Consider the following 72,089-nt stretch of genomic DNA (forward strand, 5'->3'; position numbering starts at 1 on the left):
GCAAGCCACCAACTGGTGGCAAACCTCCGCCGACCGCGCCTAACTCGCGAAACACCACTACCTCGACAGGAGCTCGAGTCTGTGCCTGTTGTCCTTCATGTGGCGCTCAGGTCCCCTGCCAGTTATGTGGGCTTGATGGTCACCTTGCCTCCCGATGTCATCGTCACTTCAAGCAGGATTTCCTGGGGATCGGGAACAATGGCAAGGGTAATGAGAAGCAGGCTGCACTGGTGAGTCATGAGCAGGGGCATACTCCTTCCTATCTAGTTGATGCATCTTGGTACATGGATACGGGAGCTACCAATCACCTGACGAGTGAGATGGGCAAGCTCTCTACACAGGAGCCATACCGTGGACATGATCGGGTTCGCACCGCTAATGGGGAAGGTATGCACATCTCACATATTGGTCAGGCATCACTTCTTACACGTCGATCCACACAATTACATCTTCTTAATGTCCTTCGTGTTCCCACTGTTTCACGTAGCTTGCTTTCACTTCCTAAACTTACTCGTGATAATAATGTTCTTGCTGAATTTCATCCTTTTCATTTTTTTGTTAAGGACCGGGACACGAGGGACGTACTCCTTAGAGGTCGACTACGTAATAATGGTCTCTATGCACTTGATGTGCCACCAGCTCCTAGTGCTTTCAGCGGTGCTCGTGTGTCTCCATCACATTGGCATGCGCGCCTTAGTCATCCTGCCACTCCTATCGTTCGCCATGTACTTCATCGTCATGAGCTTCCAGTAGTGTCAAGTAAACATGTTGATGCATTTTGTGATGCCTGTCAGCAAGGCAAGAGTCATCAGCTTCCTTTTTCCGAGTCAAGTCGTGTAGTCAATAAACCGCTTGAACTTGTGTTCTCAGATGTATGGGGCCATGCCCAAACCTCTGTTAGTGGTCATAATTACTATGCCAGTTTCATTGATGCTTACAGTCGGTTCACTTGGCTTTATCTTCTTAAATGTAAGTCTGATGTGTTTAATGTTTTCTTGCAATTTCAAGCGCATGTTGAGCGTCTGCTCGGTCATAAAATCATTCATGTGCAATCCGATTGGGGGGGGGGGGTGAATATCACAACCTCAATGCATTCTTTAATAAGCTTGGAATTACACATCGTGTGTCATGTCCTCATACACATCAGCAAAACGGTGTAGCTGAGCGTAAGCATCGTCATATAGTTGAGACTGGTCTTGCTTTGCTTGCACATGCCTCCATTCCTTTTCGGTTTTCGAGTGATGTGTTTTCCACCGCATGCTTTCTCATTAACAGACTCCCTACACGACTCCATCAGATGAAAACAACACTTGAGCTCTTGTTGAATGAAGTTCCTGATTATACATTTCTCAAGGTCTTTGGGTGTGCGTGTTGGCCACATCTTCGTCCATATAACCAACGCAAGTTGGAGTTTCAGTCTAAACAGTGTGTGTTTCTTGGTGATAGTTCTCTTCATAAAGGGTATAAGTGTCTTCATGTTCCCTCTAACCTCGTCTGCATCTCACGCGATGTGGTGTTTGATGAGAATGTTTTTCCTTTTTCCACACTTCCGGTCACCTCCACCACTCTCACTGCACCTGAGAAATCTGCTTTACCTTTGCCTGGTTAATTTGTTGATGTTTCATATACCCCCTTGTTGCTACCTAACCATGGTGCAGCTACTGGGCGTGGAGCACGCCTCGAGCTTCTGGATGAGCAGCTGCCCGCATCCTCTCGGATGTCCGCCGAGCCCGCTCGTGACGTCACTCCGTCACCTGGCCTGCCGATGGGGCTGGCCACACCGGGCACTACAGGGCTTCTCGACGCACCCGCCGAGCCGACATCCTCACCCGCGCCGGCGTCCTCGCCCACGCCAGTGTCCTCGCTCGTGTCGACCGAGCGGGCGTCCTCTCCTGAGCCGACTCCCTCGCCTGGCTTGTTGCCTGGTGTGACTGGTTCTGTATCTGGGGAGCAATCTGCGTCGCCATCGTCATCTTCGTCGACCCCGTCTCCGCCGCCACCTCCGCCGCCTACCACTGTTCTACGTGCTCGTACGCGCAGTCAGAGTGGTATTTTTCGGCCGAAGGAGCATACTGATGGCACGGTTGCATGGATTGCGGCGTGTATGGCACAGACAGATGCTGACCCCACTACTGAGCCTCGGCATTTTTAGGCGGCTCTTCGGATTCCTCATTGGCGTAGTGCCATGGAGCAGGAGTTTCAGGCACTACAGAGGAATAATACTTGGCGCTTGGTTCCTCCTGTGTCTGGTGTCAACATCATTGACTCCAACTGGGTGTTTAAGGTAAAGAAGCATGCTGATGGATCTATTGAGTGATACAAGGCACGACTGGTGGCTAAAGGTTTTAAACAACGGTATGGTCTTGATTATGAGGATACCTTCAGTCCAGTTGTCAAACCTAGTACCATTCGTCTGGTTCTGTCCTTGGCTGTTGCCAAAGGGTGGTCTCTGTGTCAGCTTGATGTCCAAAATGCTTTCCTCCATGGGGTCTTGGAGGAAGAGGTCTACATGCGGCCACCTCCCGGTTTTGTTGATCCTGCTCATCCGCATCATTTGTGTCGTCTTGATAAGGCGCTTTATGGACTTAAGCAGGCTCCCCGTGCATGGTATGCCCGACTTGGCTCGGTTCTTCGACGTCTTGGGTTTGCTTCGTCCACTGTTGACACATCTCTGTTCATGTTCCATCGTCTTGAGGTACCTACTGGTTTATGTTGATGACATTATTCTTATCAGCTCCTCAGTGACTGCTGCTGATCATTTGCTGTCTGCTCTGAGTGGTCATTTTGCTATCAAGGATTTGGGTGCTCTCCATTACTTCCTTGGTCTGGAGGTTTCACGGTCTTCTGCTGGCCTGACTCTCACTCAGCATAAGTATTCCTTGGACTTGCTGCGGCGTGCAGGTATGTTGCAGTGCAAGCATGCTACCACCCCTATGTCTGCGACTGGTCGGTTATCAGCCTTGGATGGTGCCTTGCTTCCTTCAGATGATGCTACAGAGTATCGCAGTATTGTTGGTGGGTTGCAGTATTTGACTATCACACGACTGGACATCTCTTATGCGGTAAACCATGTGTGCCAGTATCTTCATGCTCCCCGGACTTCACACTGGTCAGGTGTGAAGCGCATACTGCGTTATCTCTCTCATACTGTCTCCTATGGCTTACATCTTCGGTCTACCTCCTCGAGTGCACTCTCAGCGTTCTCTGATGCTGTTTGGGCTGGGAGTCTGGATGACCGGCGATCAACGGGGGGCTATGTTGTCTTCTTTGGTCACAACTTGATCGCCTGGAGTGCGCGCAAGCAGGCCACAGTCTCTCGGAGTAGCACTGAAGCAGAGTATAAGGCGGTTGCCAATGCCACGGCTGAGCTCATTTGGGTACAGTCTCTCTTGAGAGAGTTGGGAGTCTTTCAAGAGCAGCCACCGGTTCTTTGGTGTGATAATATTGGTGTGACGTATCTTTCATCTAATCTAGTTTTCCATGCTCGTACCAAGCACATCAAAGTTGACTATCACTTTGTGAGAGAACGTGTTGCACAGAAGCTTCTTCATATTATGTTCATCTCCTTTAAAGATCAACTTGCTGACATCTTCACGAAGCCACTTCCACAACCTCAGTTTGAAGGTTGTAGACGCAATCTTAACTTATTTTTTACTTCAGCTCACAGTTAAGATTGAGGAAGGGTGTTAGATATTGTCTATACGTAGCTTCTATGTACACCCCGTATATTGTATTTGTACACAATGTGTACCCTTATATATATACGAGATAGCCACACCCATATTGGGTGTCGTGCAGTTTCCCAAATCCTAAGTTTTACAGTAGCAGACACTAAAAAAAGTAGAGAGGTAAGGATGGGTCAGTGCCCCTCTATCCGGAAGCCTGAGGCAGAGTATGTTTGCCTGCTGGCGGCAGCCGGCGGCAAAAATAGGTCCTGAAAAGACCAGTTTAAATGTTCACCTAAATCGACTTTATTTCAACAATTGTCTGCTCGTAGCTGCTGACTAATCACAGTGACTGCTGGTGTTCAAGTGTGTATGATAAGGTGGGTGTAATTACCGGCAGTTCCGAAGCTATTCTGACACTTATGTGTCTCCAACATGCAGGAATGAACAATTCGGCAAGTCTACAAAAGCCATGAAAAAATACTATAAATGATCAAGCAAGGACGATCTAGTTTTGAAGGCGACATTCGAATCAATTAGAGAATTGGATAAAACTGCAAATCTAATGAAAAAAGAACATGCCAGATTTCTCCCATGATATTATAGGCACCATTGTGAATCAAGATGTCGGTAAAAAATGAGTTCAGATGTTGAGTTTCGACCCGCATACTGTAGGCATCAATTCTGAATCTGAATGCTGGTAAAACACGGTGAATCCAGGAAGGCTTTTGAATTACCAAGTTTTGGTTTATAGAGGACTTTAAGTTACTTGTGTGTCCGAGTCTGCTACCAGTAACACTATGTTTTGCAATAAGCTTTTTAGGCAAACACATACAACTCTATTACTTAGAGATAAGCATGTTTACAAGTACAGTAGGTCATAAGGGAGACCCAGCGAAACATGACATATACTACACCTAAAGACAAAACATGCTTTGCAAGGTTCTGAGCCTCGAAATTAAAATTCCTATGTCTGTGAACAAAAAGATAGCTATCAATAGAAGTATTCCGCTCCTTGATCTCCTTGATGATTGCACCATAGGTTCCACAAGATCCATGTTCAATATATTTCACCACCATTACACAATTAGAAGCAACAACAATGTTTTTAAGGTTTAGATCCTTAGCAAGAGCTAGTCCTCCTCGGCACGCCAGAGCTTCTAGACATGGTGGTCTGTGGTGTTATTGACAACAATAGTCTATGCACCAACATATGCTCTATTCGCATCCCTGCAAAGAGCCATGGTCGCACCTTTAGTACCACAAGCAAAACCATCCACATTAGTTTTTACATGTCCCGCTTGGGGCGGTAGCCACCGTATACGGGTCTAAAGGGTAGGTCTAGATGCATGAATAGACATATGTTCCGACGCTTGTACCTCTGCTAAATATGACTCAATAAACTAATACATAGATAATGGGCTTTGGAAGATGTTCTCGTCGATAGCTTTTGGGCAACCAAAACGCCCAAAGAGAAACGATCATCTTGTAGAATTGAAATTGTGATACCATGTCATGCAACATGAATAACCACTCTTTTTTTTGCATTCGGCTCCGTGCATGACACCATGCGTCTTGTGAGACTCTCGTCAGACAAAGCCCAGGTACAACAAGCCATCGAGTAGTAAATGAGAGAGTGACACCAGTAAATGAGAGAGTGACACCACAAATCTTCCCTCCCACGGAGAGCACACGTGCTTATCGTCGCCATACTCCGGTGTTGTAACAAATCAGCTTTATAAAGAGACTGTTGTGCCAAACGCCAGATAAGTCCCTTCTGTTTTGAGGGAATCGACAGCTTCCAAAGTTTGGCCAAAGATCTTCCTTCGCATCTAAATAAAAAAAAGATCTTCCTTCCTTAAGACAGTTCGACGGTCCTGCGACACCGTCCAACCAATTTTCCCTTCTAATCTTTGTCTACGAACATCCGATATGCACGCCCGATGGAGAAAAAACCTTTGCGGTCCAAATGCCAAGACCAGAAGTCCGTGATCTGACCCGATGGAGAAGTCCGTGATCTGACCCGTGCATCAACTATTGATCCCCCAAAAAAAAATTACTAAGGATAGCATCCGCGTCCGTCCGCAGAAACACGTGGCGAACAAGTTTGGAGTTCCAAGTAGCTTCCGTGTGGTTTATCGTCTCATGCAACATCTGTGGCGGGTTCTGGATCAAAGGCATAAGTGGTATGAGCAGTGGTTCCCTAGTATCCAACTGGAGTCTCAAAAATCTGTCAATCGTCCATCACCAATGCAACAAATGAGGCCTTGTCGAAGAACATCTATGCCATCCTCAATTGCACGCTACACCTTTGATGGGGGTTTGAGTCAAGTTCCGCATCTAGATCAGCCATCAACGTTTAGATCACTTAGAATAGACATCAACGTTTACCACATGTTTTGGGTATCACATTTCATTAACCAACCATGAGTTAATAAGTACTAAGATGGTACTCCCTCCGTAAACTAATATAAAAGTGTTTAGATCACTATTTTAGTAATCTAAACACTCTTATATTAGTTTACAGAGGGAGTATGTTCTTTCTTATGTTCCACTACTACCTAAACGCTCTTTTTTAGGATGGAGTACACGTAAATTTTTTGCACATGTCAGCCATGGGTTCAGTCCTCCTAGGCTTACACCATTACACAAATGCTCGTTCATTCTCTGGTATTTGAACAGCCTTCATGTGCTTCAATAATTTTTTGAGCGTCTTCCATAAGCGTTTTGAAGGCCACATATATGCAACAACTGATAGAAATAAAGTAAGCATATTCGCTGGGTTGCTGGTCTTCTACAGAAATTGAGCCAATACGTTCTAATAAAAAACAAGTACTTAAAACTACCAATGACAATGAGAGGAGACAAACACAGGCAACAGAATGATAAAAGGCTACCCCATGGGTAATTAACTCATGTTCAACAATTACATCATTCAGTATCCATCAAAATATAAAGCCACTCTCAGAGTACTGAGCAATCATTACTGGAATTGAAATTAAGCCTTCCATTAAGAGTTCCATTACTTCATCCCTGATTAGCTTCACTTCAGGGTAGCAGGACCAGGTGAATTAACGGTACTGCAACAAAAGAACATAATCCAATAATTACAACGCTAGTTTTGCACAAACGAAGGAAATGGTATGTCTAACTACAAATTCTAATATACTAAATGTTTTATTCTAGACTAGAAGGCTAGATGCTGAAGAAAGGATGCTGCATAAGAACATCAAGACAACTATATCAAAGCTTGGCTATTATGTTATCTGAACCATAAACATTTCAGAAATCACCAGGCCACAATAGAACTTGTTCCTCAATGTAATAAAATGCCAGCAAAACACATCTGAATACAGAAACTACGAAGTAAATGAGCCAACCATAGAGAACTATACAGAGCACATTAATTTGTTAACCAGTCAGTTATCTCATTTGTATGTAGTCTAGGAATAGGTATTGATCATCAAACACTAGAGAAGGCATTAAGGATTCACACATCTATCTAGAGCTAATGCAATACCAAAAAAATTATAAGTCATAACAGACATTTTAAGCCGTTTACTTGCAGACTACATATAAATAGGAAGGGAATCATGACTTACAAAATAATAAGAACATTTCAGATTGTTTCTGGTGTAACAATAATGTTGTTGTTGTATACCTTGATGAAGCCAATGTCCTTGGCGTTGCTGCGGAAACACTGCCTGCAGCACATCAGCCCATACTTCCTGATCAGTCCATGGGAGTTTCCACAGACCCGGCTGCCAAAAATAACAAACTTGGGGTCAGTACAATCACTCATAAGCATACTGGTTCATCACAATATAACATCAGTGATCGAATGGTACGCCAGACAAGTCAGCAACCACACACTATTTCAGTTTGTTACCGCACAGCGTTTGAAGAAATGCTTGTTAAGTCAAAGAAATTAACTAGGCAATTCTAGCAATACTTTCCTAGTTCTGGTCGCATTACTTGTTTGTGAAGCTACTTGCACATCACAGCAAGCTCTTAATGGTTTGAACACATCTAACAGAGTTAATCAAAAAAGATTTTAATCGCCATATGAAGGACGCCAGAATCGGATGATACATGTAGCCAACTGCATCGCCGAGAATAGCACAGACAACCGCAACAAAATACACATCATATGAAGATGATAATGACTTCATCAAGGCATACAATCAATCAATGTGAGAATTTGACCGATTAATCAGTACCTGACCACACCTAACACACTTACATATGAGATGTCAGCAAACAAGGTTTTAATCGCCATATTAAGCCCGCCACGATCGAATGATATATGTCGCCAACTACATCATCTAAGACACAGATCCGGCCGAACGGTTGGTCTAGCTAGGAGATATCTAGCCGCGGGAACGAACTAGGCATTTTAAGGAGATGGAGGGGATCGAGGCGGTGGCAGAAGTATTACCAGACGCGGGAGCCGGGCCCGTAGTTCTTGGGGTGGGAGTTCCAGACGTTGGAGTGCCCCATCGTTGCCGCCTTCTTGTTCGCCTTCCGCCTGCCGCCGCCGGTTGCTAGGATGCGCGTGGGAGGAAGAAAGGGTAGGTGGCGGCGGTGCGAGCGGGAGAGGCTTATATAGATAGGGAGACGCCGGTAAACCCTAAGCCAAGGGCACGGGTTGGATTGGGCCCAGGCCGACACTTAGCCCCGTATACGGGCTTAAAGGGCCTCTTTGTTAGGCCCAGCCAATCATGAGCATTTGGGCCTCAGATATATGTGCTGTATCATCTGCACGACTCGCCGTGGCCCGTGAGACTCGTCGGGAAAAAAAATCGTCTTCTCCTGCTCCACTCCGCCTCGCCGAGGATGTCTTCCGCCGCCGGAGCCGGAGCCGGAGAGCACTCGTCTTCATCCCGACCTGTCCGTGTGAACGACGCCCCTACCTACCGTCACTGTGTTGTTTCTTACTCCACTGACGTGTCCTCGAATGTCTCGTCGTCGCAGGGGAAGCAGAGAGAGGAAGGTGCCGACGATAGCAACCGCAAGGTGGACGATGAGGGAGATCTGAGCCTGGAACTCTATGGCGCCGAGGCGGGGTGGGTGGAGGCGCGGACCAGCTGCCCACACCTCCCTGCAATGCCCGCCGCCAGCGCCGACGAACTCGCGCGCGTGCCCGCGTCTGATTCCCAGTGCTCTAGGTTTGTCTCACCATCCTCTTCGAGTTTGGTGTCTCGCGACCCTGGGCCTGACATGCGGATTGTTAGGGTTCTTATCTGCTGTTTGATGCTCTCCCCTTGAGTTCTAGTTCGCGGTGGCACTATTTGGCCGAATCCCCAGCTCCCATACTTCAGTTATGGTGAAATATGGCTAGATAACTTAAATTGACAAGGAAAAGGGATTGATACTTGATGACAATGCGATTGACTGGTACTAAGTTGTGACTCGAAAGTGTTATGGCAAGTCATATATATGTATGGTTGACATCACAGCTTTCGTTAACGAAAGTGCGGAGATGACGTGAGTTGCCACCAAGGTTTGGTGACAAGAATATCATCCTCTGTCCCATAGCATTCCGATGCTCTGCTCTAGTGCTGGGTGTGTAGTATGTCTCGGGAAATAGTTGAGTAACTAGATGATTTTGAAATGAGTAGTTGCACTGCTGATTAGTTAGATTAGAACTCAAAGATCATTCTCTATTCGGTTAAATGTGGACCATGAATGTCACATGAGGTCACTGGTTTAGCAAAAGAAATCAAGTCATGCCCATAGAGGACATGCTTGGATTTATATAATACCAAGCATTTATGCCAGATGTGGAAGTGGTTCATTTATTACCAAGTCCAGGATGTGACAAAAGTACCTTCATATTTATGAATGAGGGTTATTTAGATTACTAACTAGAAGCTTCACTTCATGATTTCTCCTTCGCATTATTCTCACTGTATCAACATATGGTTCATGTTGTTGTTATTCCTGCATCAATTCTGGTATGCAATTCCTCTGTTTATTCACAATATTTTTAGTTGTCAAATCACTTCCAAGTGGCAGAATGGAAATATGATTTTAAGATGTGATATTTCCAAAGAAAAAGAGTTGTTGGGTTTGCAAAATAGGATATCCTTTTATCAGGAAAACATCATGGAGAGTGAGCTTGATTGTCCCCTTTCTATGGTAGGTCGAAAATATGAGTTTCTTTGGTAGAATGATTGCTCAATGGGAAAGTTAGATGATTGTGGTCTGGGTTTTGAAGGTACTATTGAGTACATTCCTTATTGAAAGTTAGTAACAGGCTAACATCTAGTGAGCTGGTAACAGTATGGCTTCCTCCTCACTCTGTTCTACTCCCTCCGTCCCAAAATATAAGAACGTTTTTGACACTATGCTAGTGTCAAAAACGTTCTTATATTTGCTAGTGTCAAAAACGTTCTTATATTTAGCATAGTGTCAAAAACGTTCTTATATTTTGGGACGGAGGGAGTACAACTGAATGATTTATGTATGCGTGCATTATACATGAAAAAGCACATCCCTGTTGATACTTCTTATATGACTTCTATAACCAAACCATGGTTTTCTGTTTCATTTCACCTGAAAATGCTGTTTACGATTTCATGATGCACCATAAAATTAATAGGTTGTCAAACATTGTCTATGTGTATCTTCCTTGCATGCTTGTTGCTATAGCATCTGGATGTTAATTGCCTATAAACACCAAAAGCAGTGTTAAGATTTTCCAATGAGTTAAGTTAGCCTGTGGCACAAGGTAATGCATACCCCTATCCTTGTATTGAATCTGAATGAACCTCATATGCTCGAATTTAGGACAAAACATAACTGTTGGATTTGATGTACTTCATATGTTCATGTCTTGTGTTTTCTTATGAGCATTTTTCCATGCAGATGTCATCACCCTTCTGAAAACTGGTTATGCTTGATCTGCAAAGATGTGCTGTGTAGTCGTTTTATCAACAAACACATGCTGTACCATTATCAAGAAATGGGCCATTGTATTGCCCTGAGCTTCAGGTAAATTGTTCAACTTCCTTTTGCTTAACTTTATCTTGGACTGCAGAGAATTTTCACTGGCTGCATTTTTATGATCAGGGTTCTCCAGTTCCAGTAGTCAGTATGCCGTGTTTTTTTTGTTAGAGCAAAGTATGACGTGTTCTAAATCTAACGGTCACTTGTGCCAATGTGAAACGGTATTGTTGCGCGCTCAGTATAGTACTCGTGTTAATCAGCCAGAAGTTTTAGTTGGAAAATAGAGATCAATGTCCTTGTTAGGTTGGGTAATTGCCTTATAGATATATTAGAGATAAGTTTCCTTGTACTCTCGATGGGTTTCGTAGAGAGATTGGTTCTTAGGGATCAAGTGAAGTCGTCCTAAAAAGCATGGATACTGCGACACGGGATACGGCATTTTTTAGAAACACCCATCGGAGACACGGCAAGTATATATAAAAATAAATAAAAATATGCCATGTAATATAGAGTTAAAGACAAAAAAATTAGAAAGAGATACTTCTCCATTTGTTGTCTCCTATTTGAAGTGCTTGGTTGAATCATCCAGACCAGATCCATGTCATTTCAACTTGCAAAACACATCAAACAATAGTCTAGTATTAGTATCAGTCTATTAGAGACATAAATCATAATAATATGAAGTGGTACTTGACAAACAGCAAAGAAGTTTGCTTACCCAATCTGCAATGCTAGCCCCCAATAGCATTAGGCTAGTCATAGTGGGAAGTAACTTAGACTAGTAACGTGCATATGTTACTAGTCTATGTTACTACCTCCATAGTGGGTAGTATCATAGATGTGATAACATAGAGAGCTTCATTTATTACTCTGTAGACTCATTTTACATTGGGAATCACTATGTGTTGAATCGGAAGATGGGTACCTTCAGACAGCGGCCTCGCTTCCTGTCTTGTTGCCTGCGTGAGTGTGTGTCTCAGATGTGGCGGCTGTGTCAGGACCCCGACTCAATGCCACATCGATCTAGCATGTAACACCTCATATCACTTTGCGGCCTCACGCACGGTATCCCCACGGGGGTCGCCTTACCTTTGCCCGGGACCGTTTGCGCCTTTTGGCACACGTATATGACAGTGTCGCTAGCATCCATATGATAAGGAGCCCGGGCTGACATGGCTAGTCGTAAACCCAAAGTGGCACAAACTTACAGGGACAGGCATCCATGACCCAGCATCGAACGTGTCGGTCATCGGCGAGTGAATCCAGGCTGTAGCACTGGGCTAGCAGGACTCCGGTGAACCGGGCTGTAGCGGGCTAACAGGGCTCCGGTATTCATCGCGTGACATTTCCCCGAAGGGACAGACACAGGAACGAAGAAGGACACATGCCGGCCAGCCTAAGTGTTCCGGAGCAGTAGCAAGCTACCATGGCTCAGTGGAAGCACTAGGAGACATTTCCCGGTAAGAGAGGCTACGAAGGATAAACAACTAGATAGTCAGATCCCACACATACCAAGCATTTCAATAACATACACACAATATGCTCGATATGTGCAAATACAACATGGCATCACAACATGACTCTACAACTCAAGTATTTTATTCAATAGGCTCCGAGGAGCGAGATATTACAAACATGGGCCTCACGACCCAACATTCAGAGCATACAAGTCAAAGCACATGCGGAAGCTTAACATGTCTGAGTACAGACAACTACAAATGAAAAAGGTGAGAAGCCTGACTATCTACCAGATCCTGCCGAGGGCACAAGATCGTAGCTGAGGTAACAAGCTAAACGTCGAAGTCCACGCGGAACTACTAGCGAGACTGAAGTCTCTCTGCAAAAACATAAATTAAGCAGCGTGAGTAGAAATGTACCCAGCAAGACTTACATCAGAACTAACTACATATGCACCATTATCAACAAAGGGGGTGGTGGAGTTTAACTGCAGCAAGCCAGCTTTGACTTGGTGGCTATCCTGAACTACGACTGCAAGCAACTCTTTTGAGGTGGCGCACACGAGTCCACATATTCACCATATAAATACACCACTATGGATCCGCTCCTGTCTCCCTACGAGAACGCCATCCATAGCACTCACGCTTATCTTGCGTATTTTAGAGTATCCACTTTCATTTGTCTATGAATTGTACAGGCAACCCAGAAGTCCTTTTCCGCGGACACGGCTATTCGAATAGATGATGTTAACCCTGCAGGGGTGTACTTCTTCACACACGCTCTCACCACTTACCGCCGTTTACACGACATGTACTCAGCAACCTTCAAGCGGAAGCCCAGCGAGGGTGTCGGCCACGACCTGACTAACCACACAAGTCTCTCGTCCAGGTTTATCGCCTATTCGGGTTCCATCCGCAAGGAGATTCGGCCGGGGTGTCGCTCACGGCCCCAAACGATGTGAGCAGGGTTCCCAAGCCCACCTCGACGGGTGGATCTACGCTTGGTACACCGTGCCACTGTGCCTAGTCTGTCCCAAGCCCACCTGTACCGGGTGCCACTTGGTAGACTACTAACACTACCTACAAACACCAGAAACTAGTTGCAACTCCTGGACAGAGATCAGGTTGATTAATAAGTGAGAGGGGCACTTAAGCATTCCAATGCGTGGTAGTAGCTGTTCATGGATCACAAACACAGAACTCAGTTCCTGAGGACGGCTTCAATGAGGCAACCCACCATGTATTCCTACATGGCCTCTCACCGCTACCTTTACCAAATCGTGTTCACACACTTAGCTCACACACAGTAGGACATGTTTACACACCTCCAATTCATCCCCGATGAATCAGACCTGACACAACTCTAAGCAATAGCAGGCATGACAAACAAGCATGAATGAGTAGGCACATCAGGGCTCAAACAACTCCTACTCATGCTAGTGGGTTTCATCTATTTACTGTGGCAATGACAGGTCATGCAGAGGATAAAGGGGTTCAACTACCGCAACAAGTAACAGTTGTATCGTTGTTGTCCTAATGCAGTAAAATAGAGCAGGAGCGAGAGAGTGGGATTGTATCGGAATGAACAAGGGGGTTTTGCTTGCCTGGCACTTCTGAAGATAGCATTGAGTCTTCATCAGTGTCAACGATCACAACGTCGGTACAACGTCTACCGAGGGGGAACAACACCGACAAACAGAGAAGAACACGATCAATGCAATGCATAATATGATGCATGCTATGACATGGCATTATGAATGTGTTTTGGGCTAATGCAAGCTAGATCAGATTGAGATGAGTCCATTTGAACCAAAGATTCAAATGCAAACCCATTTTAAGAGGTCATATTAGTGCATTAACTTGTTTCACCTAAACAGCAAGGTTAAAGTGTTCTAACATGCATGAAAATGGTACAGATGGATAGAGTGCATTTTTCTGATCATTTTTCATATATAATTTGTTTGATTTGGAGCTACGGTTGATTTTTTATGATTTTTAGAAGTTTTGGTTATTTTCTGGAATTTCCTGAATAAGAATAAATCCAGAAAAGGCATTACTGCATCAGCCTGACATCATCATGACGTCAGCAGGTCAACAGGGCACGGTCCGGGTCAAACCTGACCAGTGGGGTCCACTGGTCAGTGACTGGGGCTGATTAGTGTCGCTGACATGTGGTCCCAGTCAACAGCCACGTCAGCTGGGTCAATTCTGGCGCGTGGGGCTAGTCAACGTGTGACGTGGCCAGGTCAAACTGACCTGTGGGGCCCGTAGGGTTGGTTTAATCTAAACAGGAGCTAATCCAGGGTTACTTAATCAGCGGGGCCCAGGTGTCAGTGGCTGCGGTGGTAATTAGTGGGTGGATTAGACCTAATCTAATCACGCCACGTCGACGTCGCCGGATCAAGTTGCCGGCGACCTTAAGGGACGGCGGTGGCTCATCGGAGTTTGTCGGGGCGGCGCTACAGGCCGCGGCTGGTCGCTCTGAGGGCACCAGGAGGGAGCCCGCGCTCTTGCGCATCCAGAGAGCCAGGTGGGAGGGGCTGGGGTGGAACGAGCTCGCCGGAGTCGAGCTCGTGGCGGCGGCCAGCGGTCGGGAGCGGTCGAGTACGGTGGTAGAGGGCATGGGAGGGGAATCTACTGGTGGCTGCAGGTTCGTGGAGGCGCGTCGAGTACGCTGGTGTGCTCGGATACGGGCTGCAGTGCGCATAGCCTCGTCTGCACCATCGCCGGTGGCGAGGAGCTCACGGCTTCGGTGGAAACGGCGGCTGGGGGGTGAATTAAGCGACGGGGTATGGGGGAAACGGTGCAGAGGCTCACCGCGGTTCTTCTGGTGCTGCTGGAGAGGCAAGGGAGACACGGGGTCCGGCGAAACGTTGGCGGGGATCTCCGGCACCCGAGGACGGAGACGGCGGCGTTGGCGAGGCTCCGGAGCATTCGGCGTTGCGTAGCTCAGCGAGGAGGTCGAGGACGACGCGTCGGAGCTCCTGGACTGGTCGGGGAAGCGAGGGGGAGGCGGTGGGCACGGCAACGCCGAGCGGCGGCGACAGCGGCGCTCGGGCGTGTTCGGGAGAGGGAGCAGGGAGGAGGAGAGAGGCCAGGGAGCGAGGGAGAGGCGAGAGGGGGTTCGTGGCGTCTCCGTGGCACGCCTGGGGGGGTCAAGGCTGCGCGGCTGAAGCAGGAGGTGGCAAGGCGTCGTCAGCGCGCTTGCCACGCACCTGTCTGTCCTCCTGGCAGGAGGAAGACGACAGGGGGAGGGCTGCTGGGCTGGGCCAGCAGGTGGGCTGCCAGCTGGGCCGGCCAGGTAAGTGGCCCAGGTAAAATCTCTCTCTCTCTTTTATTTATTGTTTCTGTTTTTCTATTATTCTGTAGTCTTTGTGGCTTTTCTAAACATACCTAGACCCTTTCAAAAATCACCAAACTGCACATGCCCACTGTATAGAATAATATCCAACATGGGACATTTCAATTTAGGATTATTTGGACATTTAAAGTATTTACTAGCATTTAAATGCCCAAATTCAAATACTATATGATTTAATTCAGAGCCCAAATATGTCATGGAAAAATGTGCAACACCTCTGGTTATTGTTTCCAACACTAACCAGAAATGACGAACATTTTTAAAAGCCATTTGGAATCACTGAGAATATTTTAGTTGAACCTAGTGAATTCCTTTGATGCTAGGGTTTGGGCAATCCCCATTTCAAGTTTCAGATAAATTTTAGACATGATGCATGGGTGCTGATGCAACTAATTACAAACAAATTCTAGGGCTGTGACAGGCTGTCACGGGACAAGAGAAGAGGGGCTCCTCTTCTAGGTCAGCACCTCTCATGGGCTTGAGCCCAAGAGACAGATCTTGATGGGCTAGGGCCCATACCGGTTCAACACTCCCCCTCAAGATGGGTGGTAGATATCTATCATCCCCATCTTGTCACACGCTAAGTTACAGTCCTTTGTTCCCAGTCCCTTTGTCAAGCAATCTGCAAACTGCTTCCCAGAGCTGACATGAGTAAGGCTGATGATCCCAGCATCAAGTTTCTCTTTAATGAAGAAGCGATCAATTTCCACATGCTTCGTTCTATCATGTTGAACTGGGTTATTAGCAATGGCTATAGCTGACTGATTGTCACACCACACCCTTAAGGGTCCCTTCCTCAAAAGTTTCAACTCGCATAGTAGGTGCTTCACCCAGAGCATATCACACAACCCTCGAGATAATGCTCTATATTCAGCTTCTGCTGTTGATCTAGACACAACAGTTTGTTTCTTGCTTCTCCATGACACCAAATTTCCTCCCACAAACACACAGTAGCCTGAAGTTGATCGTCTATCATCTTGACAGCTAGCCCAATCAGAGTCACTATAGCCATCCACCTCAAGATGTCCACTCTTCGCAAACCACAACCCTTTACCCGGAGTCCCCTTCAAGTATCTCAGGATTCTGTGAACAATATTCAGATGCCCACTCCTTGGTTCATGCATGTATCTGCTCACCACCCCCACGGCATACGTAATGTCAGGCATGGTATGACACAAGTATAATAACCTCCCAACCAGCTTCTGATAATCTTCCTTATTCACTAGCTCACCTGATTGTGCTGTTACTTGATGATTTTGTTCAATCGGAGTAGGGGCTGCACGACATCCCACCATGCCCATGTCACTCAAAAGATCCAAGGTGTATTTTCGTTGGCACAAAGATATTCCCTTCTCTGTCCGAGCCACTTCTATGCCAAGGAAGTACTTTAGATTCCCAAGTCTTTTACCTCAAACTCCTTGCTCAGACACCCCTTCACTCTCTTTATTTCCTCCTCATCATCTCCAGTGATGATGATATCATCAACATACACTGCAACAATGGTGATCTTCTTATCAGTGTGTCTATAGAACACTGTGTGATCACCATTACATTGGCCATACCCCATATTCCAAACAGCTCGTCTGAACCTATCAAACCATGCCCTCGGCGATTGCTTCAGACCATACAAGGATTTCTTCAGCCTGCATACCTTCCCCGTAGTCTGTTCTGTGCCAAAACCTGGCGGTATCTCCATGTATACCTCTTCTTTCAAGTCACCATGTAAGAAGGCATTCTTGACATCTAACTGGTGCAATTTCCACCCAAAGTTTGCAGCACATGACACCAATACTCGTACTGTGTTCATCTTTGCAACTGGAGCAAATGTCTCATCATAGTCAATTCCATAAGTTTGACTATATCCTCTGGCGACCAATCTAGCCTTATACCGTTCCACCTTGCCCTCAGGATTCTGCTTCACAGTAAAAATCCACTTACAACTCACTGCTTTCTTTCCTGCCGGCAATGTGGTTAGCACCCATGTCTTGTTTCTTTTCAATGCTTCTAACTCCTCTATCATCGATTCACGCCACTTCGGATCTTGCTTTGCAGCCTTCCAATCCTTAGGGATAGACACAGTTTGCAGAGAGGCAACAAACGCCTTATATGAAGGTGACAAAGCCTTGTAAGACACAAAATTGCCAATATCAAGGTCATCACAAGCATCATCCTTTGGCAGAGCCTTCCTTGCTACCTCACCCTTCCTTGCCGCTTCACGTGTAGGTTTTCGCAACGCAATGGGCAGCTCCACTGTGTCAGATGAGCTTGCCTCACTGCCTTGCTGCTCCCCCTGCACTCTTGCCTCACTGCGTTGTTGCTCCCCCTGCACTCTTGCCTCCCTGCCTTGCTGCTCCCCCTGCACTTGTGGTTGCCGTCGAGAGTACACCAGGGTATTCGTCTGCCATCGATCCCGAACAGGAACCTGGAGAGCACCAATCTTAAGTGTATCGACAGTTGGCTCGACAGGAGCCTGCACATCATCATCGGTGATGGTACTAACCGAAATTGTACCCACTATTGGTTGAACCTGAGCCTGCACATCATTATCAGCGTTAATGTCCACAGAATCCCCATGAGTATGAGACACATCCTTCTCCCCCTCTTAACCATCATGCACAGGGTGTAGGTGGTCAAGCTCTGCAAACAGCAGACTGAGATCGGTCGGCTCACCATAGAATGGCTCAGACTCCCTGAACGTAACGTCCATACTTACAAACCTGGGTTTTTCAGAGGGACACCAACATTTATACCCCTGCTGACTAGACGAGTATCCCAGAAAGACACACTTCACTGCCCGAGGATCAAGCTTGCCAACAGATGGTCGGTGATCACGAACAAAGCAGGTACTGCCAAACAACTTTGGCGGAACAACAAACTTATTATCTCCAACGAGCAACTCAGACGGAGATTTCATGCCAAGTATCCTGGAAGGTGTCCGGTTGATCAAGTATGTGGCTGTCATAACTGCATCATCCCACAAGAACTTAGGCACATTCATGGTAAACATCAACGACCGAGCAACCTCAAGAACATGACGATTCTTCCGTTCGGCCACTCCATTCCGAGAAGGGGTGTCCGGACATGAAGTTTGATGAAGAATCCCATGGTCAGCCATGAAAGCCCCAAAAATGTTGTTCACATACTCCGTTCCATTGTCCGTCCTGAGCACCTTGACCTGTACCTGAAACTGGTTCTTTACAAGAGCATGGAAGTTCTGAAAACAACTAAACACCTCATCCTTGTGACGCATCAAGTAAATCCAAGTCATGCGAGAATAGCAGTCAATAAAGGTAGCAAAATACTTCTTCCCATCATTGACACCACTGGGCTAGTCCATACATCCGAATGAATAAGCATAAAAGGAGATATGCTCCTGAGCCCCTTACATATGAGGCCCGTGTGTGTTTTGCATATTCACAAGCATCACATGTCAGCTTGCCTTTGCCTATTCCACACATAACATCCGGAAATATTCTACTCATCTTATCAAAAGATACATGCCCCATCCTACAGTGATGGATCATCGCCTGCTTCTCCTTATCCTCCATGGTCGCAGCACACACCAAGTCCGGCTGCACCTCCTGGTCCATGTACCAGAGCCCCCTACGCCTGGTGCCAGTCCCAACCGTCTGGCTCGTCTGTCGCACCTGAATCAAGCAACCGAACTTGTCAAGGATCACACGACAGTCCATTTGATCAATGAGTGCACTGAAAGAAACCAAATTGACAGGAAAGGCTGGCACATGTAAAACTGACGATAGGGAAATGGTCGGAGTACACTTTACTGTACCAACCCCTATGACTGGTTGTTTTGTGCCATCAACCGTTTGTATAGTGCCCGTGTGAGAGGGAGGATGCTTAGTGTAAGACTCGAACACACAGGAGTTACTAGCAACATGCTTAGATGTTCTAGAGTCAAGAACCCACTCTGGAGCACTCTCATTAGTAGCAAGAGATGCTCTTTCCGGATTACCTTCATCACTAGAGGCCCAGTGAGCAAAGTCTCCATAGACAACATCATCTACATCTTTGCCTTTGGACGTCCCACTGTCTCCTGCAACGGCCATGTGAGCCCTCTGACCCCCTGAGTGTCCTGAGTAGCCACCTCTGCCTCTAGAAGCCTGGCCCCATGAGGTCTCTGAGTATCCACCTCTGCCTCTAGCACTTCTACCTCTGCCTGTTCCCCCTCTGTTATATCCCTTGCCTTTGCCACGAGTTGGACATTCTCTCTTCCAATGACCTACCTCCCCACAAATATGACATTTGGTGGGATCTCCCCACTCCATGCGCTCAGTGACTGCAAATGTCGAAGCTGGCACAACCTTCACATCTGCATGCTCAAGGGATAGGCGCACCTCCTCTTGAGTCATCGCTGCAATAGCCTCGGGAATGGTAGGCAAACTAGGTTGGTGCAACAGGGAAGCCTTCCTGCCATCAAAGCAACCTCTGAGGCCAGCCAAAAATTTCAGCACACGCCTGCGTGCCATCCACTTATGCCCTGACTCGATTGAAGCCGCGTCATAGAGTTCCAGGGGATCACAGTTATCTTGGTCAGCCCACAGAGCCTGCAGTTCTGCCACGTATGTCATCACTGATATGCCATCATCTTGGCGCAGCAACCTAATCTTGTCCTCAATCTGAGCAATGAGCATGACATTGCCCTTGCCAGAGTATTGAGTGGACAGAATCTTCCATATCTCAGCAGGTGAGGATAGCCCCTCCACAGAGCGTCCAATGGAGGGCACCACAGAGTTCAACAACCACACCATAAGTACAGAGTGGATGACCTTCCACCTCTTGCCCTCTGCACTACTCTTGTCCCCTGGTTCTACAACGGTGCCCAACAAATATCCATCAAGCTCCTTCTGCTCCACAGCCCACAAAGCCCTCCTGGACCAGCTCAAATAATTTGTTGCCCCCTCTAGCTTCATGTCCAGGGGCGACATTTCAAGCTTTTGAGCCACTTCCTGTCGAGGAACGATGGCCCCAGAGTTGGACTCCGCGAGGATCTTAGCGAGCTTCTCCAAAGCCTCGGCAAGACCAGTTGGTTCAGCCATCGTTTGACGGAATAAGCAGCAACAGCAAAACTCAGCCTCAGAGAATCTTCTTTCCCAAGCAGCAGCACCACCACCACCACAACACCAAGCTCACAACAGCAAGTCCACAGAGAAAAAAAAAATCTCTGTAAAGCACACAAGCGGTCCAGCCCAGGCTCTTCCTGTTCCAGAACGAGCAGTCCAGCAGGCTGCACCTCTTTCTTCCTCTGCCGCAGCACCAAGAACCAGCCGCACAAGCACCAGCAGCTCAGCAAGCTTCCAGGAACAACACAAGGCAGCAGCAGCAGCTGCAGTTCCTCTTCTGTTCAGCAGCACCAACAGCAGCAGCTCCCTGCCGCAGCCTGACTCGCACACAGTCCAAATCCGCCGCCGCCTTCTTCCTCCTCTTCTTGCCGCAGCCGCCTGCACAACCCGCAGCAGCCCTCCTCGGCGGCCCCCTTCGCAGCTAGCCACCCCAGGGACGCGAAGCAGGACAAGAGGAAGCAGCTCCCTCCCGGCCGCGTCGCAGCTCCTCGAGCCCAGCCGCGCCGCCGCCGCACGCACCACAGCAGACCCGCCGCCTCGCGCACGCACACAGCCTCCTTTCTCGCCTGACCCCGCTGGGCCCCACCGCCGCCTCTCCGGCGAGGGACTACACCGCCACCGTCGTCGCCTGGCTCGATACCATGTTGAATCGGGAGATGGGTACCTTCAGACAGCGGCCTCGCTTCCTGTCTTGTTGCCTGCGTGAGTGTGTGTCGCAGATGTGGCGGCTGTCACGGGACAAGAGAAGAGGGGCTCCTCTTCTAGGTCAGCACCTATCATGGGTTTGGGCCCAAGAGACAGATCTTGATGGGCTAGGGCCCATACCGGTTCAACACTATGTGATGGTAACATATTATGTTACTCCATTTGAAACTCTCCTCATTTATTCTTGCCACATCATATGTTTTGCCTATGTGGCATGTATGTTACTACTATGTGATGGCAATCTCAAATTCTTAAACTCCCAGCATGACACAATATTGATACAAACCAAAGAACCAGACCATGACAAATTGACTACATCAGAAGTTAACAACATAAAATAGTCCACTAAAAGCATAAAAGATAGGAGCTTATAAGGCTCAGGTGGCCACATAGCAAACAGTTCAAATGGCCATAATCTAACAATTCAGGAGTGCATTACATAAATGATATAAACATAAATTAAATAAGCTCCTGGGCTGATGGCTGAAGCTTGATGGATAAAGAGATTCGAGTGAGAGAATCTATTATCTCCTCCTCCAAAGCTGGTTCATCAAGTGAAGGATCTGCACCTTCAAGCATACCCACACAACCAAAACTCTCAACTCTATCTCCTCCTATGTCCTGCATTCTGCTTGGCACAGTTTGATATGCTTGAGAATTCCTTGAAAGCAGGCGGTGGTCGTTGTGTGTGAACACCAAATCAGCAGCTCGAGCAGGAGTAAGCTTGTTTCTTGCAGCGCTATAGATGAAGCCGTATGTACTCCAGTTCCTCTGGCAACAAGAGGAAGATGCGGGCTGCCCAAGTACCTAAAAATTTTAACACCCTTGTGTTTTCTCAAATCAACCTAATCCCGTGGAGGATTTTTGGCGATTCAGCGAGATGGATCACACCTCACACAGTGGATGTTATAGGTCGGTCAAGAGGGTATGAGCATGGCGTGGTGGATTGCGTGGGGGAGAAAAATTGACTCGTAGTGTAAGTTGTGACGACCTGATCTGGAGGGGATCGAGATCGCACAGGGAAGGGTAGGGGAGGGGAGGGGAGGGGAGGAGGGCAGGTGACAATGAGAGGAGCAGGAGTCGAGGAACAGAGTTCACGTGTTTCTCATTCAATACCGTTCACAGTGTCACAACGCACGCCTAAGAAGCCACTTGGCACACACCCCATTGGGCCACTTGTCTCCCAGGTTACAAGGCCCAAGGACTGATCGCCAATTGCTGCACGAGTCCAGCAAGTGCACTTCAGTCCGCTGAAGGTTCAGTAACCTGAACTGCAGGCATGACATCACTTTACTGGGCGACCGCTTGACCCTGCCACTGCTACTGCTGCCTCACCGTGGTGCTACCTTTGCCCTTTGTCCATCCTTCGGACGCCACTGCTCAAGGGCTGCGTGAGGGGAGATGCAATAGTGGACAGCATCACAGAAGAGGCACAAAGCGAGAAGCATGGGAGTGGAGGTGGCAAGGCAGAGAACATCGGATCAGAAGAGAGTCAGAGACGGGGTGAGATGCTGAAAAGTATATATGCCGGCGGGTTTAAGGGGACTTAGGTGCCTTGGGGCAAAGGCATTGTGGCATGAGTACTCGGGGAGTATTCCTAGCTGGGCTGGCCCAAGTGGCTTCTGAACTTCTTTCTTTCTTTTTATTGCTATTTTGTGAAATTAGGAGGCTATCTTAGCTATTGCACTATCTGATTCACGAACCTTATCGATTCACGTGCCCGGTCAATTTATGAATCGTAGATTCCAATTGCCAACCTGAAAACTATGAAGAATCTATTGATGGCTACCTAAGTTCACATTATCGTACAATGCGAAGTGCTAGATCAGATATGCATGATTATAGCCTTTGCCACCAACAAACATAATATACTCTTGAAGTATGGTTATTAGTCCTTTCATTTCTTTTGTGAGAATGGTTTATTTCCTGTGTATATGTTCTGTAAGAAGAACTGCAGAAGTTACAGCATTGGCCAGTACTTCACTACACTGGTTTAACAGCTTTACTACTAGTCGTACCAGTAAACTCACTGCCTCAAAAAGAGAGTCGATGCGAATGCAGTTCTCTCTGACTCTGGTGGTACCTTTAAGCAATCAATTACTCATATGATTGTTTTCTGTTGACTTGTTGAGTTAAACCAGAGTTTAATGGTGGCAAAGTTGAAACCTGGCTAGTTGACTGAATTTAAAGGAAATGTCCATACACCATAGTTTGCTACACATATTGTTAGTGAAATACCTTGTGCTTTGAATAATATATAAAATACAGAAGCACGAAAATAGCTAAATATTGCTATAAATCTAAAATTATTGTTTCCTTATTATCTTATTTTCATTTAGTTACTGAAGATCCTATCATGTTCTGCCTTTCCCTCTTCTATCCTTGTCGTGAAGCAATACAGTTTAGTCCTTCCTATATTGCAGCATCTGCACATTATTTGATTGCTTTTACTCAGCGTTGTTGTATCCCTTTTCAGTGATCTGTCAGTTTGGTGTTTTGCCTGTGACTCCTACCTAGACGCTCAATCCATTTTAGAACTGCGCCCAGTTTATGAAGTTGCACATCTGTTGAAATTTGGAGAAAGGCCCCCTTTTCGATCACTTGAAGTACTGGATTTGAGCAGTGGACAAAATGGAGGTTCATCTTCAAGTTCCTAATGTGTGATCCTCTGTCAGTGCATTTTTTTTTTGTCATGATGACAGTAGTCCATTGTGTAAGATGGAACTTGCTAAGCATCGGCACAAATATAGGTCAGCTGATGGTCCTGTTCCTCATTACTTCTGCGGAAGTACCTGTTAGGCGTGAAGCAAAATGATAATTGTAAAAGTCTGTTTACCTTTGGTCATGATAAAGGCATTAAAATTGCCTTGATGTTGACATCCAGAAAAGTATTCAATTGCGAATATATTTTTCTCCAGTGACTGATGTAGTTTAAGCTTATCCACAAAGATATGAAAGTTTAGGTATGTGCCGTTTGACTTTAGATTCTCAGTTAAGAGTTGTGTTCTGCTCACTAATCTCTAATAGTGCATAATTGTTGGCACTACAGGCTGAGAGCTTGTTGCCTATCAGATAGGAGGAATACTCGGTTGTAGAAACACAAAGCATAAAGAGCATGTATTTGACGAAGAAGCTATCTAATTGGGAAATGAACACTCAACAGTGCCCTCTATGGCATGAGCTTGAGGAACTTAATATTTATTGCTCAAATGTGTGCCAATGCACTGCTTATCGGTTCACATGAGAAAAGATTTATGCTTTTTCTATCGCTACAGGATATCCACTTCTAGAACTTCTATGACCAACTTGTCATTTTGTGATAAGCAGGAAAGGAAATTTGATCCCTTTGCAAAATGAGCAAGGGGTGTGCTTCTGGGAGGTTAAATCATGTCATGAAAGTTGTCCTTTTGCAAGATGATTAAGATAAATTCATATTTTAAGTTAGTGTGATGCTATTTTTTATTCGTTGGTAGCTAGTGATATCACTTTGTGAGGTGCCTAACATTATAAACCCAATCAGACATAAAACAACCTGTCCCTTTGGTTGCCAGTCGGGTTTTTTTTTTTTTGAGAAACTCTTTGGTTGCCATTCGTGTGCTTGGCAAATCTGGTGAACGGCTACTCAAGTTTGTTTAATACATGATCATCCAAATTCGCATGCTATTGCTTGTTTGATCATCATTGCAGTTTATTTGTCTCCCTCTGTCTCATAATATAAGGGGCGAAGGGAGTATTACATAGTCCTGTCAAATCTGGTGAACGGCTACTCTAGTGTAGTGTAAAAGACGCTCTTATATTAAGGGGTGGAGAGAGTATTACATAGTCCTGTCAAATCTCAGATGTATTCCTCCCAAAATAGTTGTTGGCTAGTTTGGATGGACTGAAATACTAATATGGCAAGATAATAGGTTAAAATATACTCCCTCTGTTCTAAAAAAAGGGCTCAATCTTAATACAACTTTGTACTAAAGTTGGTACAAAGTTGAGACACTTATTTTGGGACAGAGGAAGTAGTACAGTATCATGTATTGCACATGCATGTGACATGTATAGACACTGTCTGTTGTACATTATTCTGATTGTGAGTTGTTATGGAACTGTGTTTCGGAATACCTGACTACCTGTTGTCGAACATACGTTCCGAAGCAGCTTTTTACAAAAAGTCATATTGATGCTGGAAAAAAAATCTGAACTTGTTTTTGTGCTTGTAACCTCGAAATTTGTCCAAGGTTATTGACACATATCTTAGGAAATTCTGCCCTAGAAGAATCATCAGATTTGAATTCTTACCCTCGATGGGTGCTTGTAGATGGCTCCTTATTGCTTGGAATGACAGCTTGTTTCCGGGGATTAAAGTTTTTGGAAACAACTTTGCACTCTCAGCTCAATTCACTTGTCTCAGTGGAAACACATGGATCCTCACAAACATTTATGGTCCTTGTCTGGCCGAAAGTAGGATGGAATTCATTGACTGGTTTCAAAATACCAAGTACTTGATGGCAATATGGCACTGATTGGCTTGTGCCGGGAGATTTTAACTAAATAGATATTCAAGAAGAATAGACCTGGAGGTAATTATCAAGTCATGCTGAGCTTCAATGCGGCCACCAGTACCTTAGGTCTTATTGAAGTCTCTCAAAGGCGGAAACTACACTTGGAGCAATATGCAAGAGGAGTCTCTATTAGAGTAACTAGATTGGTGCTTCTCTTTAGAATCATGGACTTTAAACTATCCAAATACTATTGCAACGACTCTTTTCAAACCTATTTCTGGTCATGTACCATGCCTCCTTCAAAATGGTACTACCTCCGTCCCGGTGTATAAGTCATTCGCGTAGTTCTAGGTCGACAATTTAACTATCTAAATATGTATTATATGTGACAAAAAATATATATTTAGAAACTACATCTGTGTAGAAATCTAGTGATATACTTTTCATGACATATAACACATATTTAATTCCTCAAATCGATGACCTAGAACTACGCGAATGACTTATACACCGAGACGGAGGTAGCACAACCATTCCCAAATCAAAGTTTTTCATGTTTGAAACTTATGGCTGCAACATAGTGATTTCAAGGACATTGTAAAGAATATTTTGCAACAAGAGGTACAAGAATCAAATAGTGCAAAATAAGATCACAACTGAACTCAAAGGCTAAGAGGTTAAAGATATGGCCAAGGTCATTGTCAAATCTTGTTGGTTGCATAAAGAACACCAATGCTCTAAAAACATTATGCATATGTTAGAGGAATACAGAGAGCTAAGCACCAAAGAATGGAATAGAAGGAATATAGTCAAGAAACATCTCATCAATTTACCAGAAAACTTATTGGAAGCAGAGAGCCACCATTAGATGGGTCAAATTTGGGGATGAATTGATGTCGACATCCCAAGTGTTGAAGGGTCCTCGCCAAGCGGAGGTGGGTTGAGTTGAATCCCTACACTATAAGAGGCTTTCTTGGGCTTGGGCTTCTTTGGTCACTTGACTTCTCCTTTGACTTATTCTTTTATGTGGTGTTCGCCCTTTGACTTCTTGACCATAAAGCCTATTTGTACTTTTGTTGACTGAAGTAGTCTACTTGGGGTGGCTTGTACTATTTTTTACTGTATCGATTTATGGTGACCGCCTGGGTGGCAATCCATGTAGGATGCAAGGTGGCACCTTAAATATGGTTAAAATCGACTACAAGATGTAGTACTCTCTCTAAACTAATATATGATCTTTTATACTACCTCCGTCTCGGTGTATAAGTCATTCGCGTAGTTCTAGGTCATCGATTTGAGGAATTAAATATGTGTTATATGTCATGAAAAGTATATCACTAGATTTCTACACAGATGTAGTTTCTAAATATATATTTTTCTCACATATAATACATATTTAGATAGTTAAATTGTCGACCTAAAACTACGCGAATGACTTATACACCGGGACGGAGGTAATATCATAATGTAACGATCTAGAAGGTCTTATAGTTTATGGCGGGAGTATTAATAATCGCTTTGCATAGTGATTGGCCTGCAGGACAAGTGTACAGTTGGTCCTCGCCGAGGATAGCTTTGCTTCCAGCACTCACTAGAATCATTCAATTCAAGCGTTTGGTCATACGTCCATATCAAGAACATAGGCAATGCTGCTATGATGCACCGAAGGCATCCACTAACTGGTGAGTATCAACATCAATGGAATCTGATCCTCTTGACTTCCAGTTCAACAGGTACGGTGTCCCTATTGTCCTCTTTAGCGCCACATGTTCATAATTTGGATGGACAGTATCCAGGCGATAAATCTGGTCTCATTTTGTGTGGTTATCTGCACGCCGAGGCGTGTGCATACATGTTGAACCAATAATAATCATATTATCTGAGGGAAAACATGTTCAAGTGCCATTCTTAGGCCAAGAAAAAGATTTTCCATCTTTTGAGTAGCTTCTGAACAAGGCACTAGCAGAGTCTTTGGAGCACTCACAAGCACAGATCCAATATGATGTGATTGCGTCAGGGTAGGGTAGGGTGAGACATTGCCGGCTGTGGCTGCAATCGTGCATGCACCTACTAGTGTTTTCTTGTTTGGCTTTGGGAATTGGGTATGATTGGTTGGAGTGTGTCATGAATCATACTCGCTCCATTCCATAATGTAATTGGCCCGTGTTTTTTGAAGATTTAAGTTTGACCATAAATTTAACCAACATGAGCGACTGCAGCGGGAGCAAAAATTATATCATTGAATTCGTATTCAAAAGAAGTTTTCAATGCTATAATTTTTCTCCCGCCAGAGTCGCCCAAATTGATTAAATTTATGGTTAAACTTAAATCTTAAAAAACGCGGGCGCATTACATTATAGAATGGAGGGAGTAGTATCATTCTGACCACTATTTGGTTTGTTGCCACTACTTGGCAAGGGCGGTGATACATATTGACCAAGCGAACTGAGGGCGAGGAAATCACTCACTGGAGTAATCAGCCTGCTAGAGATAACGAGATCTAATTATTTTGGATCCGTAGAAACTAACCACGCATTCTTATATTTTTTTAATCGGCAAATCCCCTTTCCGTTAAATTCATAATAGAAATACATAAACTAGTTCAAGACAGGTTCAGGGGATGGGAAAAGAAAGAAGCGAGTCCAAAGCACCAGCAGAAAACCCATTGCGAGTACCGCAATTGAGACACCCGCCATGAGAAAAAAATTCTTTGAAACGTGTTGTGTAATTTTGTCACACCTAACTCACATTTGGTTGATCTTACGGTAAAAGTTTAATTTTAAAATGTGTGTACGTCTTATTCGTTGGGGTTCATTGGGGTGGGGGAGTAAGTATCTCTTCCAATGATCTACTTAAAGGAATGAGAAAAGAAGCCCTTTGCGTCTCCTGCTATGGCAGCTCAAGCTGTGTAACTCTGACCGACACCCTTGCCCCTCACCTTCCTTCTCCCCTCACGTCACCAGGGATGTCATCAGGCAAAGCCCTCATCTGCGAAGAATGTAATTAGGGCATCTTCCAAGCGGGCCCACAAATCGCCCGCAAACGTCCGGACCAAGCTATCCAGACGTAGCTTGCCATCCAATCCACTCCGCATCGGTACGCAGATCAGTCTGCATGCCCGGTTTGCTACAAGCCCGAACCAAATCAGGGGGCTTTGCAGGAGTCGTGACCTCTGCCACATAGGACTTCGACACCCCCGGCCCATCCAAAACCACACATGGACACCGTGTCTCCATCCCTCCCCCTTTCTCCGCATCCACTTCCTCCTTGGCCACCGCCACCGTCGTACCACTCTGGCCGCCCACCAAGCCCTAGTCGGACCTCTGTGACCTTCACCGCTCCACCTGGCCATCAAAACCTGATTGAGCATCTTTGGACACTTAAAGGAGACGACTAGAACATATGTGCGAGTTGAATTCAATTTTGAACCATTTTCTTCAAAAACTTAGTTGGCTTGTAATATTTGCATTTGAACTAGTATCAAATTTTGACATTTCCACTCCCCGTAGATTTGATATGATATTATTTTGAATCTTGCAGACCTAAGGAAATAACAGGAGTGGCGTTTAGGGGACAAGGTTGGATGGTCGCCTCTTGTATCTGTGTTCACGAACAAATAGTGTTTGTTTTGAGGGTCGAGATGCCCTTAGGGGTCTAATTGTTGTCCGGGCTATGTAGTGGTGCGCTATTGTGTTGGTTATGTTCGATTTCCTTCTTTTCTTAAGGGAAAGTCGTCATAGCAATTTATTTATCCCTCCTATCTAAAAATATATTATAAGTTCATGTCATTTTTGGTTTAACTTTATGTACGTCTCCCCTTATGTTTTGATTTTTTTTTTCATCTCATCTCTTGTTGTTTTTAGAAACCGTATTGACTGCCCCACGTTTTATTGACTTACCAAATAGTAAAATATTATTTTCTTTCATAAGCCTAAATGCTTATCAAGGCTCTGTTCGGCACTTCACCAGCTCCGCAGAATACAAGGAGCTGCAGAGTACCTCTTTGCCCACTCCACGATTTTCAACTGCGGCTCCGGCCGCTCCGGAAGCGGAGTCGTGGAGTGGAGAGCCTCCGAACAGGGCTCAAATATATTTTACTAAATAAATCACTTTTCCGAGGCAACAAAAACCCTAGCCGCCCGCTCGCGTCGCCTCCACCCCGGGCGACTTGGGTGCCCACAAACCCTAGCCGCCAGGCTCCTCCGTCCATCGTCCCCTCCCTTTGTCGCCGCCGTAGGACGCCGTCGGGCTAAGCTGGGTGGCCGGCGGTGTTGGCGGAGGATCCCCTCCTACTCGTGATGGAGGAGGTGGGGCGGACCTCATCCCGCGAGGAGGCGCGGCCGATCTAGATCTGGGCGGCGGGATGGCCGGCTGGTGGCGGCGGCGTGCATAGGATGTCGTGGAGGATCGGGCAGATCGGGCCGGGTACATTCGGTGGTGGCCTCCGGTCATGGCTTGCCCGGGGTGGTCGCCTCGCTGCCGCCGCGGCAGCGGCCCCGGGCAGTGGTGGACGGTGAAGCCCAGATCGTCCTCGACGGCATAGCGTGGACGTACCCATGTCCAAAGCGGAGCTGCTACGGTTGGTTCTTCTTGCAGCTCGTGCCTGATTCCCCGAGCTTCGTCTGTGGTATTGCCGCTCGTTGGCGTCATGCTTGCTCGTCCGGCACCATGTTTGCTTCGTCCGCCACCGTGTCTTTGCTTCTTTGTTTTTTTACCGTTTGCTTCGTCCGCCGCCGTGTCGTTTGCTGCTTTGTTTTTTTAGAAAGACAGCTACTTTTATTCAATCAACGATTGTTCATTACATATGACGGTCCTGATTACATCAGGGACTACATTAAACCAGCAGGAACCACAATCATGTTCAGAAGATCTAGCCAGGACATGAGCTGCCTCATTACATGACGGGTTGATATGAGTGAATAAACAAGATACAAACTTTGATGCCCTACTCTTAATATCAAAAGTTATGGCACCTATCTGTGATCTATCCATCGTAACATTCTTCACTTTGTTGACCAACGTCTCACGGTCAGAAGCCACTACAATACTTTGGAAGCCAGCTTCTTCAGCAAATTTCATTGCACAACGCATGGCAATGGCTTCTGCGAGTTCAGGATTTACTTCCTGATTGACATATCTTCTTTTGGCTGCTAGGACCACTCCCAGGTGATTTCTTATGACAATGCCAATTCCCATTCGCTGTGATTGTGAGAAGACTGCAGCATCGACATTAACCATCACCAAACCTTCCGGCGGCGGAGACCATTTTTGAACTGAAGTTTGGTTCTCACGCCTTGTGGGTTGTGTCATGCTAAAATTATTCAACAAGATGAAATCAATATAGGCTTTAATCTTCCCAGCCACACGATGCGGATGAAGCAAACCCTCCCCATTCCTTGCACTATTTCTATTGTCCCATATATGCCATATAGCCACGGCAAAAAACATAGCTTGCAGGTCACATGCATTATCTATCCAATCCAACAACCATTGTCGAATATTAATGAACGTCTTTAATTTTAAAGATATATGAACGGATGTTTTCAGGTCAGCCCAGATTTCTCTAACATATTGACAATGAAAGAAGCAATGTTCCACCGTTTCAAATCTATAGCAAAAAGGGCAGTCATACCTAGTCTGGATTGAACGTCGATGGAGTTGTTCTCCAGTAGGTAGACAATTATGAACCATTCTCCATAAGATAATTTTCATTCTCCCTGGGCATTGTATTTTCCATAGCTTCCTCCATGTATTTTTTGTTTCCTCCAGATTAGAGGAAGATCCTTTACTAGCCACGCTACATTTTTGCCAGAAAGCTACAGATCTCGCAAGGTTGTAACCAGACCGAACAATGTAGATGCCCCCCTTTGTGTATGGCCATGAAGCAAAGTCAGAACATCCTTCTGAACTTAGAGGGATCTTCAGAATCTTAACGGCTAATTCTTCTGGAAACATTTTATTAACTGCTTCTTCATTGCAGTATTTACCATCTATTGAGATCAAATGGTTAACAGTCCAATCCTCTTCCACTGGGACTTTGGTACATGGCAATCCTAGAAATGCATCTGGGATCCAATTATCCTTAAGCAAAGAGATTTGCTTACCATCTCCCACACGCCATAACAAGCCCTTTTGCAGCAGTTTCTTACCAAACATTATGCTACGCCAGGTATAGGAAGCTGATCTTGGGCAACCTGATCTCCAGAAATCCCCATGTGGGAAATATCTCCCTTTTAGGACCTTAAAGCATAAGGAATTGGGATCAACCACGAGCCTCCAACATTGCTTTGCAAGCATGGCCTGATTAAAGATCATCAAATCCCTGAACCCCATTCCTCCGAGATATTTAGGTGTAGATAACCAATCCCATGACCTCCAATGAATTTTCTTCTTCCCATCTTCCATTCCCCACCAAAAGTTGGAGATAGGTCTTCGCATCTTCTCACATACCGTTGCTGGTACTTGAAAGCAACTCATCACATATGTTGGGATGGCTTGCACCACTGACTTCAGCAGCACTTCCTTGCCTGATCTGGATAACGGTCTGTCACTGCAACCGTTTAGTCTCTTCCAAAGCCTTCCCATGAGAAAATTAAAGCTGCTCGTAGGGGAACATCCCACGCAGGAAGGCATGCCTATATAAGTGGCTTGTAGTGATTCATCATATACTCCCAGCTTGTTCTTTATTCGATCCTTCACATGTTTATCACAACGAGGTCCAAAGAAGATGGAAGACTTCTGCAAGTTGATCTTCTGACCTGATCCGTTGCAATATGTTTGGAGAGCAGTCTTAAGATTATATGTACTTTTCTTATCACCCTTCACAAAGAAGACGCTATCGTCTGCAAATAACAAGTGAGATATAGGGGGGCCTTCTCTTCCATTTTGAATTCCTTTGATGTCTCCAGTTGCTTCTTTTTTCTTGGGGTGACTGAGGTTCGGGCTTGGTTTTGCTTTTGCTTGCTCCCGGCCTGACGCCTACGCTCACCGTTCTTTTATCGTGTTTGCAGTTGCTCCGATATCTGCTCTATTCATCGGTAGTGCCTATTCTTGAGTCTTGACATTTGTTCTTGCCACTAACCGAGGTTCGGGTTTGGTTTCATCTTGCCTATACTCGGTCTGTTGTAAGGCCAACTCCACCGCGCGACTCCATCATGTCCGGCCCCATCCGTTTGGGGTAAAACGGACAAACCAGGCGGCCCAGCGCGCGGGAGCAAACGAACTTTTGTTCGTTTTGTGTCCGCTTTCGACCCATCCACGACCCAAGTTTGCGCCGCTTTTGGGGTGAAACGGATAGCGCGCGGACGGGCGGGACGCGCGTGCTTGTTCGCCCCTGGCCCGCATGTCGGTGACACAAAGCAATCCCCCCCCCCCCCCCGCGGCCCCTTTGGCGCCATTCCCCCCTTCCCCCCCAAACCCTCCCACGGCCCGCCGTCCCACTCCCTCCCCCGTCCATGGCCGACGTCCAGCCAAACTTCGGCGACTGGTTGTCGACCCGCTCGGAATGGCCAAGAAGAAGAAGGGCAAGGCGCCAAAGAAGCCGCGGTCGGAGTGCACGCCGGAGGAGATCGCCAAGTTGGACGCGGAATTAGCGAAGAGGAGGGGCCGGAGGGCGGTCGCCAAGAACAACATCGCCGCGGCCTAGAGAGCCGCCAACCGCGCTGCGATTGAGGCTGCGCGGCACAAGGCCGAGGTTGAGGAGAAGGAGGCCATCGTCAGCAAAGCGCACGCCCTTCTCATGGCTGGCATTTGTCGTCCGCCCGGTTTCTCTGGAGGGGCCGTCGGTCCGGCGAGCACAGGGTCGTCGGTCGCCCGGCCTCTGCCCTGCCAATCGCCGATGTCGCGGACCACGCCCTTGTCGCCCGGCTTTCCTCCGCCAAGGCACGACGGCCAGACCCGTTTCGGGGGGTCGCCGGACGTTGGCATGTTCGTGCCGTCCACACCGCGCCCCTCGGCCATCATCGACCTCAACGTCACCCATGGGTCCAGCGGCGGCCGCCGGCCGACCGTCGAGATGCAAATAAAGCAAGCACGGCCGCCGTTTACCGGCACCATGCCGTCCCCCCGCGTCTTGTTCGATGGAATGCCAACACCAACACCACCGGTCGACGACCCCTACTATGACCAGTTCATGGAGGAAGTGATCTACGAGGGTGGGCCCGTCCCTATCTACGACCCTGAGGAGACCCAAAGTCAGGATGGTCGCGGCCAGTTCACTGCCGATGAAGAGGCCGACGACCGTGCTGACTACGACCATGGTGACTCGTGGCATGAAGACGATGACATCTATGTCGAAGATGATGGTGATGAAGAAGAAATCAATGGCGCTGACATTAGTGGCGAGCCATTGTTCATCGACGAGCTGACACAAAGAGCGGAAGCACAAAAGAAGAGGAAGAGCATTCACGCGGGTTCATACACACAAGACGAGGACAAGTTGATTTGCCAAGCTTGGATGGAGATTAGCCAAGATCCGAGGACCGGCGCGCAATAAAAGGGTATTGTTTTTTTGGACGAGAGTCCACAAAACATTCCATGAAAGGAAGTTGTTTGAGCCCTACCAATTTGAAAGCAACCGTGGCATCGGCTCGATTCAAAAGAGATGGTTGTTCATCCAACAAGAGTGCAACAAGTATCAAGCCGCATTTGAGAGCGTTCAAGCACGGCCCGTGAGTGGTCTCGACGTTGGGGACATGGTATGCTCTCCTTCCTTGCCCTTTCCTTGCTATGGCCATGAGACTTCGGCCTTGTACATGTTTGCATGTTCACTTGTTGTTGATCATGTGGTGTAGGCATTTCAATCTTTGGAGGCATTCAAGGCCCGGCACAATGACAAGCCGTTCACTCTTACGCACTGTTGGACTATGATCAACAATTGCCCTAAGTTCAAGGACCAATATCGTGAACTCCAAAGGAAGAGAGGCCTGAAGACGGCCAAGTACGTCGGAGGTGGAGATGGCGAGACGTTGAAGAGGCCGTGGGGCAAGGCCAACTACAAGGTTGACGACATGCGTGATGCCTCATCCATGCATTGCATGGCACTTTGCATGGCATGATGTCGCAAAAGGATGTGAGGGACGAGAAGAAGCGGCAAAACAAGGACGAGCAAATGAAGCAATACCTAGACCTTCAAAGGAAGAAGCTTGAGATGGAGGAGGCGACCAAGAGAAGGAAGATCGACATGGAGGAGGCGGCCCGGCAAAGGCAGCTCGACATCGAGGCCACCAATGCCGCCACCAAACCGAAGGAGGTGGCCCTTGCGATCATGAGCGTGGACTTGTCGAAGATGAGCGAGAAGACGAGGGCCTGGTTCGAGGCCAGGCAGAAGGAGATGCTCGACGCCGACGGCCTGAACTAGGTCGTCCGATCAGTCGTGGCCGTTTTTTTTGGAGGCTGGCATGGGTACCGCCCGTCCGCTGGGCCGCTGGCTATGTACCGGCGAGAAAAACATTCATTTTGAAGGCCGGCTGTGTTACCGGCCGCTGGTTGTGTTGCCGGCGAGGACAACCATTCGTTTTGGAGGCTGGCTGTGTTGCCAACCGCTGGCTGATGCCGGCGATGGACGTGTAGGCCGCTGGCTTTGGCTTTGTTGCCGGCGTGATGAACTAGGGCTTGGCATTTGAAACATTGCTCTTTTTTTAAAATAGACGCGGACAGGATAGGGTAAAGGATGCGGCCGCGCGCTGGGCGCACGGCCACCGCATCCCAGGACAGGCCCGGACACGACCCCATCCTCTGCCCAAACGGACAGAATCCGAATAAAAAAGATGTCTGTTTGGGGTCGCGCGGTGGAGTTGGCCTAACCGCTCACCGTCCCTTCCTATTTGCAGGCATCCGGAGCTCTCCGTTTGTTGTTCGGTTGTCCCGTTTCTTATCCTTCCATCTTCGTCGCATCGAGGTACCTTATAAGCTTCGTTGCTCTTGCTCGTCTTCTCGTCCCTCATCATCCTGTTCTCACATGAGCCCTTCGACCAAGCAAAACTTGAGCTGTTGGTGCATCGTGACTTCACATGAAAGCAGATACAAAGTGTGGTTCGGCACAGCCCTTTTGACCAAACATTTTTGTGCCACATGTACAGCGCCTTCCATGCCATCCCATGCTAATCTTCCTTTACAGTGAACAGATCACTCCAGCATCTAGATCAGCCCCCCACAAAGTTTCCTGGTTTCGAGCTTGTAGGGTTATCCTTCTGACGACCGTTTGCTCAAAAGGCAATAAATGTGTTCTATCTTTTGATTAAAAAAACAAACAAATGCCATCTGAGATTAACAACTATGGAAGCTACATGTTCCCCCTAAATTTGCAGTGATTTTCCCATGTGCCAGATGTGTCATTCGAGTTTGCAAGGAACTAAAGAAACTGAATCTTTGTGGCTTTTGTATAAAAAAAGAACGCCGATAACTGCCACACGTGTGCTATATCGGGTGGTTGTGCCGCACGCCTCGTGCGGTCTGGAGAAGAACCCGCCCGCACGACCGCGTCCAGGCGCGCGCAGCCACAGGCCGCACGTCCGGTGTGTGGCAAAACCGCCCACACGTCCGGGCCAGATGCCCGCGCTGCCCGCACAACTAAGCCGTCCCGGCCTCCTTTCGATCCCCAGTCCAAACTGCCGCCATCGTTTCCCACCTCTCGATCTCGTACCTCCATCGTCGTCCTTCTCTGGTTGCCATGGCAACCAGAGCAGATCTGTAGGGCCTTCCCACCGCTAACCACACCTCCCTCCCCCACTCCAACCCCACCCTCCAAAGACGACCAGCTAAAAGCAGGTGAATCTCCGATCTCCTACTGTTTCTCATCCTTCTTCTGGCCGGAATTTAGAAATTGCAAATTTACCAACGAAGATGGCGACTGGATCTCCTCGAATAGCATACACCAGATCTATCGGGGCAAAACACTACACGTTTTTGTGTGTGTTCGCATTTGCCAAGCAGCATACACCAGATCTGCCATGTGCTACGCTAGAGTTAAGCTTAGGCTCTCGATTCGTTTGGTGCAAGTAGTTGGTAATGAAGAATGCATAGGAATCCCTAAAAAAAGGGAGAGAAAGGAGAAATTTGGCATAAAGGGGGGGTAGAAAAAATAGTTGCCACTTGTGTCTAACATCAGTTGCCACCTATCGTTGCCGTTAACTGCCACCATGTTAACCTGTTGCTTGCCATCCTATTGTAGTGGTTGTTGCCATCGATTCGAAAGGATAGCTGGCACCCAGATTTCAGAAAAGAGAGTGGATGTGCATGTCCTATTTGCCATGATGTGTTGGTTGAGGCTCCTTATTACTCGCAAAATAAAAACGATTCCTCCCCCTGACAGCTGGACCCACCAGCTACATCTTCGAACACAAGGAAGTGCCTCCTTATTACTCGCAAAATAAAAACGATTCCTCCCCCTGACAGCTCAGACCGACCAGCTATATCTTCGCACGCAAGGAAGTGCGTCCTTATCCTCCCTGACCGTTGGGACCCACCCGGTCAAAGTGTACGTAGCATTGTCTGTCTGGTCGCGAAAGTGTACGTACATACTGGTCGATCGGTCTCTCTGCAAGTATGAACCATGTCCGAGTAAGTAGCAGCACATGTCGTTGTAGAACACCTGACATAGCAGTTCACGCAGTCCCGTCTAAGTCCTGTACACATACGTACAGCCACAGGGCAAAAAATACGGCCACGTACGTACATACGGGCTGGGTCTCGAGCATGTACTCGCGCATATATACGGAAGGCCAGAGCTTGTGTACATGGAGAGGCAACGGACGGCAGCAACGGCATCCTGTTCATCGAGCAGCGAACCGGCTAGGTCGGAATGGAGAAACAACGTCATGTTCATCGAGAGGCAACCGATTGGGTCGGAATGTGTCCTGTTCAACGGGAGCCAACCGGGTTGCACGGAACAGCCAAAACGGGGTCTGGCATATCGCAGAATGAAGGAAACAGCCTTCTGTTCGACCGGCCACGGTCAAAATGGGATCCTGTTCATCGGGAGGGGTCTAGCGTACCGTAAAACGGAGGAAACGGACTTGTGTTCGAGTGCCTACGGTCGAAACGGGGTCCTGTTGATCGGGAGGGGTGTGGCGTACCGCAAAACAGATGAAACGGACTTGTGTTGGAGCGTCTATGGTCGAAACGGGGTCCTGTTCATCCACCGTCTACCGCCTCGCTCCAGCCTCCACGGGTTACTTTTCATCCACCATCTACAACCTCACTCCAGCCTCCACGGGTTACTGTTCATCCACCATCGACCTCCTCCAGCCTCCACGAGCTACTGTTCATCCACGACTACCGTTCATCCAGCCTCCACCGCCTGCTGTTATCCAGCTCTCCATGGGGTCCTGTTCATCCACCCCCAACCGGCTGGGGTGCCGCGGCCTCCTCGAGGTCCTGTTCATCCAGCCACAACGGCCTACTACCACGGGGTCCTGTTCATCCAACTCCCACCGGGAACTGTTCATCCACAGCCAACCAACCGGCTCGACTCACCACGTCTCGACTCGTTCTACGTACCGCATGCACGGCAGCAGCGGTCACTGTTCATCGAGAGGCAACCCAACACTAGCTGGCTACGTCTCGCACGGGGTCTCGATCGCCTTCAGTAAGCAGCAGCAGTGATCAATCGCTCGGGTTCAGTTAGAAGCAGCAGCGAAGGAATTGCTCGGGTTCAATCAGCACCGAGTGAATCGCTCGGGTTCAGTTAACAGCCAAGGGATTGATCGCTCGGGTTCAGTAACGTGTGATCGCTCCAGGTTCAGTTAGCCAACGCCTCGCACAGATGCGCGTACACGAGAGAAACGCGCAAACCACAGTGCATCGCTCGGCCTCGACCACCCACCGTAACCGGGAACTCCCCGATATTCTCCTTGCCCTTGCTTCTACCATGGTTTTTTCTGTCATGGATGGCCCAAAGCATGTCATGCAGCTGCGTCTCCGGTCCGCCCAGGACGAAAAGCCCATTTTCTGTCATGATTTTTTGTCATAAAGTAGGAGCCCACCACATCTATGATGATACCAGGTTTTGTCACAATTATCGTCATACAAGTGTCATAAGCATGACAGAAAAAATTAGGTTCAGCCCAAAATGTCACGAATGTGTCTTTTTTGTAGTGAAGATGATTTATGGAAAAAAATCGTGTAAAAATTTCAGCGCAATCGGAGTTATGGATCTCCGGGAATTTAAAAAACCTGTCAAGGGCCAGATCTGGGGAGCGCAAAACAGAAGAGAACAGAGAGGGAGGTCCAATCTCGGAGGGTCTCCCGCCCCTCCATCGCCATGGAGGCCATGGACCAGAGGGGTAACTCTCCTCCCATCTAGGGGGGAGGCCAAGGAAGAAGAACAAGGAGGGGGGCTCTCTCCCCCTCTCTCCCGGTGGCGCCAGAGTGCCATCGGGGATAGGATCATGACAACTATCTACATCAACAATCTTGCTACCGTCAACACCAACTCTCTCCCCCTCTATGCAGTGGTGTAACACCTCTTCTCCCCGCTGTAATCTCTACTTAAAAATGGTTCTCAACTCCATATATTATTTCCCAATGATATTTGGCTACCCTATGATGTTTCAGTAGATCCGTTTTGTCATGTGGGTTAATCGTGATCTTGGTTGGTATGACTATATATTTTATTTATGGTGTTGTCCTACGGTGCCCTCTTGCGCAGACCTGAGGGATCCCCACTGTAGGGTGTTGCAATATATTCATGATTCGCTTATGGTGGGTTGCGAGAGTGACAGACGCTTAAACACGAGTAGGCGGGTTGTTGCGTATGGGATAAAGAGGACTTGATACTTAATGCTATGGTTGGGTTTCATGACCTTAATGATCTTTAGTAGTTGAAGATTCTTGCTAGAGTTCCAATCATAAGTGCATATGGTCCAAGTAGAGAAAGTGTGTTAGCTCATGCCTCTCCCTCATATAGAATTGCAAGAATGATTACCGGTACTTGTTATCGATTGCCTAGGGACAAATGACTTTCTTGTTGACAAAAGCTATCCACTTTTATTACCTTGCAATTTATTCATAGTTTTATTCTCACAAAGTACCCATAGTTTTATTCTTGCAAAATAGTTTCATACTTGTTTTAGGTAAAGCAAACATCAAGTGTGCATAGAGTTGTATCGGTGGTCGATAGAACTTGAGGGAATATTTGTTCTACCTTTAGCTCCTCGTTGGGTTTGACACTCTTATTTATCAAAGAAGGCTACAAACGATCCCCTATACTTGTGGGTTATCACTGAGCAGCACCGTCCCACTCCTCCTCAGCCGCTCCCGCGACTGTGTCGCCCTCCCGCATAATCTCCTCATGGTTGCAGAAAGAGATAAGGGACGGTTGGAAGAAAAGAAAAGGGGCCGGATTAAAAAAATTCCAATGGTCAACATGACCCGGAGGATCCCTTCTGAGCCGCCTGGTGCCTGGTTTCGCTACAGTCGTGCTTTAAACTACCACCTCTGCCGTCGATGCTGCAACCCTACGACTGATAATTTTCGATAAAACATATACGGTGAAATCCATCATGTCAAGTTTCTATTGATTCATTTTTATTTTCTTCGAGAACAATTACTCTCGTCTATGAAATTTCTTATGCAAAACAACTCATCATTACAAAATAGACCATCAAGCTATGGGTACACAACTATCATTTGCATTACTCGGTCAACGAATGCGCGCAAATTCGCCGCCCCTGCGGCTTGGTCTACACCAACTCGTCGGGACAGTGTTTGCGATTAACTCGCCCGTCCTCACCGGCTTACAAATGCCACAGCAGACTAATCAGTCCATGCCCGCGGCCGACTCGCTTCTGACGCCGCGGCCGTCTCTACCGTCCGCCCCCATGGTCTGGTCTACATCAACACACCGGAGCCGCATCCTTCTGCATGGGCTGCTTAGTGAGTGCACGCAAGTCGCCGCTCCTGCGGCCCGGTTGAAGGAAATATGCGCTAGAGGTAATAATAAAGTTATTATTTATTTCATTTTTTCATGATAAATGTTTATTATTCATGCTAGAATTGTATTAACCGGAAACTTAGTACATGTGTGAATACATAGACAAAACATATTGTCCCTTGTATGCCTCTACTTGACTAGCTCGTTAATCAAAGATGGTTATGTTTCCTATCCATAGACATGTGTTGTCATTTGATGAATGGGATCACATCATTAGGAGAATGATGTGATGGACATGACCCATCCGTTAGCTTAGCATTATGATCATGATTGTTTCATTGCTACTGCTTTCTTCATGACTTATACAAGTTCCTCGGACTATGAGATTGTGCAACTCCCGAATACCGGAGGAACACTTTGTGTGCTACCAAACATCACAACGTAAATGGGTGATATAAAGGTGCTCTACAGGTGTCTCCGAAGGTGTTTGTTGGGTTGGCATAGATCGAGATTAGGATTTGTCACTCCGTGTTTCGGAGAGGTATCTCTGGGCCCTCTCGATAATACTCATCACTATAAGCCTTGCAAGCATTGTGACTAATGAGTTAGTTGCAGGATGAAGTATTACGTAACGAGTAAAGAGACTTGCCGGTAACAAGATTGAACTAGGTATGATGATACCGACGATCGAATCTCGGGCAAGTAACATACCGATGACAAAGGGAACAACATATATTGTTATGCGGTTTGCCCGATAAAGATCTTCGTAAAATATGTAGGAACCAATATGAGCATCCAGGTTCCGCTATTGGTTATTGACCTGAGACGTGTCTCGGTCATGTCTACATAGTTCTCGAACCCGTAGGGTCCGCACGCTTAATGTTCGATGACGATTGGTATTATGAGTTTATGTGATTTGATGTACGGAAGGTTGTTAGGAGTCCCGGATGAGATCATGGACACGACGAGAAGTCTTGAAATGGTCGAGACATAAATATTGATATATTGGGCGGCTATATTCGGACACTGGAAGTGTTCCGGATAAGTTTCGGATAAAACCGGAGTACTGGAGGGTTACTGGAACTCCCCGGGGTTTTAGTGGGCATCATGGGCCAAGTGGTGGAAGAGAGGAGGCAAACCAAGGTGTGGCGCCCCCCCCCCATCCCAAACCGAATTAGACTAGGGGGCGGCCCCCTTTCCTTCTCTCCTCCCCCTCCTTCCCCCTTCTCCTTGTTGGATTAGGAAAGAGGGGGCCGACTCCTACTTGGAGTAGGATTGCCCCCCCCCTATGGCGCGCCTCCTCCCCTGGCCGACCTCCTCCTCCCTCCCTCCTTTATATACGGAGGGGGGGGGCACCCCAAAGACACACAAGTTGATCAAGTTGATCTTTTATCCATGCGCGATGCCTCCCTCCACGGATTCCCACCTAGGTCATATCATCGTCGTGCTTAGGCAAAGCCCTGCACCGGTAACTTCATCATCACCGTCACCACACCATGGTGCTGACGGAACTCTCCCTCAGCCTCAGATGGATCTAGAGTTCGGGGGACATCACCGAGCTGAACGTGTGCAGATCACGGAGGTGCCATGCGTTCGGTACTTGATCGGTTGGATTGCGAAGATGTTCGACTACATCAACCGCGTTACTTAATGATTCCGCTTTCGGTCTACAAGGGTACGTGGACACACTCTCCCCCTCGTTTTTATGCATCACCTAGATAGATCTTGTGTGATCGTAGGAAATTTTTTGAAATTACCGTGTTCCCCAACAATGGCATCCGAGCTAGGTTTATGCGTAGATGTTATATGCATGAGTAGAACACAAAGAGTTGTGGGCGATAATATTCATACTGCTTACCAACATGTCATACTTTGATTCGGCGGTATTGTTGGATGAAGCGGCCCGGACCGACATTACATGACCGCGTTCATGAGACTGGTTCTACCGACGTGATTATGCACATAGGTGGCCGGCGGGTGTCTGTTTCTCCAACTTTAGTTGAATCGAGTGTGGCTACGCCCGGTCCTTGTTGAAGGTTAAAACAACACACTTGACGAAAAATTGTTGTGGTTTCGATGCGTAGTTAAGAATGGTTCTTGCTAGAAGCCCGTAGCAGCCACATAAAACTTGCAACAATAAAGTAGAGGACGTCTAACTTGTTTTTGCAGGGCTTGCTGTGATGTGATATGGTCAAGGCATGATGTGATATAAATTGTTGTATGAGATGATCATTTTTTGTAAGAAAGTTATCAGCAACTGGCAGGAGCCATATGGTTGTCACTTTTATTGTATGCAATGCAATCGCCATGTAATTGTTTTACTTTATCACTAAGTGGTAGCGATGGTCATAGTAACAATAGTTGGCGAGACGACAACGATGCTACGATGGAAATCAAGGTGTCACACCGGTGACGATGGAGATCATGACGATGCTTCGGTGATGGAGATCATGAGCACAAGATGATGATCGCCATATCGTGTCACATATTTTGATTGCATGTGATGTTTATCTTTTATGCATCTTATTTTGCTTAGTACAACGGTAGCATTATAAGATGATCCCCTACTAAATCTCAAGGTATAAGTGTTCTCCCTGAGTATGCACCGTTGCTACAGTTCGTCGTGCCGAGACACCACGTGATGATCGGGTGCGATAAGCTCTATGTTCACATACAACGGGTGCAAGCCAGCTTTGCACACGTAGAATACTCGGGTTAAACTTGACGAGCCTAGCATATGCAGATATGGCCTCGGAACACTGAGACCGAAAGGTCGAGCGTGAACCATATAGTAGATATGATCAACATAGTGATGTTCACCATTGAAAACTACTCCATCTCACGTGATAATCAGACATGGTTTAGTTGATTTGGATCATGTGATCACTTAGATGATTAGAGGGATGTCTATCTAAGTGGGAGTTCTTAAGTAATATGATTAACTGAACTTTCATTTATCATGAACTTAGTACTCGATAGTATTTTGCATGTCTATGTTATTGTAGATCAATGGCCGTGCTACCGTTCCTTTGAATTTTAATGCGTTCCTAGAGAAAGCTAAGTTGAAAGATGATGACAGCAACTACACGGACTGGGTCCGTAACTTGAGGATTATCCTCATTGCTGCACAAAAGAATTATGTCCTGGAAGCACCGTTGGGTGCCAGGCCTGCTGCAGATGCTACTGATGACGTTAAGAACGTCTGGCAGAGCAAAGCTGATGACTACTTGATAGTTCAGTGTGCCATGCTTTACGGCTTAGAACTGGGACTTCAACGACGTTTTGAACGTCATGGAGCATATGAGATGTTCCAGGAGTTGAAGTTAATATTTCAAGCAAATGCCTGGATTGAGAGATATGAAGTCTCCAATAAGTTCTACAGCTGTAAAATGGAGGAGAATAGTTATGTCAGTGAACACATACTCAGAATGTCTGGGTACCACAACCACTTGACTCAATTGGGAGTTAATCTTCCTGATGATAGTGTCATTGACAAAGTTCTTTAATCACTGCCACCAAGCTACAAAAGCTTCGTGATGAACTATAATATGCAAGGGATGAACAAGACTATTCCTGAGCTCTTCACAATGCTAAAGGCTGCGGAGGTAGAAATAAAAAACGAGCATCAAGTGTTGATGGTCAATAAGACCACTAGTTTCAAGAAAAAGGGCAAAGGGAAGAAGGGGGGCTTCAAGAAGAACAGCAAAAAGGTTGCTGCTCAAGAGAAGGAACCCAAGTCTGGACCTAAGCCTGAAACTGAGTGCTTCTACTACAAAGGGACTGGTCACTGGAAGCGGAATTGCCCCAAGTATTTGGCGGATAAGAAGGATGGCAAAGTGAAAGGTATATTTGATATACATGTTATTCATGTGTACTTAACTAATGCTCACAGTAGCGCCTGGGTATTTGGTACCGGTTCTGTTGCTCATATTTGCAACTCAAAAGAGTGGCTACGGATTAAGTGAAGATTGGCTAAGGACGAGGTGACGATGCGCATGGGAAATGGTTCCAAGGTCGATGTGATCGCCGTCGGCATGCTACCTCTACATCTACCATCAGGATTAGTTTTAGACCTGAATAATTATAATTTGGTGCCAGCGTTGAGCATGAACATTATATCTGGATCTTGTTTGATGCGAGACAGTTATTCATTTAAATCAGAGAATAATGGTTGTTCTACTAGTAATATCTTTTATGGTCTTGCACCCCTATTGAGTGGTCTATTTTTGTTCAATCTCGATAGTGATGATACACATATTCATAATATTGAAGCCAAAGAATGCAAAGTTAATAATGGTAGTGCAACTTATTTGTGGCACTGCCATTTGGGTCATATCGGTGTAAAGCGCATGAAGAAACTCCATGCTGATGGACTTTTGGAATCACTTGGTGCTTGCGAACCGTACCTTATGGGCAAGATGACTAATACTCCGTTCTCTGGAACAATGGAATGAGCTACTGACTTATTGTAAATAATACATACTGATGTATGCGGTCCAATGAGTATTGAGGCTCGTGGTGGGTATCATTATTTTCTTACCTTCACAAATGATTTGAGCAGATATGGCTATATCTACGTAATGAAGCATAAGTCTGAAACATTTGAAAAGTTCAAAGAATTTCAGAGTGAAGTGGAAAATCATCGTAATAAGAAAATTAAGTTTCTACGATCTGATCATGGAGGAGAATATTTGAGTTACGAGTTTGGTCTTCATTTGAAACAACATGGGATAGTTTCACAAATAACGCCACCTGGAACACCACGGCGAAATGGTGTGTCCGAACGTCGTAACCGTACTTTATTGGATATGGTGTGATCTATGATGTCTCTTACTAATTTACCATTATCGTTTTGGGGTTATGATTTAGAAATGGCTGCGTTCACTTTAAATAGGGCACCATCAAAATCCTTGAGACGATGCCTTATGAACTATGGTTTGGCAAGAAACCAAAGTTGTCGTTTCTTAAAGTTTGGGGCTGCGATGCTTATGTGAAAAAGCTTCGATCTAATAAGCTCGAACCCAAAACGGACAAGTGCATCTTCATAGGATACCCAAAGGAAACTGTTGGGTACACCTTCTATCACAGATCCGAAGGCAAAATCTTTGTTGCTAAGAATGGATCCTTTCTAGAGAAGGAGTTTCTCTCGAAAGAAGTGAGTGGGAGGAAAGTAGAATTTGATGAGGTAATTGAACCTTCTCCCTCATTGGAAAGTAGTTCATCACAGAAATCAGTTCCACTGATTCCTACACCAATTAGTGAGGAAGTTAATGATGATGATAATGAAACTTCAGATCAAGTTACTACAGAACCTCGTAGGTCTTCCAGAGTAAGATCCGCACCAGAGTAGTATGGTAATGCTATCCTGGAAGTCATGTTACTAGACCATGATGAACCTACGAACTATGAGGAAGTGATGATGAGCCCAGATTCCGCGAAATGGCTTGAGGCCATGAAATCTGAGATGGGATCCATGTATGAGAACAAAGTATGGACTTTGGTGGACTTGCCCGATGATCGGCAAGCCATATAAAATAAATGGATCTTTAAGAAGAAGACCGACGCAGATGGTAATGTTACTGTCTACAAAGCTCTAGTTGTTGCGAAAGGTTTTCGACAAGTTCAAGGAGTTGACTACGATAAGACTTTCTCATCCGGAGCGATGCTTAGTCTGTCCGAATCATGTTAGCGATTGCCGCATTTTATGATTATGAAATTTGGCAGATGGATGTCAAAACTGCATTCCTGAATTGATTTCTAGAAGAAGAGTTGCATATGATGCAACCAGAAGGTTTTATTGATCCAAAGGGTGCTAACAAAGTGTGCAATCTCCAGCGATCCATTTATGAACTGGTGCAAGCCTCTCGGAGTTGGAATAAACGCTTTGATAGTGTGATCAAAGCATACGGTTTTATACGGACTTTTGAAGAAGCCTGTATTTACAAGAAAGTGAGTGGGAGCTCTGTAGCATTTCTAATATTATATGTGGATGACATATTGTTTATTGGAAATGATATAGAAATTCTGGATAGCATAAAGGGATACCTGAATAAGAGTTTTTCTATGAAAGATTTCGGAGAAGCTGCTTACATATTGAGCATCAAGATCTATAGAGATAGATCAAGACGCTTAATTGGACTTTTACAAAGCACATACCTTGATAAAGTTTTGAAGAAGTTCAAAATGGATCAGTCAAAGAAAGGGTTCTTGCCTGTGTTACAAGGTGTGAACTTGAGTCAGACTCAATGCCCGACCACTATAGAAGATAGAGAGAAAATGAAAGTCATTCCCTATGCTTCAGCCATAGCTTCTATCATGTATGCAATGTTGTGTACCCGACCTGATGTGTGCCTTGCTATAAGCATAGCAGGGAGGTACCAAAGTAATCCTGGAGTGGAGCACTGGACATCGGTCAAGAACATCCTGAAATACCTGAAAAGGACTAAGGATATGTTTCTCATTTATGGAGGTGAAAAAGAGCTCGTCGTAAATGGTTAAGTTGATGCAAGCTTTGACACTGATCCGGATGACTCTAAGTCGCAAACCGGATACGTATTTTTATTGAACGGAGGAGCTGTCAGTTGGTGCAGTTCCAAGCAAAGCTCATGGCGGGATCTACGTGTGAAGCCAAGTACATTGCTGCTTCGGAAGCAGCAAATGAAGGAGTTTGGATGAAGGAGTTCATATCCGATCTAGGTGTCATACCTAGTGCATTGGTCCCAATGAAAATCTTTTGTGACAATACTGGTGCAATTGCCTTGGCAAAGGAATCCAGATTTCACAAGAGAACCAAGCACATTAAGAGACGCTTCAATTCCATCTATCGTCAAGTGTCGGAAGGGGACATAGAGATTTGCAAGATACACACGGATCTGAATGTTGCAGACCCATTGACTAAGCCTCTTCCACGAGCAAAACATGATCAGCAGCAAAGCTCCATGGGTGTTAGAATCATTACTATGTGATCTAGATTATTGACTGTAGTGCAAGTGGGAGACTGAAGGAAATATGCCCTAGAGGCAATAATAAAGTTATTATTTATTTCCTTATTTCATGATAAATGTTTATTATTCATGCTAGAATTGCATTAACCGGAAACTTAGTACATGTGTGAATACATAGACAAAACATATTGTCCCTAGTATGCCTCTACTTGACTAGCTGGTTAATCAAAGATGGTAATGTTTCCTAACCATAGACATGTGTTGTCATTTGATGAACGGGATCACATCAGTACGAGAATGATGTGATGGACATGACCCATCCGTTAGCTTAGCATTATGATTGTGACAGTTTCATTGCTACTGCTTTCTTCATGACTTATACAAGTTCCTCAGACTATGAGATTATGCAACTCCTGAATACCAGAGGAACACTTTGTGTGCTACCAAATGTCACAACGTAAATGGGTGATTATAAAGGTGCTCTACAGGTGTCTCCGAAGGTGTTTGTTGGGTTGGCATAGATCGAGATTAGGATTTGTTACTCTGTGTTTTGGAGAGGTATCTCTGGGCCCTCTCGATAATACTCATCACTATAAGCCTTGCAAGCATTATGACTAATGAGTTAGTTGCAGGAGGAAGTATTACGGAACGAGTAAAGAGACTTGCCGGTAACGAGATTGAACTAAGTATGATGATACCGACGATTGAATCTCGGGCAAGTAACATACCGATGACAAAGGGAACAATGTATGTTGTTATGCAGCTTGACCGATAAAGATCTTCATAGAATATGTAGGAACCAATATGAGCATCCAGGTTCCGCTATTGGTTATTGACCGGAGACGTGTCTCGGTCATGTCTACATTTTTCTCGAACCCGTAGGGTCTGCACGCTTAATGTTCGATGACGATTGGTGAGTTTATGTGATTTGATGTACTGAAGGTTGTTCAGAGTCCCAGATGAGATCGTGCACATGACGAGGAGTCTCGAAATGGTTGAGACATAAAAATTGATATATTGGACGGCTATATTCGGACACTGGAAGTGTTCCGAATAAGTTTCGAATAAAACCGGAGTACCGGAAGGTTACCGGAACCTCCGGGGGGGGGGGGTTAATGGGCCTCATGGGTCAAGTGGTGGAAGAGAGGATGCAGGCCAAGGTGTGGTGCACGCTGTCAGTGTCAAAACCGGCGGATCTCGGGTAGGGGGTCCCGATCTGTGCGTCTTAGGCTGATGGTAACAGGAAGCAAGGGACACAATGTTTACCCAGGTTCGGGCCCTCTCGATGGAGGTAAAACCCTACTTCCTGCTTGATTAATATTGATGATATGTGTAGTGCAAGAGTAGATCTACCACGAGATCGTAGAGGCTAAACCCTAGGAGCTAGCCTATGATGATTATGATTGTAATTGTGATCGGCCTTCTTAGGACCAACCTCTCCGGTTTATATAGACACCGGAGAGGGCTAGGGTTTACATGGAGTCGGTTACAAGGAAGGAAATACAATATCCGGATAGCCAAGCTTGTCTCCCACGCAAAGGAGAGTCCCATCCGGACACGGGACGGAGTCTTGAGTCTTGTATCTTCACGCTTCAATTGTCACACCCTAGCTAGTTCATGCATTAGAGTGTTGCATCATGTTTATTCCTTTCAACAGAAACTTGAAATGGGGATGACACAACCCCCAGCCCCCTTTGAATCCAACTAGGGTTTACTAAAAATATTTTCAATGAACCTAAAATGCCCTTCTAAAATGTTCATCACCTTTGCCTTGGTTCTAAACCTCTGTCAAAAGTGGTGCACAATTTTCTAGGTCATCCTGAGGTCCTTGAATTATATCATAAGTATTTGAATTTGGGCATTTAAAATTTATAAAAATATTTTAATGCTCAAATAATCCCAAACTAAAATGTTCCATGCTGGAAATATTCCAACTAAGGACCAGGTGCAGTTTGGTGATTTTTGGAGTTGCTTAAGTATTTTTAGAAATGCAACAAACCTACAGAATAAATAAAAACAGAAAAAAGGGAAAGTCTTACCTGGCGCCACCTAGCAGGCCCACCTGCCGGCCCAGCCCAGCCACCGCTCCAGCGAGCTGCTTGGCTTGGCCAGGCAGGCAGGCAGCTGCTCGACGGCGAGCACAACATGCGTGCCATGCAGCTGCCCGCCGCCTCGCCGCTCCCCTCGTCCAGCTGTTGACGGGGAACGACCCCTCTCCCTCTCCCCGACCCTGCAGACACCCGCTCCTCCCCCCAGCTCCTCTCCCTCGCTCTCCCGCGCCATGGCCGACGCCATCGCAGCCGCACCCTCGCCGTAGTCATGCTCTCCATCGTCCCCGCGCCGCGCCACCGTGTCCAGGAGCTCCGCCACCCTCCTCTCCTTCGAGCAAGCCAAGCCCCGAGCGCTCGCTTGCCCTGAAGCCACTACCCCGACCTCGTTCGACCTCTCCACCGCCGGAGATCCCTTTCGCCGTCGCCGCCGCACCGGCTCGTCCCCGACTGCGTCGTCTGCTTCCTCAAGACCGCTGTGAGCCTGGCTACCTCCTCCCCCTTCCCTTTCTCGCTCCCGTGCACCACCGCGAGCACACGTAGCTCACCCGCACGCGCCGCCGCGGAGCTCGTCGCCGACGTGTCTCCGGCTAACCACCGGCCACCCCACCATGTCTAACGCACTCACCGCATCCCCAGGGGCCCAACGCACCTCACCACGTGCCTCGCCGAGCCCCGTAGCCTCGGATCCGTCTTCACCCGACTCCGGCGACCGCCAAAGTCGTTGCCGGCGACGTTTCCGGCCGCCCCGAGCTCAACCACCGCCACCAAGAGCTGCGGCTCGGTCCCAGCTACACGTAGATGCTCTCCGCCGCCCATTTGGTCGCCGGAATGCACGAAACCACTCTCGCCGCCGCGTTCGGCCTCGCCGGCGGCTAGACGCCGGCATGTTTGACCTTGACTTTGACTAGGGTGGGTCCTGGTTGACTCCCCTGAGCCTATGACAAGTGGGGCCCCCTCTGCTAATTAACCCAGTTTAGTTTTAACTAAATTTAGTTAGTTAATTAACTACTGACATGCGGGACCCACTGGTCAGTTTGACCTGGACCGGTCTGTTGACCTGCTGAGGTCAGCATGACATCATGCTGACGCAGTAATCCTTCTCTGGAATTAAAATAAATCTAGAATGATCTATAAATTTCAGAAAATGATCTAAACTTCAAAAATTCATAGTAAATCAACCGTAGCTCCAAATGCAAAGTGTTATATATGAAAAATGATCAGAAAAATCCAATCTATCCATCTGTACTGGTTTCATGCATGTTTAATCAAGCTAACCTGCTGTTTATTGCAGAACAAGTTAAAGCACCTTAAAGGACCATTTATGAGTTTGGAATTTGAATCTTTGGTTCAAAATGATTCAAACCCATCTGGTCTTAGTTGCATTAGCCCAACACACTCATTTTGCCATGTCTCATGCATGCATCATATTGTTGCATATTGTTTGGTGATGATTGTGCATCGGTGTTCTCTGCGGCAAGTCCTGCCCCCGAGGAGTACCGTGATTACCCCAACGAAGATCAATACCAGTGCACCGACCCATCAGGCAAGCAACCAACCGTTTGATCATATCGATACAATCCCATGTTCTTGCTCCTGCTCTCTTTTACTGCATTAAGACAACGCGATTCAAACTACTGTGTGCTGCGGTAGTTGAACCCATTTCCTATGCATGACCTGTCATTGCCACAGTAACTAGATGAAACCCACTAGCATGTGTAGGAATTGATTGAGCCATGTGTGTGTGATGTTCCTACCTTGCTATGCCTGCTATGCTTAGAGTTGTGTCAGGTCTGGTTCATCTGGGTGATGGGCTAGAGTGAAATGATCGTGTCAGTATGAGAGTGGTGTGTTGAACACGGTTTGGTAAAGGTATCGATGAGAGGCCATGTAGGAGTACATGGTGGGTTGTTTCATTGAAGCCATCCTTAAGCACTGAGATATGTATGTGTGATTTAAGATTCAACTACTACCATACATTGGGCCCTGAAATATGACCCCGCTCGACTTCTTATTCACCCAAGTCCTCTGTCCAGGAGTTCCAAGTAGTTTCTGGTGTTTGTAGCTTACTGGAGGCCGTGGACAGCGCTGACCATAGGGGTGGGCTGTGATGCGGTAGGTACGTGGCCGGGTATACCGGGCACCCGTTAGGTGTCTCGCAACCCTGTTCACATCGTTTGGGGTTGTGAGCGAAACCCCGGCCGGATCTCCTCATGGATGGAACCCGAATAGGCGATAAACCTGGACTAGAGACTTGAGTGTTTAGGTAGGTCGTGGTCTACACCCACGTCGGCGTTCGCTTGAAGTCTGCCGAGCACATGTCGTGTGCAGACGCTAAGTGGTGGAAACATGTATGAAGAAGTACACCCCTGCAGGGTTAACATAATCTATTCGAATAGCCGTGTCCGCGGTAAAGGACTACTTGGTTGCCTATACAGTTCATAGACAAGTAACTGGAAACTACTAAAAGCCTCAAGATAAGCGTGAGTGTCGAGGATGGCTCTTCCGTAGGAAGACGGAGGTGGATCCTCGGTAGTGTATTGAAGTGGTGAGTAGTGGACTCGTGTGCGCAAAACTATTTCAAGTTGGAGTCTCGTAGGATAGCTTAGCCAAGAGTCAAAGCTGGCTTGCTGCAATAACCCCACCAACCCTTCTTGAAAATGAGCATGTATGTAGGATCTGATGTAAGTCTTGCTGAGTACCTTTGTACTCATGTTGCTTTAATTTATATTTTTCAGAAGATGCTACAACCTCTTCCGACGGGTTCTTCGTAGACGTTGACATCGATGAGTAGACTAAGGCCCAGGTGGTGATCCTGAGCTCGTGAAGGACCATGTAGTATAGCTAGGCTTACCCAAGCCTCTTTTATTTTACTAGTTGTCTGTACTCAGACAAGTTACTTCCGCTGTTGGCTTGTATGCTTGTATGACTTAATGTGGGTCGTGTGACCCGTGCTTGTGTGTATGCTATGTATGGCTCTCCGAGCCTTTAAATAAAAGTACTTGTCTTGTAGAGTCATGTTGCGATGCCTTGTTGTATTTGCACATATCGAGCATATTGTGTGTATGATTGAAATGCTTGGTATGTGTGGGATCTGACTACCTAGTTGTTTATCTTTAGTAGCCTCTCTTACCAGGAAATGTCTCCTAGTGTTTCCACTGAGCCATGGTAGCTTGCTACTGCTCCGGAACACTTAGGCTGGCCGGCATGTGTCCTTCTTCGTTCATGTGTCTGTCCCTTCGGGGAAATGTCACGCATTGAGTATCGGAGCCCTGTTAGCCCGCTACAGCCCGGTTTATCGGAGTCCTGCTAGCCCAGTGCTACAGCTTGGACTCACTTGCTGATGACCGACACGTTCGATGCTGGGTCATGGATGCTTGTCCCTGTAAGTCTGTGCCACTTTGGGTTTACGACTAGTCATGTCAGCCCGTGCTCCTTATCATATGGATGCTAGCGACACTATCATATACGTGAGCCAAAAGGCACAAACGGCCCCGGGCAAAGGTAAGGCGACACTCGTGGGGATACCGTGTGTGAGGCCGCAAAGTGATATGAGGTGTTACAGGCTAGATTGATGTGACATTGAGTCGGGGTCTTGACAGCGTTGGCATCAGAGCCGGACTGCCTGTAGGTTCTCCAAGCCAAACTGGTCGATGTTGAGTCTAGAAATGCTTTAGTTATATGTAGGGGAATTGGTTGTGGGATGGTACGTAAGGCTCTTTTTACTCCTGTACCTCATGGCATTCTGATCTGAGTCAGTCCATTCTTCCACCGGGGGTTAAGGATTAGGATCTTTTCTCTCTATCAGGTTCACGTGTTACTAATCAGTAGTACCTTATAGGTTTGATGGTTACAAGCCCAGTTCAGTTCTACTACCCTGTTATGCTGTTAAGTTGGACCCAGAACCTTGATATGATGTTGTTGAGTGTCTATGCAATTCTTTGCTAAATGTCTCAAAATTCTTCTTGATGCATTACAGCCGTTATGTTGTCCAAATCCTGCTAGAAATTCTAATGCCTTTGCATTGTGGTTGTGCTTTCAGATGGCCACTCGTGATCAAAACCAAGTGGTTTGCCTGACCCGATGCATCGGTGTGATCGGTCATACGGCTATGTTAGTCCGGGTAATGATCGAGACGGGTTACCGTTGGTATCCCGAATACACGGTCGAAGAGCAGTTTCGAGATTTTAATCAAAGCCAGTATCTCTGCACTGTCAGGATATTTCCCTCTTATCCTGGTTCTACCGAGCCCCTCCACTGTTCCTATGGACTCGGTGTTACAATTGAGATGGTCGTGCAAGATGCGGCCTATTCTATGATGACCATCATGCGAGTCAGGACTGGCCTACTTCGCAACACCGACTTCCGGTATATGCCAGCTTCACTCCCTGGAGCGCACGGGTATCTCCGGGCTATCTATGCTGACTCCAGTCAGGAGGACTCACTAACTCGCACCACTGTCGAGATGCTCGAGGATAAGGACCGAGAGAATCGGGCCTTGAGAATGGAGCTTTTCAACACCCGCGCTGATCATTGGGCCACCTTGACTCGGTTTGCACCGATTGTGCAAGCTGGATATATGGATACGAGAGACCTGTATCCTGTTAGATCTGCTCTGCCAGACATGATGGATTGGCGTGATGTGGGAGGCATCACCCCACCTCGTGGTCCTCGCAGGCCATCGTTTGTTGGTCCAAGACCTCACCCTAGCCCTTTTGGTCCACAGGCTCCTCAGGACCGTCTGTTTCCGGATGCTCACGTTGAACTTCTAGGCTATGGGGGAGACTTCTATGAGAACTACTACGGAGATGTCTGAGTTAGTAGTAGTTCCACTAGTATTGTAATAGTTGTATTTCCACCATCCTGCGTGACTTGTGGAATATGACTTAGTGTGTAGCAATTCCGGGGGTGTAGGAAAAATAATGTATAGGAGCTTGGGATGCCTCCGGTGAGATGTAATCTTCCTTTCACCGTAGTAGTACTTCGTTTGGTACCGTACTAAACCTTGTATGGTGTGTATGACGATGGAATAAAAGAAGCAGTTTCTGTATCTACCATGTCATACGGATGATCATCTTGCATTCTGAGTTGTCCATTACATTCTACATTTCTATGTCAGAATCTTATCATCCTGGACTAAACCATTATCTTGTTTTTCCTAGGATGGTCAACACCCGCAACAACCCTGCTCCCCCAGAGCAGGCTGAAGGCAGCAGAGTTTGGGGAAACAAACTTGCCTCACCCTCCTTCTCTGGCCGAAGTTATGCTGGAAGCCGAGAGAAACAAGCGGGAGACCAACCGTTTGTTGGAGCGCATCGAACAGAACACAACACACCATCAGAGGAATAACTTGGTGTCACTCAGTGATTTCATCAAGTTACATCCACCCACTTTTCACCACTCCGTCGAGCCTCTCGACGCCGATGACTGGCTTCGCAGTATTACTCACAAACTGTGTTCCGCACTCGTAGCTGAGGCTGATAAGGTCACCTTTGCTGCATATCATCTCGAAGGCCCCGCCAGTCTCTGGTGGGAGAATTATGAAGCTATGCACCCAGCGGGCCATGTCACTACTTGGGCTGAATTCAGCGAGGCTTTCCGTGAACATCACATTCCGGAGGGTCTCATGGACCGTAAACGTGAGGAGTTCTGCAGTTTCACCCAAGGTCGACTCTCTATGGATGCTTACAGCAGGGAGTTCGGTAATCTTGCATGATACGCAACTGAGGAAGTTTCTACCGATGCCAAGAAGCAGGCAAGGTTCCGTAAGGGACTTAGTCCTGAGCTTCGTCGTGACCTCCGTTTGCATGAGTGCACCTCTTTTCAGAAGCTTGTGAATAAAGCCATCAGTGCTGAGACGGGTCAGACTGATTTCGGAGCAACACGCAAGCATGGCCGTGACTTGGGTTCCTCATCCGGTGCTGGACCACAGAAGCGCCAGGTGTGGGTGCCTAACACTGCCCTGCCACCCAGGTTCACACCGAGGCCATCCTATCAGGCGCCTCGCCCAGCTCAACCGTATGCACCAGCCAAGCCCTATGGTGGTCCAACTAACAATGCTCCTCCACGCACCAGTTCCGTGACGTGCTTCAAGTGTGGGGAATCAGGCCACTATATGCGCGAGTGTCCCCAGACCAACCCCAGCCAGTCTACAAAAGTTGTTGGCCGTGGCAAGCCGACAGGGAAAGTGTTCTACGCCAAGCCGGCCACAACTGCACGTGGCCATGTGAATTGTGTCTCTGCGGAAGAGGCTCAAGAGGATCCCAACGTCGTTCTCGGTACGCTCCTTGTTAATTGCCACCCGGCATCTGTTCTTTTTGATACCGGAGCATCTCATTCATTTATATCCGAGAACTATGCTCGCTTGCATAACACCGCATTCTGTGACATGCCTTCCACCATGGAAATTTCCACTCCTGGTTCTAGATGGCAAACCTCTAGCGTAAGCCATGGTAATGAAATTCAAGTCGACAGACTTGTTTTTCTTGCATCTTTGATAGCTCTCAAATCTTCGAATATTAATATCATCTTGGGTATGGATTGGATGTGAGCCCATCATGCCAAGATCGATTGCTTCTCTAGGACTGTTCAACACACACACCCTTCGGGAAAGATAGTCAATGTTTTGACCCGAGTAGCTAAACGACAACTATATTCCCTTAACGCCAGTCCTTTGCCAGACCTCGAAGACGTCCCGGTAGTCCGTGACTTTCTGGATGTCTTTCCAGAAGAATTGCCAGGTGTCCCACCTGACAGAGATGTCGAGTTCGTGATAGATCGCATTCCAGGAACTGTTCCAATTTCTAGAAGACCCTATAAGATGGCACCATTTGAACTAGCCGAACTTAAGAAACAACTCGATGAGTCCTTGAAAAAGGGTTTCATCCGACCTAGTTCATCTCCATGGGCTTGCCCCGTCCTCTTCGTCAAGAAGAAGGATGGTACGGATCGGATGGTTGTGGATTATCGACCCGTCAACTTGGTTACAATTAAGAACAAGTATCCGCTCCCCAGGATCAACGACCTGTATGATCAGCTCGCTGGATCCTCGGTCTTCTCTAAAATGGATTTTAGGTTGGGCTACCATCAAATCAAAATCAGGAACGAGGACATTCCTAAAACGGCCTTTGTTACTCGTTATGGCCAATACGAGTACACCGTCATGTCCTTCGGGTTAACCAACGCCCCAGCCACTTTTTCTCGGTTAATGAACTCAATCTTCATGGAGTATTTGGATAAATTCGTTGTGGTTTACCTCAATGATATACTCATCTACTCCAAGAACGAGGAAGAACATGCCGAACATCTAAGGCTAGTGTTGAAGAAACTTCGAGAGCATCGCCTTTATGCCAAATTTTCTAAATGCGAATTTTGGTTGCCAGAAGTGACCTATCTAGGACATGTAATTTCTGGTAAAGGTATTGCTGTTAATCCCGAGCGAGTTCAAGCCGTCCTTAATTGGACTCCACCTAAATCGGTCAAGCAAGTTCGGAGTTTCCTTGGCTTAGCGAGCTATTGTCGTTGCTTTGTCGAGAATTTCTCCAAAGTTGCTAAACCTCTAACTGAGCTCCTCAAGAAAGATAAAAAGTTCGAGTGGACTCCACAATGTGAGCACAGTTTTCAGGAACTGAAAAGACGCCTGACTTCTGCTCCCGTACTGATACCACCAGACTTCTCCAAGGACTTTGTTATCTATTGCGACGCCTCGCGACAAGGACTAGGTTGCATTCTCATGCAAGGTCGACACGTAATTGCTTATGCTTCACGGAAATTACACCCACATGAGGAAAACTACCCTACTCATGATCTAGAGCTTGCAGCTGTAGTCCATGCACTCAAAACATGGCGACATTACCTCCTCGGTAATCGTTGCGAAATCTTCACTGATCACCAAAGTCTGAAGTACATATTCACCCAACCGGATTTGAATCTCAGGCAAAGACGTTGGGTCGAGCTGATCACAGATTTCGACTTAGGGATAACTTACACCCTAGGAAAAGCCAACGTCATGGCTGATGCGCTAAGTCGTAAATCTTATTGCAGCAATCTGATGTTGCAACAAAGTCAACCACTTCTCCATGAGGAATTTCGGAAGCTTAATCTTCACATCGTTCCTCAAGGATTCCTTTCCACCTTGGTGGCGAAACCTACTCTTACGGATCAAATCACCGCTGCCCAAAAACGAGATAAAGGAATATCCCGGATCAAGGAGAACATTGCTAGCGGAGATGCTAAATGTTTCTCTACTAATGATCATGGTGTTGTGTACTTTGAGAACCGTCTAGTGGTTCCCAAGAACCAACAATTACGGCAGATGATCCTTAAGGAAGCTCATGAATCCCCTCTCACCATTCATCCCGGTAGCACTAAGATGTATCAGGACCTACGCCAGAGGTTCTGGTGGACTAGGATGAAGAGAGACATTGCTCAGTTTGTTGCTAGTTGCGACGTCTGTCATCGTGTAAAAGCAGAGCATCAACGGCCTGCTGGCATCCTTCAACCCCTAGCTATTCCTGAATGGAAATGGGACAAAATTGGTATGGACTTCATTACCGGTTTTCCCAGGACCAAGAGAGGGAATAATGCTATCTTCGTCTTTATCGACTGTCTTTCCATAGTGGCCCATTTCTTACCTGTTCGTGAGAGTATAACCGCTAGTCAGTTAGCAGACTTGTACATCTCCCGAATAGTGTCTCTCCATGGTGTTCCGCTAGAAATTAACTCAGATCGAGGAAGTCTCTTCACCTCTCGATTTTGGGAAAGTTTCCAAAATGCTATGGGAACCCGCCTTTCCTTTAGCACTGCCTTTCACCCTCAATCAAGTGGTCAAGTAGAACGCGTCAACCAGATTCTAGAAGACATGCTTCGAGCTTCTGTTATCTCATTCGGAATGGATTGGGAAAAATGCCTTCCATTTGCCGAATTTGCTTATAACAACAGCTATCAATCTAGCTTGGGTAAAGCCCCTTTTGAAGTTCTCTATGGACGAAGGTGTCGAACGCCTCTTAACTGGTCAGAAACCGGGGAAAGACAATTCTTTGGTCCGGATATAATCCAAGAAGCAGAAGAGCAAGTTCGCATCGTTCGTGAAAAGTTGAAAACAGCCCAATCTCGTCAAAAGAGTCAATATGACCGAAAACATAAGGCTATGACTTTTGAGGTTGACGAGAAGGCTTACCTTCGGGTTACTCCTTTGAAGGGAACCCATCGTTTCGGTATCAAAGGCAAATTGGCTCCTCGTTACATTGGACCTTTTCGCATTCTCGCTAAACGAGGAGAAGTTGCCTACCAATTGGAACTACCTCCGCATCTCTCCAGAGTCCACGATGTCTTCCACGTTTCTCAACTCAGGCATTGCTTCTCGGATCCTATCCGTGGAGTGGACCACGAAACGCTTGATCTTCAAGATAATCTCACGTATCGAGAGTACCCCGTTCGTATCCTCGATCAGGCCGAGCGTACCACTCGACGTCATAATATCAAGTTTCTCAAGGTTCAATGGTCGCACCATTCTGAGAAGGAAGCAACTTGGGAAAGGGAGGATCGTCTTCGACTTGAGTATCCCGCCTTCTTCCCGGAGGAACCTAAATCTCGGGACGAGATTCTTTTGAGTGGGGGTGAGTTGTCACTCCCTAGCTAGTTCATGCATTAGAGTGTTGCATCATGTTTATTCCTTTCAACAGAAACTTGAAATGGGGATGACAGAACCCCCAGCCCCCTTTGAATCCAACTAGGGTTTACTAAAAATATTTTCAATGAACCTGAAATGCCCTTCTAAAATGTTCATCACCTTTGCCTTGGTTCTAAACCTCTGTCAAAAGTGGTGCACAATTTTCTAGGTCATCCTGAGGTCCTTGAATTAAATCATAAGTATTTGAATTTGGGCATTTAAAATTTATAAAAATATTTTAATGCTTAAATAATCCCAAACTAAAATGTTCCATGCTGGAAATATTCCAACTAAGGACCAGGTGCAGTTTGGTGATTTTTGGAGTTGCTTAAGTATTTTTAGAAATGCAACAAACCTACAGAATAAATAAAAACAGAAAAAAAGGGAAAGTCTTACCTGGCGCCACCTAGCAGGCCCACCTGCCGGCCCAGCCCAGCCACTCCTCCAGCGAGCTGCTTGGCTTGGCCAGGCAGGCAGGCAGCTGCTCGACGGCGAGCACAGCGTGCGTGCCACGCAGCTGCCCGCCGCCTCGCCGCTCCCCTCGTTCAGCTATTGACGGGGAACGACCCCTCTCCCTCTCCCCGACCCCGCAGACACCCGCTCCTCCCCCCAGCTCCTCTCCCTCGCTCTCCCGCGCCATGGCCGACGCCACCGCAGCCGCACCCTCGCCGTAGTCGTGCTCTCCGTCGTCCCCGCGTCGCGCCACTGTGTCCAGGAGCTCCGCCACCCTCCTCTCCTTCGAGCAAGCCAAGCCCCGAGCGCTCGCTTGCCCTGAAGCCACTGCCCCGACCTCGTTCGACCTCGCCACCGCCGGAGATCCCTTTCGCCGTCGCCGCGGCACCGGCTCGTCCCCGACCGCGTCGTCTGCTTCCTCAAGACTGCTGTGAGCCTGGCTACCTCCTCTCCCTTCCCTTTCTCGCTCCCGTGCACCACCGTGAGCACACGTAGCTCACCCACACACGCCGCCACGGAGCTCGTCGCCGACGTGTCTCCGGCTAACCACTAGCCACCCCACCATGTCTAACGCACTCACCGCATCTCCAGGGGCCCAACGCACCTCACCACGTGCCTCGCCGAGCCCCGTAGCCTCGGATCCGTCTTCACCCGACTCCGGCGACCGCCAAAGTCGTCGCCGGCGATGTTTCCGGCTGCCCCGAGCTCAACCACCACCACCAAGAGCTGCGGCTCGGTCCCAGCTACACGTAGATGCTCTCCGCCGCCCATTCGGTCACCGGAATGCACGAAACCACTCTCGCCGCCGCGTTCGGCCTCGCCGGCAGCTAGACGCCGGCGTGTTTGACCTTGACTTTGACTAGGGTGGGTCCAGGTTGACTCCCTTGAGCCTATGACAAGTGGGGCCCCCTCTGCTAATTAACCCAGTTTAGTTTTAACTAAATTTAGTTAGTTAATTAACTACTGACATGCGGGACCCACTGGTCAGTTTGACCTGGACCGGTCTGTTGACCTGCTGAGGTCAGCATGACATCATGCTGACGCAGTAATCCTTCTCTGGAATTAAAATAAATCTAGAATGATTTATAAATTTCAGAAAATGATCTAATTTCAAAAATTCATAGTAAATCAACCGTAGCTCCAAATGCAAAGTGTTATATATGAAAAATGATCAGAAAAATCCAATCTATCCATCTGTACTGGTTTCATGCATGTTTAATCAAGCTAACCTGCTGTTTATTGCAGAACAAGTTAAAGCACCTTAAAGGACCATTTATGAGTTTGGAATTTGAATCTTTGGTTCAAAATGATTCAAACCCATCTGGTCTTAGTTGCATTAGCCCAACACACTCATTTTGCCATGTCTCATGCATGCATCATATTGTTGCATATTGTTTGGTGATGATTGTGCATCGGTGTTCTCTGCGGCAAGTCCTGCCCCCGAGGAGTACCGTGATTACCCCAACGAAGATCAATACCAGTGCACCGACCCATCAGGCAAGCAACCAACCGTTTGATCATATCGATACAATCCCATGTTCTTGCTCCTGCTCTCTTTTACTGCATTAAGACAACGCGATTCAAACTGCTGTGTGCTGCGGTAGTTGAACCCATTTCCTCTGCATGACCTGTCATTGCCACAGTAACTAGATGAAACCCACTAGCATGTGTAGGAATTGATTGAGCCATGTGTGTGTGATGTTCCTACCTTGCTATGCCTGCTATGCTTAGAGTTGTGTCAGGTCTGGTTCATCTGGGTGATGGGCTAGAGTGAAATGATCGTGTCAGTATGAGAGTGGTGTGTTGAACACGGTTTGGTAAAGGTATCGATGAGAGGCCATGTAGGAGTACATGGTGGGTTGTTTCATTGAAGCCATCCTTAAGCACTGAGATATGTATGTGTGATTTAAGATTCAACTACTACCATACATTGGGCCCTGAAATATGACCCCGCTCGACTTCTTATTCACCCAAGTCCTCTGTCCAGGAGTTCCAAGTAGTTTCTGGTGTTTGTAGCTTACTGGAGGCCGTGGACAGCGCTGACCATAGGGGTGGGCTGTGATGCGGTAGGTACGTGGCCGGGTATACCGGGCACCCGTTAGGTGTCTCGCAACCCTGTTCACATCGTTTGGGGTTGTGAGCGAAACCCCGGCCGGATCTCCTCATGGATGGAACCCGAATAGGTGATAAACCTGGACTAGAGACTTGAGTGTTTAGGTAGGTCGTGGTCTACACCCACGTCGGCTTTCGCTTGAAGTCTGCCGAGCACATGTCGTGTGCAGACGCTAAGTGGTGGAAACATGTATGAAGAAGTACACCCCTGCAGGGTTAACATAATCTATTTGAATAGCCGTGTCCGCGGTAAAGGACTACTTGGTTGCCTATACAGTTCATAGACAAGTAACTGGAAACTACTAAAAGCCTCAAGATAAGCGTGAGTGTCGAGGATGGCTCTTTCGTAGGAAGACGGAGGTGGATCCTCGGTAGTGTATTGAAGTGGTGAGTAGTGGACTCGTGTGCGCAAAACTATTTCAAGTTGGAGTCTCGTAGGATAGCTTAGCCAAGAGTCAAAGCTGGCTTGCTGCAATAACCCCACCAACCCTTCTTGAAAATGAGCATGTATGTAGGATCTGATGTAAGTCTTGTTGAGTACCTTTGTACTCATGTTGCTTTAATTTATATTTTTCAGAAGATGCTACAACCTCTTCCGACGGGTTCTTCGTAGACGTTGACATCGATGAGTAGACTAAGGCCCAGGTGGTGATCCTGAGCTCGTGAAGGACCATGTAGTATAGCTAGGCTTACCCAAGTCTCTTCTATTTTACTAGTTGTCTGTACTCACACAAGTTACTTCCGCTGTTGGCTTGTATGCTTGTATGACTTGAATGTGGGTCGTGTGACCCGTGCTTGTGTATGCTATGTATGGCTCTCCGAGCCTTTAAATAAAAGTACTTGTCTTGTAGAGTCATGTTGTGATGCCTTGTTGTATTTGCACATATCGAGCATATTGTGTGTATGATTGAAATGCTTGGTATGTGTGGGATCTGACTACCTAGTTGTTTATCTTTAGTAGCCTCTCTTACCGGGAAATGTCTCCTAGTGTTTCCACTGAGCCATGGTAGCTTGCTACTGCTCCGGAACACTTAGGCTGGCCGGCATGTGTCCTTCTTCGTTCATGTGTCTGTCCCTTCGGGGAAATGTCATGCATTGAGTACCGGAGCCCTGTTAGCCCGCTACAGCCCGGTTTACCGAAGTCCTGCTAGCCCAGTGCTACAGCCCGGACTCACTTGCTGATGACCGACATGTTCGATGCTGGGTCATGGATGCATGTCCCTGTAAGTCTGTGCCACTTTGGGTTTACGACTAGTCATGTCAACCCGGGCTCCTTATCATATGGATGCTAGCGACACTATCATATACGTGAGCCAAAAGGCGCAAACGGCCCCGTGCAAAGGTAAGGCGACACCCATGGGGATACCGTGCGTGAGGCCGCAAAGTGATATGAGGTGTTACAGGCTAGATCGATGTGACATTGAGTCGGGGTCCTGACATCAATAGTTCGGATGATGTATATAGTCCGGCTGTCCGGATACCCCCTAATCTAGGACTCCCTCAATAGCCCCTGAACCAGGCTTCAACGACGATGAGTCCGGTGCGCAGTCTTGTCTTCGACATTGTAAGGCGGGTTCCATCTCCGAGTACTCCAAAGTAATTATCAAACACTTAGACCGTGTCCGGATCTGCGAGATGATCTTCACATACCATTGTAGGGAACATAGCATAAATCTGATCTAGTGGCAATCTTCGTACATTGTGCCCTTGCATCATGGCCTGATCCAACACGAACTGGCGTTTCTTGCCCCACCTCGACTAGCATTGCGAGGCGGTTTTATTGGCACGTCCTGCCAAAGCAGAGATCGTGTTCCTCTTATTACGGGATCTTTCATCAATATGGGCGTGCGTGACCCCACGACGACCGTTGGTATGACTCCGTGTGTTTTTAGATAAGCCTTAAGTGGTTACGCTGAGGACTCTTGATATTCACTCCCTTTATAAAGGGGCTGAGGCCTATGCCTCTTTTCCACCTCCCTCGCGCCTTCTCGCACCTCGAGTTCTAACACCCGAGACCCAAGCTCAAACACCCCAGATCCTCCAATATGTCCGGATCCAACCCTCAAGGCCGGTGGGTGGCCTCCTCGAACCAAGAGGAGGACATTGCGAGGCTTAGGGAGGTCGGGTACCTGACGGCCGACATCCAGCACAGGCTTCCTGCTCCAGGGCAGGTCATCCCTACACCAGAGCCCAATGAGAGCGCCGTGTTTGTTCCTCACTTTCTCCGTGGCTTGGGCCTCACCCTTGACCCCTTTGTGAGGGGGCTCATGTTCTATTACGGGTTGGATTTTCACGATCTAGCTCTGGACGCTATCCTCCATATCTTGTCGTTCATTATTGTGTGCGAGGCCTTTCTCCACGTCACTCCACACTTCGGCTTATGGCTCAAGACCTTCAATGTGAAGCCGAAGATGGTCGAGGGGCGACATGCAGAGTGCAGAGGTGTCGTAATAAGCAGGAATGCTGATTCCCCATGGCCAGAGGGTTCTTTCCCAGAAGTATCTGATGTATGGCAACGGAGGTGGTTTTATGTCACGGCCCCCAGGGGCACAAAGTGGGTGGCCGCCCCCGAGTTCCGCTCGGGCCCTCCGCCACAATTGGCGTCATGGACCGACATAGGACGGAATTGGGGGCCCGCTAGTGATGTACCAATACTGCAGGGCCGTGTCCGGGAGCTTCTTGAGAGGGACATTAACCTTGTCAGCATAATTCAAGTAATGCTAATCCGACGGATGTTGCCGTGCAAACGCCAGCCTCTCCGGATGTGGGAGTTCAATCCAGAGGGTCTGTGGACTATTAAGCACTTCTTCAGCCTGAAGCTCGAAGGGATGTGTAAATTATTCATCGGACCACAAGTAACGTGTCCGGACACCACCGAGGATGCGGGCCTAAGCTGCCATCGCCTAGATGCCCAAGTAAGTAACCTTAAAACCGGACAGTTTGTTTTTATTTGTCATAGTTATTATTCTAAAAACCCTCCGTGGCCAGGAATGGCTCAGCAAGGCAGAGAGAATCGGGTGTCCGACGCCACTTCCCGAAGGCTCGCCTGGTCCAACCATTGCCAAGATGCTTGGCCGGGTGCTCAACAAAATGCCCTCACGAAAAGACGAAGGAAAGGATAGTGAAGCCGATCTTCACACACTGCGCATCCGGACTCGGGGAATTACTTCCTCCCCAAGGGAGGATAATCGGGGAGGGAAATCCGAGGCCACCTCCCCGCGCGGGAAGAAAAGGGCCGCCTCCGAAGACTTGGAGACGGAGATGCCCAAACAAGGGAAGAAAGTGCCGCCGGGGAGCTCTGCCCCGATGGGCGTCCTCACCGCGTCATGCCCGCCAACGGGCCAGCCCTCAACCGAGCTGTGAGTTTAATCGTTAAATCGAAGGTACTACGTTTCTCCGAGATCAATAACCAGGATTCGTCTTTTGCAGTCCGGCTAGCAGCTCCTCTCAACAGAGTTCGTCTTCAGGGGATCTTCCTTCGGAGATGATGGAGAGCGAGACCCCACCCACCTCTCCGGCCTTCGGGAAGTGGCACCGGAGATGATGGAGGTGTCGTCATGGAGGAGTCCAGACCTGCCGAAGCCGGAGGCTAATACGTCAGCCGCCCTGAGCCCAGAGCGTTTGGCTCCCACTGGGGGCGATGAGAAGGGTCCGGCGCAGTTCGATGTCCGGCCAAACATACTGACAGGCCTTTTGGAGTGAGTTGCGCTCTCTGAGGAACACCGCTCATTAATGAGCGCGGTGCTCAAGAAGATTTCATCCGCCACAAGCGGTTTAAATGAGGCATTTACAAGCCTGGTCAGAGGCTTTGAGGTATGTAGTAAAAAATACACTATATATTTTTTTTGGCTGTGAGGCACGCGCTAGGTGTGCTCCATATGGATAGTAGCCCCTGAGACTCTGGTTGCCCGCCCTAGGCGGCAAACGGGGGATCATATAGTAATGATTGCGCTGTATATATGCACAGGTATCTAAGGGTCCGGCATCCGACCTCCATTGAAGTTGCCGAGTTAAGGAGGCAGATCGAATCTATTGATGCCGATATCACGCTGGTAAACGAGTGGCTGAATGAGTCACAAGGTATGTGCTCTGCTTTCCTTATTATGTTGTATAGGAAAATATGAAAGGGGCATAATGTTAATGCAATACGCTTGGACTGCAGATGGTGCTGCTGCCGTAGAAGCCCTGAGGGAGGAACTTGCCCAGGCCAAAGAACAGGCTCGGGTTTGCAATGCGGCTGCCCTAAAGGCGGCCGAAGAATTGAGAGCCGAACAGGTTGCCCATCGCCGAAGCGAGGAAAAGATAGCCGAAATGGCTGTGGAGTTGAAAAATGCCGCCGACCGGCATGAACTTCTTGAAAAGGAGAATAAGGCTAGCTCGGCCGAACTGAACAAGGCACTTAATGCCACCAAGGAGATGCGGACAGAGGTCAGGGGTGTGCGGGAGGAGCTTCAACAGGCCGGTAAAATCGCAGCTGGGGGCTCCTACTTACTGCGGACAAAGTTATTGGATCCGAAGTATGCTCCCCTGGATGGACGCTGGAGTCCTGCAGATGCGTATACGGACTTGGCGAAAAGTACGGCTGACGCAGCCAAGTTTTTCGAGGATCAAGGTGATAAGGAAGTGGAGAAGCTTTTCTGGTCGCAATTCAATGCTCCCGCGCGCCTGCTGCCTTTGAGTGAGAAGATGGCTGCTGTAGCGGAGCTTCATAGGCTGTCCGGACTTGCAATGCGGTCTGTAATAGACCATCTTTGGCCAAAGGGGCCTAAGCCGGACAGTTACTTCGGTTTGGTGCAACAATTCCTTGGGGCCGTGCCTCAGATCGACGTCATGAGAAGGTCGGCATGCATAGAAGGTGCACGAATGGCTCTTGCCCGCGTTAAAGCCTATTGGACAGATATGGAGGCCACCATTGTAGCGACCCAGAATCCGGTGGGAGGCCGGTATTCGGCCGAGCACTACTTGGAGCAGGTAATAGAAGGTGCCCGCTTGATAGAGGCGCAGTGCTTGAAGAATATATTGTTCGAGTGACAAAGCGAATCATTGTAAAAACAATGTTATTTTGATTATGAGGCTATATTTATACTTTGTGCCCGGAAGTATTATTTGTTCCTCCTGTGCAGCCGTTTTTATATCTATGTGTAATTCTGAAACTTAGCAGTCGTTGGCTTCAGCCCCCACGCATACAATGTGGGGGTGTTCGCGAAAAAATATGCATAATCACACTTGTTCCAACATCTTGGTCCATGAAGGAGGTGATCGCACGTCGAACTAGGCAACCAGACTATATAGCTGTAACACTTTCACTTTGCCATAGGAGTTTGACGGTGGGGCTACTATGTAGCCCCTGGTACTTTTGCGTGCATCCGAATACGGGCGCATATGTACATGGCCGGGAAACGGCCCTTCGTTAATGCGGAGGAATCCTAAAGATTCTGGTAAGTCTTCGAGTGGTTGAACAGTCTCGCGCTGTATCATGACAGTCAGTTTTCGACTTTCTCTACTGAGGTGCTCATCCGGAATAACCAGGGCACAATCGCAGTAGTTCTCCTGTGGCCGCCTTAGCCGATAAGAACGGAACATAAGGCGCCAAACCCTGGAGCCGGGCAAACCCAACATTTGACCAAGGACATGATTCGGAGCTGATGCATATAAGGCCAAACTCGTGACGCCGAACACTCCCGAAGGTGTTCGGACTTCATAGCAGAAAATGGGATGAAGAATGCCCATTCATTATAAACCCTGTGTTTCCAGGTACGTGCATTAGTCTGTCGTGGCGAAATGCCAATAACGGCACTATCCTCTATGGATATGGTATCCAAGGGATGTTTAAACAACAAGAGGCAATAGAAAAGGTTTACACAGGGGCTTAATCTAAAAAGAAACCTTTTGAGCGGGGCCCTGCTGCACGTCTGCGCCTTTATCTCTGTTGTGCCGTATCCTGGAAGGGTATCGCGCGAATGTTGTCTGTAAAAAACAAAACTCGTGTAGGAGAGTACAACGTAAGTACGTGATGGATAGTAAAAGTGTAAGATGTTGGCCTGCCAATAAGGTTAAGCCAAGTGTGGGGCTATATTAAGTATTTATAGCCCCTGGTGTCCTCTATGGGATTACATATCTGTGCCCTGGTTCAGTTTTATCCGGGCTACCGGACTCATCTACCCGTGTCTGTGGTCTTAATGACCAGTCGTGTTTTCTGATATTGGAGGCCGCTTATAGTCCGTCCGCTAGGGCCGCCGCGTGTTCCTCTACGCGCGAAGAGCGCTCTGTGTTTCCGTTAACGGTAATGATGCCACGTGGACCGGGCATCTTGAGTGTAAGGTAGGCATAGTGTGGTAATGCGTTGAAGCGGGCGAAGGCCATTCTTCCAAGCAACGCATGATAGCCGCTTTGGAAGGGTGCGATGGTGAAGAGTAGTTCTTCACTTCTGGAGTTTCATGGGGAGCCGAACGTTACCTCCAGTACGACGGAGCCCCTGCCGTGGTCTTCAACGCCTGGTATCACCCATTCAAAGGTGGTGGTGTTTTGGCTAATTCTGGATGGGTTTATCCCCATCCTGCGGACAGTGTCCTTGTATATTACATTCAGACTGTTGTCGCCGTCCATGAGGACGTGGGTGAGATGGTATCCGTCGATTATTGGGTCAAGCACCAACGCCTCTGATCCTCCGTGCCAAATACTAGTTAGGCAGTCCGTGTGATCGAAGGTGATTGGGCAAGCCATCCAGTAGTTAGGTGTGGGTACGATGGGCTCTATGTCGTACGCATCTCTGAGCGCCCGTTCGTGCCTTCTCGTGGATGTATGAGTCGCGTGGATCATGTTTACTGTTTTAACCTCTGGTGGGAATTTTTTTCTGTCCCCCAGTGTTCGGCTGGCGAGGTTCACCCTCGTCTTCACTTGGTGTTTCCCTTCCCTTGTGTTCGGCATTTAATTTGTCGGCCTGCTTGAAGAACCAGCACTCTCTGTGCGTGTGGTTTGTAGGTTTGTCGGGGGTACCATGAATTTGGCACAGTCTGTCCAGGACTCTATTCAGACCGGACGGTCCCTCTTTACTGCTTTTAAATGGCTTCTTTTGCTGATCAGGTCGAGAGCCCCTGAATCCGGCATTGACCGTTGTGTTGTCCGGGCTCCCTTCCTTGTTTTGGCATCTGTTTTTATTACGCCGTGGCTTCCCATTGTCGTCCCTTATTTAGGATGTGCTTGGGTCGCTAGTGCCTTTACGGGCCAACCAGTTATCTTCACCCGCGCAAAAGCGGGTCATAAGGCTTGTTAAGGCTGCCATTGTCCTTGGCTTTTCTTGGCCGAGGTGTCTGGCGAGCCACTCGTCGCGGATGTTGTGTCTGAATGCTGCTAACGCTTCGGCGTTCGGACAATCGACAATTTGATTCTTCTTAGTGAGGAATCTATTCCAAAGCTTGCGGGCGGACTCTCCGGGCTGTTGGATTATGTGACTTAAATCGTCCGCATCCGGAGGCCGGACATAAGTCCCTTGAAAATTGGCCCTGAAAGCATCCTCGAGTTCCTCCCAACTCCCAACTGAATTTTCGGGGAGGCTCTTCAACCAGTGTCGAGCTGGTCCCTTCAACTTGAGGGGAAGGTATTTGATGGCGTGGAGGTCATCCCCATGAGCCATGTGAATATGCAGGATAAAATCCTCGATCCAGACCCCTGGGTCTGTCGTTCCGTCGTATGCCTCTATATTCACAGGTTTAAAACCCTGTGGAAATTCATGGTCCAGTACTTCTTCGGTGAAGCACAGGGGGTGAGCAGCCCCTCTGTATCTAGACGTGTTGTGGCGTGCCGTCGGCTGTTGTTGTGTCCGGTGCTTATTCCGAACTGGTATTTGGTTGGTGTGATCGTTTTGGTGACCGTAGTCTCTCACAGGGGTGTGTCCCTTAGATCCATATATGGACCTGGCCGCGCCGGCTTTCTTATCCAGGTGCTCTCGTAGATCGCGCGCATCGTTGGTAGCTGCTCTGTTGCGGTTATGAAGTGGTACGTCTGGCCTCTTGGTCGTGTTATTCTTAGATGGAATGGCCTCATCGTCGAATTCTGGCAGTAGCTTGCATTTTGGATAGCTCTTTGTATGGCGATCGTCGCCGTATCTTTCTTCAGTGTCTAGCACTTTATTCCATCTGCGATTGAGCGTTTCCTGTGCGGCTTTGAGCCGTTACTTCTACTTCTTTAGACTTCTTGCTGTGGCCATAAGCTTTCTGTGGAGGTTATCACGTTCCAGCGTTCTTCTGGAATGATGAATGCATCATCGTCCGGACTGTATTCTTGTCTTGGGGCGGTTTGATGAACTCGTCCCTCGGGATCATTGTGATCGGGCGTCTGCTCCGAACTCGGTTCGGCGTGACCTGGCTCGTCTTGCTGAATCGCTGGGTCCATGTGGTCTCGGAGTTTACTGGTATGTCGATCTTTCTGGCGCTCTTGTCGCTATTTTTACTATTGCTGGACTTTGAGCGGCGTTTGCGCCATCATTTTGGCTTTTGCCCGGGGTTTTATCTTCCGTATTGTCGCCATCATCCTCCTTGGGCGTATCCACCATGTATATATCGTGTGACGAGGTAGTAGTCCAGCGCCCCAGAGATTCTGAATCTTCTCCTGCATCGTCGTCCATACCGTTGATGCCTTCGGAGTCGAAGTCAAGCACGTCGGTTAAATCATCAAACGTGGCAATGAAGTGGGTGGTGGGTGGGCAACGAATTCCTTCGTTGTCTGCTTCCCACTCGAGCCAGACATAGTTCGGCCGAGAGCCTCTAGACAAAGAGAGAGACTTTAATGAGTTCAGCATGTCGCCAAAGGGCGAGTGCTGGAAGATATCCGCAGCGGTAAACTCCATTACCGGAGCCCAGCCAGGCTCGGCTGGCTTGGGAGCGCGCGGACCGGAACCTATAGCCGGATACGAGTCTGGGGGTCCGAGGTCACAGGCCTTCTTAGAAGTGAGGCCGGTGTTTGGCTCTACCGCCGATGAGTGTGCGTCCTGCGGGGCCGGGCCCATCCCTCCGCCCTTAGGCAATGCAGCCTGTTCCGGATTTAGGTCCGGGAATACTATAGGGGTGATATCCCGAGAATTGTCCGACAGCAGGTCTAAGCCGTGCTCATCGTGACTGTCCGGTGCTCCTGGCACAGGACCAAATCCATCGAAGATCAAGTCTCCGCGAATGTCGGCTGTGTGGTTCAAGTTTCCGAACCTGACCTGGTAGCCAAGGGCGTAGCTGTCGATCTGCTCCAGACGGCCAAGTGCATTGACCTGCAGTGCGAAGCCTCCGAACATGAAGATCTGTCCGGGGAGAAAGGTCTCGCCCTGGACCGTGTTGTTGACGATTGAAGGCGCCATCAAGCCTTGCTGCAACGACACAGAGGAACTCTCAATGAAAGCACCAATGTCGGTGTCAAAACCGGCGGATCTCGGGTAGGGGGTCCCGATCTGTGTGTCTTAGGCTGATGGTAACAGGAAGCAAGGGACACAATGTTTACCCAGGTTCAGGCCCTCTCGATGGAGGTAAAACCCTACTTCCTGGTTGATTAATATTGACAATATGAGTAGTACAAGAGTAGATCTACCACGAGATCATAGAGGCTAAACCCTAGGAGCTAGCCTGTGATGATTATGATTGTAATTGTGATCGGCCTTCTAAGGACCAACCTCTCTGGTTTATATAGACACCGGAGAAGGCTAGGGTTTACATGGAGTCGGTTACAAGGAAGGGAATACAATATCCGAATCGCCAAGCTTGTCTCCCACGCAAAGGAGAGTCCCATCCGGACACGGGACGGAGTCTTGAGTCTTGTATCTTCACGCTTCAATAGTCCGAACGATGTATATAGTTCGGCTGTCCGGATACCCACTAATCCAGGACTCCCTTACGCGCCCCCCTAGCCCAAACCGAATTGGACTAGGGGGCCGGGCCCCCTTTCCTTCTCTCCTCCCCCTCCTTGCCCCTTCTCCTAGTTGGATTAGGAAAGGGGGGCGATTCCTACTTGGAGTAAGACTGCCCCCCCTATGGCGCGCCTCCTCCCCTGACCGGCCTCCTCCTCCCTCCCTCCTTTATATACGGGGGAGGGGGCACCCCAAAGACACACAAGTTGATCAAGTTGATCTTTTAGCCGTGTGCGATGCCCCCCTCCACAGATTCCCACCTCGGTCATATCGTTGTCTGCTGCTTAGGCGAAGCCCTGCGCCGGTAACTTCATCATCACCGTCACCACACCATGGTGCTGACGGAACTCTCCCTCGGCCTCAACTAGATCTAGAGTTCAGGGGACATCAC

The 72,089-nt window shown here is 47.6% G+C and overlaps 2 protein-coding genes across 2 annotated transcripts; one reads left to right on the plus strand and one right to left on the minus strand.

Annotated features, from left to right (window-relative positions):
* Positions 1-6,545: 6,545 nt before the first annotated feature.
* Positions 6,546-8,324, minus strand: LOC123110881 (40S ribosomal protein S29-like). The gene is made up of 3 exons (XM_044531517.1): positions 8,104-8,324; positions 7,327-7,426; positions 6,546-6,745 (listed from the first exon to the last, which is right to left on the minus strand). The coding sequence occupies exons 1-3, from the start codon at positions 8,163-8,165 to the stop codon at positions 6,737-6,739; spliced, it is 171 nt and encodes a 56-aa protein (XP_044387452.1). The 5' UTR covers positions 8,166-8,324; the 3' UTR covers positions 6,546-6,736.
* An 86-nt stretch (positions 8,325-8,410) lies between these two features.
* Positions 8,411-24,137, plus strand: LOC123110879 (histone deacetylase 6). The gene is made up of 4 exons (XM_044531516.1): positions 8,411-8,555; positions 8,640-8,833; positions 10,536-10,661; positions 23,697-24,137. Exons 1-4 carry the CDS (start codon positions 8,502-8,504, stop codon positions 23,875-23,877), a joined length of 555 nt encoding a protein of 184 aa, XP_044387451.1. The 5' UTR covers positions 8,411-8,501; the 3' UTR covers positions 23,878-24,137.
* The last annotated feature ends 47,952 nt before the right edge of the window (positions 24,138-72,089 follow it).

The sequence above is a fragment of the Triticum aestivum genome, chromosome 5B (genome assembly GCF_018294505.1).
Source record: "Triticum aestivum cultivar Chinese Spring chromosome 5B, IWGSC CS RefSeq v2.1, whole genome shotgun sequence".
NCBI lineage: Eukaryota > Viridiplantae > Streptophyta > Magnoliopsida > Poales > Poaceae > Triticum > Triticum aestivum.

Excerpts from the sequence above, each read along its gene's own strand:
- LOC123110881 (XM_044531517.1), bottom strand. The coding sequence starts at position 8,165 with ATGGGGCACTCCAACGTCTGGAACTCCCACCCCAAGAACTACGGGCCC. Across the intron at positions 7,427-8,103 it reads GGGCCCGGCTCCCGCGTCTG|CCGGGTCTGTGGAAACTCCC; the intron begins GTAATACTTCTG and ends TATTTTTGGCAG.
- LOC123110879 (XM_044531516.1), top strand. The coding sequence starts at position 8,502 with ATGTCTTCCGCCGCCGGAGCCGGAGCCGGAGAGCACTCGTCTTCATCC. Across the intron at positions 8,556-8,639 it reads ACTCGTCTTCATCCCGACCT|GGGAAGCAGAGAGAGGAAGG; the intron begins GTCCGTGTGAAC and ends TCGTCGTCGCAG. Across the intron at positions 8,834-10,535 it reads TCTGATTCCCAGTGCTCTAG|ATGTCATCACCCTTCTGAAA; the intron begins GTTTGTCTCACC and ends TTTTCCATGCAG.